This window comes from Panicum virgatum, chromosome 6K (assembly GCF_016808335.1).
Source record: "Panicum virgatum strain AP13 chromosome 6K, P.virgatum_v5, whole genome shotgun sequence".
Classification (NCBI taxonomy): domain Eukaryota; kingdom Viridiplantae; phylum Streptophyta; class Magnoliopsida; order Poales; family Poaceae; genus Panicum; species Panicum virgatum.
The window spans coordinates 25875067-25947155 of NC_053141.1; the positions used below are offsets into that span (position 1 = coordinate 25875067).

A 72089-nucleotide genomic window follows, 5' to 3' on the forward strand; every position below is an offset into this window, starting at 1 on the left:
GAAGGTGAAGTTAGGAGAAAGTGATATATTTGCAACAGAATGATGCAACGATTATTTTTCAAAGTTGTCAGTGAACATAAGTTGCATAACTGATATCTTTCTCAAAGATGTCCTTGGACACGAGTTACAAAAGTAACATCGCAGAAAAAGTGAATTTGCGGGTCGTCACCCGACTTTTTTTTGGCCGAAGGTGTTTTGGCTTCATATCCCTTAGGATAGATAGCCCCTTGGCTTTCTTTTGCGAGATATTTGTCCTTACGTGCAGGAAGCGATACTCGACTTCATTATTGAGGTCATGAGCCTCTTAGCTCCTCAGAGCTTTTTTTTTTGTCATGCATGATTATGTATTCATGCAATGAGATGATTTGGTGTATGCTTTTGATGCACATGGATGAAGTGAAATGCATTTGCATGAAGCCGAAGATTTTTTGGCCACCGGTTAATTTCAAACCATGAGAATCCTTTGACGCAAAAAATACTTGTGTTTGATAGCCGAAGATCGCTCGTAGCTTTGAAACCAAGGTGTTCTATTTTTTCATCACGAGGGTGAAAGCCACTTGTTGATGAAATCCATTATATTGAAGGACCAATGATTGCTGAATAGCTATAGAGATAACTCCAATAGATGGTGATTACCGAAGGTCCATAAGATATTTTTCATGATGAAACCTGCGGTCAAGGGTACGTCAGACCTCATCTGCAGGGGCCATAGCTTCGATCGGGAACATATTGCGCTGCGATGGAACGAATTCTTGCAGTTGTAGCTGAAGAAGTCCGCTTGTACTTGTGATCTGTCTTTTTTTATTGCTTGAGATGGAAAATCAATAAGTGCAGAACCTTCGTCCTGAGCTGCTTCAGAAGTTGTGGTTCTCTTCTTATTTGCGAAGGTGACGAGGTGGCCGAGTGGCCGGCTTGTCACTCGATGGTGATGGCGAGGGGGTCGCATGCTGTTCTTGCCTCGGTTTCAGAAGAGCTTGCCAATAGTTGGCAGTTGGACAGGCGTGACTGCTTCGGGCCTGAGCATGGCAACTTCGCTGCTACGCGATTGTGATGAGGATGCTAGCAGCTTCATGATGGCGGAGGTAATGAGTGCCATTTGATTCACCACCGATGATGCCTGGTACCTTCGATGCTTTTGACTGGTAGCTGCAGCTTCGCTGACTAGCATTTGTTATAACTTTGCAAGTGATATGCTGCTTCAGGGATGCTAGTACATCCTGGTTCATGTGCTCATTATTCCCACATGCCGAAGGTTTTTCTTCTTCTTTTTTTTCTTCTTTTTGAAAACCAATATACCTGCACTTAAAGAGCAAAGGTCTAGTACAAGGGTTAGCTCAAATAGGAGAAGCAATACTCACATAGATGATAACCTGCGTGTTAGAGAAAATAGGATTGATATTCAAGATGCAACTTCTCATGAGCAGCCCCTTGGGCAAAGTGTTTTGAGTGATGTCTGCATTAAGGTCATAAGATTTATTTGCTTCAAGACTCTAAGGTCCGAAGGCCCCTTGGCATTCAGATGCCTATTGCACTTTAGATAAGTATGCAAAGTTCGCGGAGTATGGGAGCTTTGCTAACTTACACAATTTGAGCATAATAGATGCGATGGTCGATGTTTGCAACTCTTTGTTGCTTCGACCCAAGATAAGCTGAAGCACTTAGGCAAAAGCAGTTAAGCATTGCAAGTTAGATATGCATCTCTAGGTGTGATACCTTCGAGTTATTTTACTTTGAGTTCTCTAGCGCACTCTGGTTGTAGAGGTTCTTAGCTTGCCGCAATGGCGATGTAAGGTCAGCAAAGAATGCTTGTAAATGTCTTGGTCCGTCAAGGACCTTTTATCCTCAAGTCAGGGAGCTTCAAATGAGAAGCCAAGAAGAATCATAACCTTCTCTTAGGTGAATAAGAGTTGTAACCTTCTCTGAGGTCAATGAGGGATGTAACCTTCTCTGAGGTGAATAAGAGCCCTAACTTTCTCTGAGGTGAATGAAGGTAGAAACCCAATAAGGTGATAACCTTCGTTGTAACCTTCTCTGGAGGTCAATAGAGGTATAAAACAAATAAGGTGATAACCTTCGTCGTAACCTTCTCCAAGAACTTCGACCTTCTCTAGGTCAATAGAGGTGGAAAACCAATAAGGTGATAACCTTCGTCATAAGCCAAGTATGATAACTCTGCATTTTTGGAAGAGAAATTATCCTCAAGAGAGGGGTTAGTGAGTTGATTTCACTATATTGGACAAACTAGTTGGAGAACGAGACTGCTTAGAGCACGTAGATACAATAGCAAATAAATATTATTGAGCAAAGTTTTTTTTTGAAGGATACACCCTGATCGGAGGTCCTTTTGCATGAGTATTGGACTTTTATAATTGATTAATAACCTTCATTTGCTGGTTGACGGTAGAGGTTACAGCTGCATGGGTTTTTGCATGACGCACGCTGAGCTCATGCATGCACGTGGAGGTTGGCATTTGCCACGAGATCGCTGGCTCGCTGCTTGTCAATGATGTTGAGCTCGAAGCGAAGGTTGCTGCTTGTCGTAGAGATTCTTGTTCGCCGTGGAGGTTCGGCTCGCCGCAGAGGTTGTTATCGACGACCGCGAAGATTCAGCCCGTCGCGGAGCTTCAGCTTGCCGAGGAGGTTCGTGTTCGCCGTGGAAGTCCGGCTCGCCCCGGTCCCCGGAGGTTGTTGCCGACGACCGCGAAGGTCCAGCTTGACGCAGAGATTCTTGAGCGCTGATGTCTAGCGCTGCCTGCGAAGCTTCCTTTTGCTCCTGCGGAGGTTCTGTGACATCCCAGAGTTTTAAAATGCTAACCAAGAAATAATAAACACAGAATCATGCTTAATAAACAAGAACAATTCAAATTATACATTTCTTTTGTGAAATAATATATGTGTGTGTTTGAATATGCATGTGTATGTGTGTATATGTGTATATGAAAATAGGTGAGAAAATGAAGTTTTGCACATGAAATGACGAGTTCTTCAAATCACAATTTTTAAACGTTTAAATTATCTTTCAAATTGTAACAAACAAGTTTTAAAAATAAATTTCAAACCGTTGCTTAAATGGACTTTTACCCAAAACCAATTTTATAGATTTTCAAATGACAAACAACTTTCGTGTTCAAAGTTTTTCGTTTGGCCACACAAAAATGGGAGAAAAATTTGAATTTCGAAGCGTATAGGACCTTTTCAAATGCACTCAAATTTCAAATTTTATCTTTCAAATTAGGCTTCAAATGAATTTGTGCCTGATACGAAAGTTGTAGTATTTGAAGTTTTGAACAACTTTTGTATTCAAAAGTTTTTCGTTTGACCTCGGGAGCAAGGAGAAAAACTGAATTTACAAACTGAACTTTGGAACTTCGAGTTAATTACGAGTCTGCCCTCACCATCATCTCCTCCTCCCTGCGTCCCCTGCCTACGGCGGCGCTGTACGCCGCCGGCACGCCGTCTGCGCCACGCGTCGCGCCTCATCCGAAACCGCCTTCCCCGCCCCCGGTTTTGCCCCACACCGGCATCCCTGGCACCTTCCGCACTCGCCACGCGCCCCCGCGAGTGCTCTGCTCGACACGCCGCCAACGCCGTCGCCATCTCGACGTTGGTGCCACACGGTGCCCAGCCGGTGCAGCTCTCCGCCGCTCAAGACGTCTACGAAGCCGACTTCGCTTTCTCCTTCCCTTGCTCCCTCACTCCCCAGAACCCCAAGCCGAGGCTCCCTGCTCAGCAACGCCGCCGCCCGCCGTTGCTCGCCGCCGAGCCCACCTCCACGCGAAGCCCCCTCGTCCGCTCTTCCTCGCCCCCAACCAAACCCCTAGCTAGTTTCCTCTCTGCATCCTGCAGCTCCTCGGCCCGGCCACCGTCGCCCAGCCACGCCGGAACGCCGCCGCCGGTGAGCAGGGCCACCGCCGCCCCTACCTCTCCGTGGAGACCCCTCCTCCGCCCTCCCTCGGCTCCAACCGACATCGGGAACGGCTTCACCTCACCCCAACGGAGCTCCAAAGCCCAGCCACCCCTGCCCATGGCCGCCGAAGCGCCGTCGCCGCGGGCCAGACCCGCCGCCGCCCCTTGCTTCACGCCGGCGAGCCCCGTCCGGCCATCCCCGCAAGCCCCGAGACCACCCACCGGTGCGCCTCGACGCCCTCTCCCTTTTCCCCAACATCTCCCTCGCCGCCGGCAAGCAAGCACGCCGAAAGCCCGGCCGCCGCCGGTCCTCTGCTCTGCAAGTCCGGTCAGGGACCTCCCTGCAAAGAAAACAAAACTCCCAGGGGTTAAACTGCAAAGTAGACATGAACATTAAGCTGCAAAATTTGAAATTCAATAACAATTCGTAGAAAAATCTGAAAAATACAAATTCAAGTGTTTTGGAATCCTTGAAACTAGATCAGCAACTTTTGTTACATCCACTTTTACTTTTGACCAATAGTTTTATCTCTAGATTAAATATTAATTTAATCCACATTTGAATGTATCTCAAGTTCTACCCATGATATTTAGTTTATTTTTGGACAGTGTGCTACACCATAAATGAATAGCTTACTGTAAAAATTTGAGGACATTTTGACGAATCTAGCTATATGTTTCATTAGATCTTGGTTTATGCCTATGTTAAATATAATTAAATCCACAGGGTTCTATATTAGTTTTCTTGAGCTGAAAGTTTTACAGGAGCCTTACCTTAGTTTCTAGATGATATAGAAAAATTTTGGGAACTTTTAGTAATGTATAACTAGTCGTTTTGATTTATTTATGAATAAATTTGTAAATAAAAAACCCTAGTTTCCTTCATTAGAAAAATCTCATATTTTTAATAGAGCTTGGTTTTCAGAACATGATTATGTCTATAAAATTTTAGCCACTGAAACTAAGTAGTTTACTCTGTAGATTTGTAGTTAGATAAATGCCTAGGAAAGGAATCTAAATTCCTATGCTTGGTGTATAGCTCAATAAATTATGAAAACTTTACCACAAGCTCATCTTAAGGAATCTAACCTAATGGTCAAATTTCATTACTAGCACTTACATTCCCTAGCCCGGAGAATTATTTTTGGGTAGAAATGTTTTTTCTGTACTAATATAAAAGAAAAGCAACACACCCAGCTCTTTTATGAGTTAGTATAGATAAAATTCCTACTCTATAAATGACTGACCAGAAAATGTTAATTAAGAAGTTTCACATCCAACTCACTTTATGTTAGACTACAACTTTATCGTGAAGGAAAAATAATAATATCTATATTGTTGAGCAACTCGGAACTTTGCATTCATACATATGCATTGTTGCATTTCATTTAGGTACGATAGATGTACCACGTGAAGGATGTGATATTGGAACCGAGCCAGAAGACGGTGAATTGTGGACACGTCTAGAAGATGGACGGATGGATCTTGATGTGCATGACCGAAGGAAGATGCTCGCTGAGCAGTTATTCTCTAACAAACATTGACCTAGTGTTAATTCCAGGCAAGCTCCGGAGCATGTCCTATCTATTTTAAATTTATGCAACTTATTATTCATATCTACTTGTGCATTTAAGTTCACAGGAGTTGTTTGGAACCTTAGCTGCATGATCCTAGGTACCTATCCTTGAACACTAGTATGTGTAGGTCACTAGTTGGCTAGGCTAATGGTTTCGGTAGAAGTCGAGTGATTTTCTGTTACTCGCGAGAATTATAGGAGTTCAATGTCTACTACATACTGCAACTATAAGGCTTACGGATAGGGTTGTGGTACTTGTGATACCCCGTCTGTTTAGTGAAAATGGATAAGGCCGTAGTGTGTGGTAGTGGTGGTTAAGCTTTTGAACGTACTAACCACATGCCAAGAAATATGATAATCGGTAAGCTTAAGTAACTGATCGGCCCGGCGAGTGGACTTCTCTGTTCCCTCTTTGAACATTGTTCTCATACGGCCACATGCGAGTGCAAGAAGGCGCACGCGGGGCGTGGATTCTTATAGTCGAGGTGGGTGACCCTGATCCACAACCCGAAAAGAAAGGGAAAAAGTCGTGTGGGTGACTTGGTTCTCATACGTGTGTGTTAGGTCTAAGGCTAGGTTAACAAATTCGATTTGAATCGTCCGCTTCTCACGGTTTGGGACTGCTTAACCCTTTTGCCATAGAGTAAGAAGTGAAAGATGATGATGATGAATATGGTTGGTTGGATGATGAAAGATAATTGTTTTCTATCATGTATGCTGTTGGATAGATGCTCAATTAGAATGATTAATTGAACTAGAACCTGAAAGCTAAAACTTGAAATTAAGGATCTACTCTTACTGTTTTTCGGCAAAACAAATCCCTCAAGCCAAAAGCCTTGCATGTCTAGATAAAAGGGCTAAATATACCCTTAGTCGGGTAAGCCTTGCTGAGTATTAGTATACTCAGCCTTACTTGTGCCTTTGTTTTTCAGGTGGTACATCTGAGGATGTGGCTGACGTCATGTACGGGCTTCATCATGACGTCTTGTTTCGTCGCTAGACTATCGTTCGTTTTCCGTCAAACTTAAATTTTGTTGTACTTTTATAAATTCAAACTTGGTTTGCAATAATAATTCAATTTCATACTCTATGCTGTAAAATTTGTGGAATGTTGTATTCTCTGGACTGCTTTGTCGATCCTGTTTCAAGTGGTTTAATCAGGATTTTACCCGACAGTACTGCCGGATTACTCCGTTTTAAGTGCGTGTTAACCCTAATTACCGTTTTGGTGATGATTAGCGCACTTAAGCCGGTTTATGTCAGGCGGTTCTGCCACATGTTCCTGCCGGCCTTGCGATTTTGCGAAGGTGGTGGGCTGGTGGCCGAAGCTTCTTGCATGGCTTCAACATGGATGATCGAAGGTAGCAACCTGCATGCTTGTCGTTGTGCTTCGTTGGCAGCTTTGCTGCTGGTCTTGGGGCGATATCATCCGGTCGATGTGCGTCTGCAATCTGTATTGGCACCTTCGATTCATGAGGTGTTAGATAAATGTTTCTGCATCTGTATCGAACTAAGAGTGAAATACTATTATGCACAGACGCATGTAGACTGAAAAGCAAGGAGCAAAGGTTCTAGCCATATTTGGCTTATGCGTCAGTGACGTGGGCCTCAAATTAGCTTGGCTTGGCTTGGGGCCGGGTGTGCACAGGCATGATGCGATGCCAAGATTGGTTGGCTCGATATATACGTCAGAGCGAAGGTGATGCGAAGATGATGACAAGCTGTCGAAGTAGTTGGCAGCTTCGATCCATTCGACGGGCGGCTTTACAAATTGCCGGCCTGCAATCTTGTTCTCGACCTTCGATAGATTCGTGAATTTTTCTCTGGATCCACCTATGCTAGGCTGGGATAAGTCATCATAAGAAAAGCCTCGGAGGTTAATCATTATTAGCTCGTGGCTCTAAAGTTGAAGCCTCGGCCGCTAGCAACATAATTTTTTGCAATATTTTTCACAAAAGTAAGTCACTTATCTTGTCGAAGGTGCCCTGCAATTGGTTTTAGATTTTTTGTAACTAGCTAGTAACCATCGATGACTTGTTCGAAGGTGCTGGACCTGTTCTTGGCCTTTTGACTTTCGGTATAAGAAGGTAAGTGCAGGCGATTGATCGAAGGTAAAAGATGATGACGGGTCCTTGAGCTCTTGCCACTCGACACCTTCGGCACCAGGAGCTCACGGCCTTTTTCTTTGCTCGGGCCGAAGGTTAAGAAGGTAGTGGGGTTCTCAGGAAATATTGGATTGCTCATCACAGTAAGCTTCTCTTCTTTGTGGGCATCGAAGGTTGTTTACTCGAGCTAAGACCATGGTGGGTGCCGCTGTTGGGGATCGGACGAGCCGAAGCCAAACAGAATAGACAAAGAGTGGTGAAAGCTCAATGTAATAACCTTAGGAAGAGAGGGAGAGCAAGCCAAGTGAGCAAATAAGCAAGAGGCCAAAAGTCCCCACCTCCACCCCATGGTGTGCTATTTATAGGGAGGAAGAGATGGCTGTTTATATTTGTTCCATTGGTGGGATCGAATATTATAAGATGGTCCTTAAAGTTTACAAATAGGTCCCTAGAACCTGCAATTAAATCCCTAGATCTCATAAACTAGCCCTTAGACCTTCTAACTTAGACTCTTTTACACAAAGGGGTCCCTAGCCTTAGGTGGCAGCCAAGGCGCACCCCCAACATTATACATTCCTATTTTTTTAATTTGGTTCAAACTAATGTTTGAAAACTGAAACTTCTGCTCACCTGTCATGGCTCGCAAGCATGTTTCCTTTTCTTAAGCAAGTATGCAAGGAAATCTAATTCTTGAAGTTATCTTTTTTGTACAAATGGTGATTATCTAAAGAATACCTTAAGTACACCATTTGTGGTTGTAGGAATCTCTTAAGCAAGAATTTTACAAAAAAGCCATGGAAAAGTAACACAACAACAACAAGTCACTGCATTTTGACCATCAGCTCTGTTCTATATGCTAACTGAAGCAATGAACAGGAGGCCGGGTTGCTTTTAAACATCAAGGAGCATGTTCTTGTTCCTGAGCACTAGATGCTCTCAAATGAGGAGAAGAAGACACTATTGGAGCGGTACAATTTAAAGGAAACTAATTTTTATTTTGGAGAAATACTGGAGGCAGGCAAGACGCTGCAATGATATTCCATTTACTTTGGGTTTTAGTTTTTTTCTTTTTCTTCCTTTTCTGATTGTGAACGTGATGGTTTATGCTTCATACATTTGTCTCCTGCAGCTCATCGACGGAGATGGGGTCTTCAGTGTCACAGCATTGGAGAACTTCATGAAGGAAGTTAGATTGGGCGAATGCGGGCTCTCATATGCTGCTGTATCAATAATGGGGCCCGCAAAGTAGTGGTATGGGTCTCTCATTTCTATTGCTTCTATTCTGTTTACTGGATGCTTCTGTTGTCTGAATGCACTGTCTTCCTCATTTCTTGCAGGGAAAAGTATGCTTTTGAATCATCTTTTTCGCGCCAATTTTAGGGAGATGGATGCTTCAAAGGAAGGTATGCGGATTGTCCTTTATATTGTCAGTATAAAGTTTCTTGCATTTTCTGCAGCCTGTTCTTGTCTAATTTAACTAGCATTTCTTGATATGTTCAGGTCACAGATTACCAATGGTATATGGTTGGCAAAGGCCCAAAACATTGAGCCATGCACCCTTGTAATGGACTTGGAAGGAACTGATGGAAGAGAGGAGAGAGGTAATAAAAATGAGCATACCTCCAATTTGGGAGTGTTTTGAACATGTACTTACTAGGTCGCAAAACCATAGACGGCCTTTTTTAAAAATATAAAATAACCAAACATATTTTTTTCCCCATTTCACATGACTGGATTATTCTGAACTTTGGTAGGGATAGGGAATCTCATATAAACCCGGTTTATTTTTTGCATTCAGCTTATAATCTTAAGCATGTTAGCCCCTTCTTACTGACTTCAGATTTTTATCGATTTCAAGTGGAAGGAGGCCTCTGGCTTGTTGACTAAGACTCATAATTTGAGGATGACACAGCCTTTGAGAAACAAAGTGCTCTGTTTGCTTTGGCCGTTTTGGACATTGTATTGATCAATATGTAAGTTTGTTTTTTACTGCTTTATGGTTGTTTGGCCTATTATTCCCTTGCCCAGCTGAGCAAATGTTTTGTTTTCCTTTCTAGGTGGTGTCATGATTTTTGTTTTCCTTGCACTAGAATAATCAGTTAAGAGAATTACACAAATTAGAAACTTCCTTTCGAAATGCACATGTAAAGGCCAGCAATAATGCCCCTTGTCTTGTGATCTATATGTGCCTCTTTGAATATCTAGGTCTTATATTTGAGTGTTTTGACACACATGGTTTTTCTTCCATGCATATGTGTGCATACAAATTCTTGAGATAATTAAATCAGACTTGTCTGCCTTGTGTTCTTCTTTTGTCTTACAGAGATGAAAGATGTCATGGAATTATCCAAGAAAGCACGGCTTGATCTTTCCTCTACTGCTCAGCCTGTGAAACCGTTCGACAAACCTGCAGCCAGAGCTCCTGAGGATAAGCCTGCTAGAAATATTCCATCTGCAGAGAAGAGTCAAATTCCTCCAACAAGCCTGGCTGAAAATTTCATGCACAGTATAGGTGGGGATGTATTGATCAAGCCTGATAACTCAGACACTGCAACACATATGTCTACGGTGTACACATTAGCTTCTATTGCAGTGCCGAAGACGTCTATGGTTGACACGCCAACAAATGTGCGTACATATTTTGCACCGTACTTGATAGATAGAATGATACTTGGGATACTAAGTTAACGGATTTTGTGGCTTGGAGTTCTGGATGTCAGGTAGTATCTTCTATATATTGTTCATTGATGACGAGCAATTTCTAATGTTTCTGTTGGTTGTGATAATAAGCATTTAGGGGTTGGGGATCCCTGTTGATAAACTGGTTGCCCAATTCAAATTGTTTATTGGATTTATTACAGATATGTCCTTGCCTCGTGTATACCTTTATTATATTACTGCTTATTATTTTTTATAGATATAATTTTTTATTTGTTATAATATAATTTTGTAGTCCAGCTTTCTAAATTTTCCCTATTGGATGTTGACTTGATGGGTAATGTTTTTTTAATAAAAAATACCTTTCTTTTACGTCCTCCGTAATGAATAATTTCGAGAAGTTAATGTAATTGTATATATTTTTTATCTACCCATTTGATGCTCACTAACACGAGATATATATTATTGATTTGTCCACTTGGCTATATTCTTGATGAAATTCTTATAACATGGAGTACATTAGGTTCCTGTAGAGGTGATGTATAATTAGTTTCAAACAAGTACAAGTTCAGCTCCTGGAGGACTCCTCTCTCCAGAGGTACTTTTAATTGCCAATGCAATTTTTTAGTTTTTTATCCCTGGTAGTTAGATCATGAGGCCTTCCAGAGTGGCTATGGCAGATTGAAAAAGGGTGTCTCTTGTAAGGAGTGGTTGTAGGGATCAATGCTGATCAAGTGCCAACATCTTGCACATTTTTTACTGAATAGTGGCTAGGTATTTGAAACCTAAATAAATAAACTGGAACCTACATGCATATTTGTTATTTGAGTTGTTTTATGATGTTGCAAGGTACCCAGGGGTACCACCGTTAAAAATATCAGCTGTTGATTAAAATGATTATTTTAGGTATCAATTTGTTATGCAAAGTGTATCATAATCTTGTCTCATGTTATTTCATACAAAGTGTATTATGCTGGCAGTTATTAATTAAAATATTCTCTTGTCTTGCCAAATAGGCCAATGCCAGCTCCAATAGTGATATCTATGTGAGCAAGGCCCATGATGTCATGACAAATGTGATTGCAAGGGGTTCAACAATGAGACAAGATGTTGTGAACAAGGCTAAAGCATTTGATGAGAAACATCAGTTGAGAGCTAATGCATCAGCAAGGATCAATTCCTCTGATAAGCGTGTTGGCCTTTCGCAGAAGATAAACAATGGGATATCAGTTGTCAATGGAAAGGTGAAATCGGTAGACCAAAGGTTACATGTTTCTGACAAAACAATGGCTGCTTTGCTGGGTGCAAAGTGTAAGCTTAATAATACAGGCTCTGCTGTGAGGATTTATCTTGCCTGCACTATTAGCTTTGTTTATATTCATTCAGTTTTGGATTATATCTCTTTTGTGTGAAACATATATAAAAATCTTATTTATCTTTGATCTTGTTATGTGGTCCTATCTTTCATATTTAAGGTCAAATTGGCAATCCTCCTATTTTTGAATTTTTCCTGATCTTGCTAGATGTGTGAGTAGTTTCTTGTTGATCGATTTAATATATTTTCTCATTCTTTGTAGATCAATGAGCTTCTCTTAAAGTAACAATGGCCTTCATGGTAGGAGTACTGCTAGATTAATTTTTCTACAGTTGCTTATGTTAAATAAATTGTGCAGATGGCATGCAACACAACTGTTTGGTCAATGCTTGGGAGGAAGAGGTCGGCAAGGGTGGAGCCAATGGCAAGGGTGGGTAGCAGGCAAGCGATGTACCGGTTGATCTGCTTGTATCGGTTTGTGCCCTTGCCACTCCTAAAGGCTCTACTGTTTACAGGATCCACTGCTTTCTCACTTGAACAGAACACATGGCTGAGTTTGGGTCAAGCACTAGATCATTTGGCTAATTACAAAAATATCTTAGAAAGCATGACTATGAATTCACATCCTTTTCAATCCTAAGAAGCTGGTATTTATCCTCCATGGCCAATAATCTGGTTAATGTTGCATGTTATTCATTCCACTCACGATGAGATGTTCCACTTAACTCAGGAGCATAAGAGAAAGTTGTTTCACTTGCAGGTTATTCATCCCACTAACATGGCTGCAGTGTTGTTTCAATTGCAAAGCAATATTGATAAGAAAATACATGGCAGGTTTATAAACTTCAAGCTAAAAAATATTTCTTGTGTTGTTTGTCGATGAATTATATTACTACTAGATTCTTCTATTTTTCCTTCATAGGCTTATTGAGGACAGTTCAGTAATAGAACATGCCTGGTATGATAAGAATTTTTTTTGGTGATTTAAGTAGCTGAACTTTTATATTTTATTCATCAAAACTACTACACACGGTTTCTTAGTATAAATGAAGCCCTAATTTATTTATAGAAAAATTTAGGCATTGAACCCAGTCAATTTAAGGTTCAAGCATTTATAGAAAAACTGCTACACCTGAATTAAGGTTAGGGGTCACACTTTGCTAATGTGCAGATTCATAGCAAGGTTGTGAAATATGTAATTTCAAACCCAGTCTATTTAAATCATGTTCTCCCAATTATTTACATGGATTATCTTCCTGCCCTTATATTTCAAAATACTACCCTATTGTCAAAGAGGTCTACTGTCTAATAGGTATGCTATCAAACATATTAGTTTCAAATTCCAACTTTTGAATTAGTTTCTAATTTTTGTATTGGATATCCAGAGCAATATTTTTCAGATGTCATGGCAAGGAGGGGGCAAGGTCTGGTGCTACTACCTGGACATCATATTAGATTGTAATTTCAGTGAGATCATGTAGTGTGATGTGAGAAATGTCTTCTTCATCCATTGCCATGGATGGATGACAGACCAAAAGGCAGTACTCGTGGGGTTGTAGCACTTTTATAATGTTCTATCCAATTCAAGCTTTTAAATTTATTACTTTGTGAGAAACCAAACTACCGAGTTGTACTCACATTTTCTTATCCCAAAGAAGGAACCAAGTTGAACAAGATTCCTCTTCTCCGTCACTTAAATGTTTGTTGATTGTTATGTGCGTGGATTTGTTGGATGGACACAACACACAACCTTATTAAAGATACATATAATATAATGTGTGGATGAAAATAATTATGGTATGGATTATGATTTAAGCTAAATTGTTGGTTAATTAATCTAAATATCTTGTGTCCTAGGTTGTTTATATAATTGTCACATATCAATCACTGCTTTAAATATAAAGTGGTTATTTTCTGAATTTTTTAAAATATGTACATGCCGCATGCGGATTTATGCTAGAAATCTCTTGATTTTTTTTTGCGAGGGAAATCTCTTGATTTTTTTTGCGAGGGAAATCTCTTGATTTTAAAACATGTGTGTGCCGCACATGGACACTGCTACAACCTTCTTATGCTAGGTAATTGTGGTTTCATGGGGAAGACTCGTGGGCATTGCAAATATTTTCTATAAACATAAATTTTATTTCACCTGATTTTCGAAAAACACGTGCCGCCCTACTAGTTAAGTATAATTAATGCACAGTTAGTGGATAATTACTGTAGCGATTAGTAGTCAAATTATGAACTAATTAGGCTCAATAGATTCGTCTCGTGATTAAGTCACGACTTATAAAATTAGTTTTATAATAAATCTATGTTTAGTACTCTTAATTGGTGTGTAAACATGCGACGTGACGGGACTTATGACTTAAACCGAAAGAAACCAAACTTAGCCTTAGGATGCTTAGTTCCTTCATTGTTGTCCTCTATTCATCTTTGAGCCTTGTACCACTGAGCAAAGTGTTATATGTTTTAGTCACGTGAATTTGCAAATTAAAGGACAATAATATAGTAGCAAAAGTGAAACGAAGGCAGAAACACTAGCAAAAGTGTAGCTGTGACGATTAGAGGTTCTTACTTGGCATTTGTGCTTCCATTCCCATGGTTCGCCATCGGAACCTGTGTATTTGTAAATTTTAAAAATTTATAACGCCGGCAGTGCAAGTTTTTCGCGCAGTGAAGAAAATGAACAATGGCGAACGACGCGCGCTCAATACTTCAGGTAGGATAAATGCAGCAGCACCCTGAAGTAAGATTCCGGAAGAACAGCCGACCGTGGGATGCGAAGCTAATCTAATGCCTTTCAATGCACTTTGTTGTTATGCTCAAAATAAAAAAAATGCACTTTGTTGTTTCTCTTTGATTTTGTCCTTCCAATGCACGTCCAGGAGACAGCTACCGGACGGTAAACAAGGAACTCGGCGGATCCCTATTGGACGGCGCACATAATTTTTGCGTCTTGGCCACGATGGACACCCGCGGCGGGCGCCAACATGAATGAGAGGAGATAAACAAATTAAAGTTGCTCCGCGATGCTACTCTCAGGAAATAGCTCAATACTATATAGTATTATAATGATTGTAAAGTAGTCTCAATAGATACTTTCAGGTACTTTTGTTTTAATTTTTTCTAATTATTAATCAATAAAAAATATTTATAAAAATTAAATTTAATTAGTATTTGATCTCACTTCTTGATATTTGGTCTTACATTTTTATACCGCCAATTACTTTAATCTAAATATTTCTAGATACTTTCTACTAATCACTATATGATTCTGCCAGATAGACGGTTTTTATTTTTCTAATAAAAATTCTCTAAAGATTACCTACCGTAGACAGTTCTGGGAAAAAGTCAAAAATAATGTGGAGTACGTGCACGTGGCAAGGTGAAGCCGGGACGTGTCGGCCGTCAGGAAGCTACCCCCACCTCCGCGTCGCGCCTCGCTGCCCCTGCCACCGAAAATGCCGGGGCTGGAAGCGATTGGAACCAGCGCCCGTGGACACCGCTGGCCTACGGGCTACGGCAGCTTCCCCGAGCCGTGCAGACCCCGTCGCCATCGCCGCTGTCGTCGCCTCTGCCCGCTCTGCATATAAGAACAACAATAAGAAGAAGAAGCAGCAGCCATCAGCAGCAGAAGAAGAAGAAGAAGAAGAGGGTCGGAGGGCCGCACCAACAGACGACCGGAGCCGCGATAATGGAGCAGGCCGGCGCCGGTGTATGGCTGCGCGCGCGAGGGATCGCCCTGCTGGTTCTCGCCGTCGTGTCGCTGAGGGCGCTCCCCGCCGGGGCCGCGGCGATCACGCGGTCCGATTTCCCCGAGGGGTTCGTCTTCGGCGCCGGGACGTCGGCCTACCAGGTGCGCAGGCTGGGAAGGCCTTCCTCTTCTTCTGTTGTAATGATCAATAGTAGGTTCTACTAGCGACTTCATTTCTTCAGTTTGCTGGATTATTTGCTGAAAACTCGTTCTCAGTGGAAACCATTTTTCTTTTGGAGAGAGCAGCATATATATGACCTACCAAACTCTTAAGAAACACGAACGGATGACACAATGCCACGTTACAGAATGAGTCCCTCCAGTACTGTCTGCTGAGCCGAGCTCCCCTCTTGTTGAGTTGCTGCAATCGAACATTCGTTTGAAGAAGACGACAAGAAGACTTTTCAATGCAATTGTTTTCTCAAAAAAAAAAAATCCATCCAAATGTTCTTGGTCAGGAATTCTCGCACAAGAATAAGGATAAATAAATTAAACTTGATTTTGCCGGCACATATGAATTTGGCAGATCATTAAAAAATTACATAAAAGATCAATGTACGTTCAGATTTTTTTTAAAAAAATTCCAAACATACTTTGCCAGCCAGAGGGATATTTTCATTTACTACCATTAGAGTTTACTGACTCTTATTATATTTTTTGATTGCTTGATATGTTTTTCCCGGGATTCACTTGTGTTGACCAGTTAAAAATTTCATGTTTTGATAAATTTTTCTGAAGTTTGGCCTCAATTTGGCAACAGGAGGAAACAAATGAATCCTGGTTTGATAGATGTACTTTTATACAAAAGGGAGAGCCGTCTGTGAGCCTGGGTGGGCTTTGGGCTGGAACAAAAATTCAAATTGGGCCAAAATTTTTGGCTGATTCAATGTTGTTTTGGGCCTATCCTAGACGGGAAAAATTCGCTGAATTTCAGCCCACTCCGTCCTAGTCCCAGAACCTTGGTCTTCACCAAACTGGTATGCTGGTCTTGATGTTTCCTTTTGACGGAGTGTTTTCCAAATTTCCAATGCGGAATAAGGTTTTGAATAGCATTTGTAGCAGTATAGCAGGGACGTGGCCAAATTCGTTGTACCATGTATAGCAACATATACCACATTAATAGAGCTTATAGCTAGCTATTTAGAACCAGAATGGTGATGCTTAATTTTTGGAGGGGGAAACAGTAGGGGAAATGAAAATGATGGTGTTTATTATTTTCCATCATAATACTACTTATTATCATGGTTTTGTTCGATCAATTCTGTGCAGGTGGAAGGCGCGTGGGATGAGGACGGAAAGAAGCCGAGCATTTGGGTCACATTTGCGCATGGTGGTGAGTGGGGACGCCTCAGGATTTTGCTTATGATGTTGTAACAGTCTGAGGCCAAGGACCAGTATATTCTAACAGGCGCCTTAATTTTGTTCTTGGAGGCTATGCTTTTGACCATGCAACTGGAGACGTAGCTGCTGATCAGTATCACAAGTACAAGGCATGTTTCTCAACTCAGTACAAGTAGAACCATCTGTGACAAATCGAATTTAGTTTACTGATCATCAGTAGCAATTTTATGCCAATAGATTTCCACATTTAATTTCAGGAGGATGTGAAGCTAATGCATGAGATGGGCTTGGATGCATACAGATTTTCTTTTGCCTGGACAAGGCTTATTCCTGGTGCATAGAATTCTACAAGGTATTTCAGGAATCAGGACCAGTACGACATGGCCTTACATGGATTTGTTTCATTGTTTGTGCGTTGTAGACGGTCGAGGTGCTGTGAACCCAAAGGGGCTGGAGTACTACAATAACCTAATCGATGAACTTATGACCTACGGTATGTAATATATTCCTTTTGTAGACTATGCACTTTGTAGATTGACCTTGTTCATTGTAATAGTACTAAATCTTGTTATTTTATCATAGAGCTAAGCTGCAATTTTTGGGTTGCTGATTACAGGGATACAGCCTCATGCAACAATATACCATTTTGACCTTCCCCAGGCTCTTCAAGATGAATACAATGGCCTGCTCAGTCCTAGATTCATGTACTACTCAATTCGGAACCATAACACATCATTATGTACACAAGACTTGCATAGTGAGGTGAGGTGAACCGAGATGCTTGTTACTTACATGACTGAACTCCGATGTTGATGCAGTGAAGATTTCACGGCGTATGCGGATCTGTGCTTCAGGAGCTTCGGTGACAGAGTGAAGCACTGGACCACCCTTAATGAGCCGAACATCGAGCCGCTTGGTGGGTATGACATGGGCAGTCTACCGCCGAGACGGTGCTCCTCACCATTCGGTGAATCCTGCGCTGGTGGCAACTCTACAACGGAGCCATACATTGCTGCGCACCATCTTTTGCTTGCGCATGCCTCCGCTGTTTCCCTCTACAGAGACAAGTACCAGGTGCATGGTCCCTGATTTTAGTTTTCATTACGAAATATACATGTTCACCTGATAAAAAATAACTGTTTTTCAAGACGTCTTTTGATTGCCTATGTCACAGGCTGAGCAAGGAGGACAGATCGGGGTCACTTTACTAGCCTTTTGGTTTGAGCCTGCGACGCCGAAAGTGGAGGATGTAGAAGCTGCTGCAAGGATTATTGACTTCACTGTCGGATGGTTTATTCTACTCAAGTTACACAAATGTTCAACAATAAGTTTACTTTAAATTTCATGACTCATGAACTGATTTATTGGCTAGGTTCATGCATCCTTTGGTGTACGGACACTATCCACCGGTGATGAAGAGGAACGCTGGGACCAGGCTTCCAGTGTTGACGGCTGAGGAGTCTGCCAGAGTGCGCGGGTCATTTGATTTTGTAGGGATCAACCACTATGGTGCAATTTATGTTGTGGCGGATTTGGGCCAGCTGAAACAGAGCCCAAGAGATTATGCCAGTGACGCTGCTGTCACATATATTACCAGTAAGAGCAAGCTGTTTATTTTAATCTCTAATGAAGAAAAATACATTCATGAAATTTAGGAATTGAATCAAAGCTTGCCAACTAAATTTCGTGAATATCTGTTCTAAATATATTTCTTGCATTTGAGAAATTTTAAACTTTCTGTTCCAAATATTGTGCAGTGCCATTTCAGAGCTCAAGAAACAAGGTATGCTATAGTGATGTACATTTTTTTTCCAGCTCAGATGAAATATATCTTATTTCTAAGCAAGATATGCTGAAAGTTTTTAGTGATGGTCGGTTTCAACAGCACCGCATCAGGATGGCAAATCACCCGGCGCCATGGGCTCTGAGGAAACTGTTCGAGCACCTGAAACACAAGTACAGAAATCCTCCAGTACTGATCTATGAGAACGGTGAGCTACTGAACTGGATGTCCAGATTGAGTGATCATTCTGATCATTTTTCAGTAATAGTTTCGCACAGTTCCGATGTGCTTGTGTACAATGACTAGCTGCTTGCTGTCTTTTAGGAGCCGGTCATGAGCCGGATCCGTCAGGCGGGTTCATGTACGACCACAGGTTCAGATCGCGTTTCTTGCAGGACTACATCGAAGCAACACTTCTCTCTATCAGGTCGTAAAAAATTGACACAACAGTGACTGATGTTGAGTCCCTATATGCCTTGTTCTTAGCATCTTTGTTCTCTCTCTCTCTCTCTCTCTCTCTCTGATAACAGAAACGGATCAAGCGTGCACGGCTACTTCGTGTGGTCGTTCGTGGACGTGTTCGAGGTCCTGTTTGCCTACAGGTTCCGGTTCGGCCTGTACGGGGTGGACTTCAGCGCTGCGGACAGGACGCGGTACGCCCGGCACTCGGCGCGGTGGTACGCCGGCTTCCTTCGTGGCGGCGAGCTTCGGCCGGCGGCAATGCCTGCCGGCTCTGGAGCCTACTCCGAGTGAACATTGGTCAGGCGTGATTACGGGCTGCAGTATGTCTCATGTGCATGCCTGTCAGATATACTGCAGACGAATAATGTACAATCACATAAATAAGGAAAGCTGCATTCTTTTTTGGAAAGTAGAGGAAAGCTGCTTTGATTGTGATGCCGCAGGGCAATCCGGTGAAAATCGGTGCAGTTTACAAAACTCAAACAGATTCTGCAAAGATCAGTGTCGAAACAAACAACAAACTAGAATTAGGACTTTGATACTAATCATTTCCACAAGTTTTGGTGAATCACTGTTTACGGGAAGCCATGTCTGCATATGGGGGAAAACCGTGCTCAAACAAAGGGAAAAGTACACATCAGAGCATTCTACGCATGCACGAGAATTAGAGGGCCCACATCCTGAAGCAAATCGGCCGAAGCCCAAGAGAAAAGACACTTCCGCCAAACACAGAGGCTCGCACATAGATCCTAGAGCTCAAATGACATGCTAAACCAACATATCTTTAGGCGAGCATTCAGAAACCTACACAGGAGCCCACAAGAAGTGCATCGACCGAAGATGGGCCCAAACGAGCATAGCAAGGGGTCGGCCAACCCCTTGGATTAGCCGACCCCCACTGGGCCCAATCAGCCCACTTTATCCTGGACTCTCTCATCACTTCCCTACGCCTGTTACGGATGGGGATAGTAGCACCCCGTGAGTGCAACCACGTATCCACCCCTAGGAAGGCTATATAAGGAGGAGGAGAGAGCCCCCCACAAAGAACAACACACACAAGATACACATTGGGGGAAGATGTAGGATTAGGCTAGGGGTGTGTGAGAAGAAGTTCGGGAGGAGGGCCGGAGTTGTCAGCTTCCCTCTGCTTGTACCTTAGCGGATATGAGCCTCTTTCGAGTAAGTATCCGAGTCTTCGTCTACTTGTTGAGTTCTTATCCGAGTTAAGCTCTTCTTATCATTTGCTTGCGGGATCATCGTCCATCCTCGTGACGAGTGTTCTAGTCTAATGGCTTTTATCTTAGACGGAGTCGGGGCTAGAGCAATAATCAATAGTGTAGACGTGGTGTCTAGGCTAGAGGTTACCTTTTATTTGCATACCTTCTCCACGGTCTGTCGGGGTAGGCGGCAGGTGGTGACAGCCCTGCCCGTCCCTTATAGTCCCCCCACATGAGGGTTGGGTGTAGAGTTAATAGCCAGATACTCTTGGCAGACCAGAAGTAAGCCGGTGTCCGAAGCAAGTAAGAGAGAGCTGGTTTATCTCTCTTAAGTATCTCTTCTCTTAAATAACCACACTACTTAAAGACCACCCTTCTCTCTCTTCCTCCGGGAAAACTAGTTAGAGGACCGTTGCACCTCCGTTACCCGTGGAAAATACGATACCCTGAATACTCTAGGGTAAAGTGTTACAACGGTATTCTTTGAGAGTTAAAAAATACCAACAAGCATTTTGCTGTTGCTGGGAACTAACAAACCTGGCAGAGACGTTAAGAAGTGTCAACAACATACAGATGGACAAAAGTGGTTCATACTTTTTTTTTGCATGTAACGAGAGATCTTTATTGATTACTTATAGATATGTTACAATCGCCGAGCAATCAAATGCTCGACACAAACAGGAGAGCAACCTCACCACACAGCACTGTGGTTTAGACGCTTCCCCATCCGCGTAGAGTTCCTATCTCTCTTTATATGACTCAATTCAAGTCCACGTAATCTGAGGGATGTACAAAAGGCCTCCTAGATGATAGAGTAGCAAGAAGGCTTCATAGTTTTCATGATGGGAACAGGGGGTCCCGATCTTCCGTCAGGTGGGGGTAACTATCGATTTGGTGGAGATGTCACACAAACGATCCGGCTTCCAATCAACAAGATTCGAACCCCGCAATCGCAGCACCACTTCTCCTCTGGTTATCAACCATGCGCTACGCGATTGACCTCGCCACGAAGGCTAATCCTTGCCTGTGAATCGAAGACACAAGCAAGAACAAAGAAGAACACAATTTGAAAAATTGCGGATGAATGATTACGCACTCGAGTTGGGGTCTCACAAACCTACACGGCGGCGAAACTGTTTTTGACAGAATAATCTAAGCAAAACCCAAACCCTAACAAGGATGTGGTAGCTGCTAATAAGGTCTCTAGGGTCGTGCAAGACCCCCTAGACGCGCCCCTAATGGGCCCTAACACGATACATGGCCCAAAGACCAAAAGACGGCGTCGCAACGCCGGGAAAGATTCTGGACGTCAACTTATTCGGACGATTCCTGTCGACTCCGGATGAATTTGGGCCTGAAACCAGTTCCATTGGAAGCATCTTGAAATTATCTTTCCATCCATATAAAGAACGTCTAAATCCAACTCCGTATGCTACATGGGCGTCCGTTTTAGTGTGGGCTGTTCTTGGAGTCCGAAACTGAAACGAACTCGGATCGGTTTGGGCCTCCATCTTGATCCGGACATCCTTGCTGGTCCTCCATGCCTCCAAAGCATTCTCCATGCACTTGCAGGTCCTCTCCTTTGTTCCTAAGTACAATTAAATCATTAGATAGCAATCTATTCTCAAATTCACAAAAAGAGTTACTTAGCAACAAGCTCACCTGTAAATTCAATTGTCGAGCGCATGCGTGAGTAATTAGACCTTGTATAACAACTTGAGGATTGTCATTTGTATCCACAGGAGTGATGTTCTCATCATCCTCCCCCTCTTGAACTGGAGTCGTACTCAAGCTCATCTTCTTCTCCCAAATATAGCTTCAAATCTGAAATGTTAAAGGTGGGACTAATCCCAAACTCGGGAGGCAACTCAAGCTTGTATGCATTATCATTAATCTTTTCCAAAATTTTATATGGTCCAGCAGCACGTGGCATCAATTTAGACTTTCTCAAATATGGAAATCTATCTTTTCTCAAATGCAACCATACTAAATCACCCGGTTCAAGTTTAACTTCCTTTCTACCTTGACTACCAGCAATTCTATACTTTTCGGTCATCTTTTCAATGTTTTCTTTAGTTGAAGCATGTAATTTCAAAATAAAATCAAAACGCTCCTTAGCATCATTATGTACTTGCTCAGTAGTAGGTAGAGGCAAAAGATCAATGGGAGCACGAGGGTTAAAGCCATACACTACCTGAAAAGGACTTACCTTGGTGGTAGAATGTTCCGCCCGATTATATGCAAACTCCACATGCGGCAAACACTCTTCCCACAATTTCAAATTTTGCTTCAATATTGCCCTCAACATTGTGGACAATGTTCTATTGACAACCTCTGTTTGTCCATCAGTTTGGGAATGACAAGTAGTAGAAAACAACAACTTTGTCCCCAATTTGTTCCATAGCGTGCGCCAAAAATGACTCAAGAATTTTGCATCACGATCTGAAACAATAGTAGAAGGCATACCATGCAAGCGAACAATCTCTTTGAAAAAGAGGTTAGCAATATGAACGGCATCATCTGTTTTATGACATGGTATAAAATGTGCCATCTTAGAAAAACGATCGACCACAACAAAACACTATCGCTCCCCCTCTTCATTCGAGGCAATCCCAAAACAAAGTCCATAGAAATATCCGCCCACGAAACCGAAGGAATAGGAAGAGGCATATACAAACCATGTGGATTCAATCGCGACTTAGCCTTTTGACACGTTGTGCATCTAGCAACAAAGCACTCAACATCACGCCGCATCCGAGGCCAAAAGAAGTGTGTGGACAGCACAGCCTCCGTCTTCTTAGCACCAAAGTGGCCCATTAAACCACAACCATGTGCTTCCTGCAACAACAAAAGATGAACGGATCCAACTGGAATGCATAGGCGGTTATATCTAAACAAGTATCCATCATTTAGCACAAATTTATTCCATGTACGTTCCTATTTACAATTAAGTATCACATCTTTAAAATCATCATCTAGTGCATATTGTCCCTTAATCGTTTCAAGTCCAAAAATACGATAATCAAGTTGAGTCAACATGACATAGCGTCAAGACAAAGCATCAGCAATAACATTATCATTCCACTTTTTGTGTTTAATGATGTAGAGAAAAGTTTCAAGAAATTCCACCCGCTTAGCATGTCCACGATTCAGATTCGTTTGACTACGAAGATGCTTAAGTGATTCATGATCCGAATGAATAATAAATTTTTTAGACCATAAATAATGCTTCCACGTTTGTAAAGATCGAATGAGAGCATATAATTCTTTATCATATGTGGAATAATTAAGAACAGGTCCATGCAATTTCTTACTGTAAGCAACGGGTTTACCTCCTTGCATCAAAACAGCACCAATGCCAACTCCACTTGCATCACATTCAAGCTCAAAAGTCTTACCAAAATCAGAAAGTTGGAGTAGCGGCGCGTGAGTAAGCTTCTCTTTCAAAAGAGCAAAGGAATCCCCTTGTGGCTGCCCCCAATGGAATGAAACACCCTTCTTGGTCAGCTCATGTAAAGGGGCAGCGATGGTGCTGAATCCTTCACAAAACGGCGATAAAATCCTGCGAGTCCAAGGAAACTCCGCACTTGTGTCACCGTCGCAGGCATTGGCCAACTCTGAATGGCATGCACCTTGGCCTCATCCACCTCAATGCCCTGTGGAGTCACAACATAGCCAAGAAACGAGACTCGTTCGGTGCAAAAGGTGCACATCTCAAGGTTAGCAAATAAGCGCGCGGCTCACAAAGCATCAAAAACAGCACGTAGATGATCAAGATGTTCAGATAAACATGTGCTGTAAATCAAGATATCATCAAAGTAAACCACCTCAAATTTGCCAATAAGTGGACGTAAAACCTCGTTCATTAAACGCATGAAAGTACTAGGTGCATTAGTTAACCCAAAAGGCATTACTAACCACTCATACAATCCGAACTTGATTTTAAAAGCAGTTTTCCATTCATCGCCCAATTTCATTCTAATTTGGTGGTAACCACTGTGTAAATCAATCTTAGAGAAAATCTTAGAACCACTTAACTCATCAAGCATATCATCTAAACGAGGAATAGGATGACGGTACCGGATGGTGATGTTGTTAATGGCTCTACAATCTACACACATGCGCCAACTGCCATCTTTTTTGGAACCAAAATGATAGGAATAGAACAAGGGCTAAGGCTCTCACGTACATACCCGCGGTCCAAAAGGTCTTGGACTTGGTGCTGAATCTCCTTAGTCTCCTCGGGATTTGCCCTATATGCAGCACGGTTGGGCAAGCTTGCTCCAGGAATCAAATCAATCTGATGCTCAATCCCGCGAATGGGAGGGAGTCCTGGAGGTATTTTAGAGGGAAAAACATCTCTGAACTCCTACAAAAGGTTAGTCACAGGCGTAGGCAAAGTGCTAGCAATATCATCAATGGAAAATAAAGCATGTTTGCAAACCAAAACATAGCAGCAACTATCATCATCATGAATTTTAGCAAGATCAGATTTTGTTGCAAGCATGACAGGAGATTTTGTTGCAGACAATTTAATTGCTTGCTGATTTTCAGGTTTAACAGTTGGTTCATTTTTTGCACTTTCAGCTCTATCCTTTTCAGCTTGTACAATTTCAGCAGGAGTCAAAGGTAGCAAAATATTTTTTTCCCCTTATGCATGAAGGTGTATTTATTACTTCTACCATGGTGATGTGCATCATTATCATATTCCCAAGGTCTACCCAACAAAAGAGAACAGGCTTCCATAGGTACTACATCGCAATCGGCAAAATCAGAATATATACCAATGAAAAAATGCACTCGTACCATTTGTGTTATCTTAACCTTGCCGGAGTCATTGAACCACTGAATGTGGTATGGGTGTGGCCGTGGTCATGTGGTCAAGCCAAGCTTCTTGACCAAATCTGAGCTCACCAAATTGTTGCAACTTCCTCCATCAATAATAACACGAGCACGCCGATTCTTGATGGCGAAGAAAGTCTAGAACAAATTATGGCATTGCTGCTACTCTGAGGACTCAGGCTGAGTACTAAGGACACGCTGCACAATGATGCTCCGGAGATTCGCCGTAGCAGCACCACCAAGCATGGCATCATCATTGGCGGCAACCTCACTGGAGTCATCATCATCATCCTCAGCATCGGAAGCACTAATGTAGCCATCATCCGTAGCAATGTACGTCCGCTGGCTAGGGCAATCCTTCTTCACGTGGCCAATCCCATGGCAGTGGAAGCACTTAATGCTCGAAGTGCGACCACTGGACGGTGCTGCAGGTGTTGCTGGATCCGGTTTCTTGGAGTGTACTGCAGGCGTAGCGGGAGTCGAGGAAGGTCGTGTGGCCGTTGTAGGGGTCGAAGGTGTACGGATCGAAGAAGGTGCTCTCGTCTTTGGCGTAGAGGAGGCACCAAAAGTACTCCGGGGTCGGTGTGGTCGTCCCTGCAATTCCTTTTCTGCAAGCATAGCAAATTGGAACAACTTGTTGACAGTGTTAAATTCTTTATAATCAATAATATCCTGAATGTCACGCCTTAAACCCGAATAAAAACAACAAGTAGCATCCTCGGGACCATACCACAACGCTGGAATCCCTTTTGGAGCTCACCATAATAATCCTGAATAGATTTATCCCCTTGCTCTAAACGCATCAGTTTCTTACATAATTCTCTATGATAAGATGGGGGAACAAATCTATCTCGCATAGCTACCTTAAGGTCTTGCCAAGTAGTAGGTGCTCTACCATCGCCAACTAGACCAATCCACCAAACGATAGCAAAATCTTTAAACCCACTAGTGGCTTGTCTAACTTGATGTTGTTCAGGTACAAGGTGAGAAGCAAATTTCTATTCTATTGTCATCTCCCAATCAAGATATCCCTCAACATCATAATGACCCGAAAAAGATGGTATGGTAAATTTAATCTTAGCATAAGGGTCATCAGGAACACGATTGTTGTTACCTTGCTGACGGTGAGGAGCACCAAAACCCATACCTTCCATGTTCTGGCGAAGGCGGCATCGTAGGCGTAAATCTCTGGTGGCTGCTTCATCATAATTGCCATGTTCATCAAACACCACATCATCTGGAAAACGTGGAGGCGGTGGTGGTGGCTGCTGTTGCTATTGCTGTTGTGGTGGTGGACGTGTCCCCAACGCAGCAATTCTATCGATGATGTCGGACAACCGTCGATCCACCCTCTCATAAGTCTTGCCAAGCTCCATGGCAATGAGTGCGTCATGGACAGACTTGTGGACCATCCCGTCCATCCTTTCCATCATTAGCTTGTTGGCAGCCTCAAGCTCTTCGCGGCTGATACATTCGCTGAATTCTGTAGGGATCTTCACATCAGCATCGTCTCCTTCTGCCGTTGCAAACACTAAAACAGGAACAAATGGTGACTGTTATCCCTAATAATCTGACTACGCGCTGTCTGGTGGAAGAAATAAACACACTGTTTTGTGTCTTACCAAGCTCTTACAAGTATCTGACGAAAATACAGAGCAAAGGACGGTACAATCGGAGGCTGGTTTTGATACTTACCAAGAGGGAGTGAAACCGCGATTGCAAGGTCAAAGCTGTATTGATCAGAAGATGATATGTGGAGCTTGGGAGGCCAAAATATGTATGTTAGTGGAACACAATTCAAAAACAGATAGCAATGCTGAATAATAGTCCCAAAGCACACTTGTCCTAGTTGCTGGCCTATACGTGTCCTAGAAAAGTAGTGCTAACAATGAAGGATCAAGTATGGAGATGATATATAGCACTGAAATCAGAGGTTGGACAGTTGCAGCAACAACAGCAAAAATAGAGCTCAACGGAGCACGTCGTGAGGTGGAGGCACTAGTAGAAATCATCTTTTTTCTCTTTTTTGCTTTTATTTTCTGATTTTTTTTCTCTTTCTGCCTCACAAGAATAGGCACACCACAAAGTTTCAGCTCAAACAGATATAAGGTGTGGCCTATGGAATTTCTGCAAAAACATTAAAAAGCGTGTAAAATCTTCGAACCTCCGACAGACAATTTTCTGAGCCTCTTTTCGAAATTCTGATATCGGCGAAAGTTTTGGCCGTTTGAAGTTTGGAGGTCGAATTAGGGTTTCCAGAGAGGGGAAAATCCAAATCGGGTGGAAAGCAACGATGGAAACATACTGCTAGACCAAAACACGAACTAACTAGCAACGAGACAACGACCTAGGACACAAAACTCAACACTATGGACTTTGAAAAAGAATTATGCAAAAGGCTAAACACCGTTCTGGGATGGGGAAACTAACCCTACAAAATTTTTTTTAGGCTTTTTCGTGGACTGTGGGACGAAAAACAGAAAAACACTCAAACTAGGGTAAGCCTGATGGTATACCTGAGTCTCTGATTACCACTTGATGGGAACAGGGTGTCTCGATCTTCCGTCAGGTGGGGGTAACTATCGATTTGGTGGCGATGTCACACAAACGATCCGGCTTCCAATCAACAAGATTCGAACCCCGCAATCGCAGCACCACTTCTCCTCTGGTTATCAACCATGCGCTGCGCGATTGACCTCGCCACAAAGGCTAATCCTTGCCTGCGAATCGAAGACGCAAGCAAGAATAAAGAAGAACACAATCTGGAAAATTGCGGATAAATGATTAAGCACTCGAGTTGGGGTCTCACAAACCGACACGGAGGTGAAACTGTTCTTGACAGAATAATCTAAGCAAAATCCAAACCCTAACAAGGATGTGGCAGCTGCTAATAAGCTCTCTAGGGTCGTGCAAGACCCCCTGGACGCGCCCCTAATGGGCCCTAACACGATACATGGCCCAAAGACCAAAAGACGGTGTTGCAGCGCCGGGACAGATTCTGGACGTCAAATTGTTCGGACGATTTCCGTCGACTCCGGATGATTTTGGGCCTGAAACCGATGCCATTGGAAGAGTCTTGAAATTATCTTTCCATCCATATAAACAACGTCCAAATCCGACTCCGTATGCGACCTGGGCGTCCGTTTTAGTGTGGGCTATTCCTGGAGTCCGAAACTGAAAAGAACTCGGATCGGTTTAGGTCTCCATCTTGATCCGGACGTCCTTGCTGGTCCACCACGCCTTCAAAGCCTTCTCCATGCACTTGCAGGTCCTCTCCTTCGTTCCTAAGTATAATTAAATCATTAGGTAGCAATCTATTCTCAAATTCACAAAAAGAGTTACTTAGGAACGAGCTTACCTGTAAATTCAATTGTCGAGCGCGTGCGCGAGTAATTAGACCTTGTATAACAACTTGAGGATTGTCATTTGTATCCACAGGAGTGATGACCTCCTTGAAGTACTGGACAACCGCTGCACAATCTGATTCCAGGGTTCTGGAACTACTCCGTGGCTAAGCTAATGTCCTCCTTACATGCCAATGCTTCCGTCTCCTCAACATCAAATGCATCAAAGATTACCTTCCATGCTGTTAGTTTGACATCATCCAGGGGGGCCACACAACAACCCCGATCCCTGCATTCCCAGTCAATTCTGAGAAGGAACCATCTACATTCACTTTGAGCCATCCAGGCCTGGGAGGATCTGTTGACGCCTTTCAGGATCAACACACGAACTCACTCGAATGTCAAAAAACAAGCCTCTGTACCAAAATTGTCTAAGGACGATGATAAATATGCATCGGCCACATTTTGTTCTAAGGGCGATAAATTCTATCGGCCATATCTTGCTTCTTTTTCAAGTTGATGACGAAACAACTTGCTTAGGCCTCCATACCTGCTTCATGGTCGCCGACCTTGCTAGTACAACCTCCACTTGGTGTTCCATAGACTCCTTGCGCATCCGCTGCAGCCTTCTCTTTTGGGTGTGAGACAAGCCTGAAGGGCACCACCTCGGCTGTAAATACCTGTTGTCTTGCATTATGTCTTTCTCACCCTCCTTGCTGCAATCAGGTTTGCTTTTGACCAGATTATTGCTAGCAACAATCGGTCTTTGAGAGGCACCATAACTTGGATATATAGAAGAATATTGAATAAAATATGGATGCATATACATTCTACTATAATCCATAGGTGTGTAATAGTAAGGATACGACCAGAACCATGGAGCAATCGGCCCACCAAATGAATATGGCGCGGCCCACCAAATGAATATGGCGCAAAAACATTATTACCTTGCTGCACATGAGAAGTCGATTGCTCACGATGCTCCGATGATGGATTTGTATCTTTAGCTTGATCTGGTCGCTTCTTCTATTTCTGAGTAGCTCCTTTCTCCTCATACTTGGCCAAGAGTTGCTTGAAACTCGGCCTCTCCTTTTTGTTGTTTCTGGAATTTTTTTAGAAATCCCAGATGGACCAGTCAGACCGGTCTGGGCATATCTGGCGTCCTTCTTCTGTTCTTGCCCCCCGAGCGATGAATTCTTCGATGAATCTTCAAGGACCTTCTTTGCTGGAGCTTCCTGATGAGATTTCGAAGGCTCAGACTTTTCTTCACCAATAATTATATTTCTTCCTTTTGTTGACTCGGCTTGATTTGGCCGAATTAACACTTTAGGATTACTCAATTCAAGCACATGTGTATGTGCAGGGAAAGGATTCTGATCCACCTGCATTTGTGGAACAATTATTCGGCCTTCGTTAACAGCCGATTGAATTTGCCTTCGAAGCACATTGCAATCATTAGTCGCATGAGAGAAAGTATTATGAAATTTGCAATAAGCTCGCCGCTTTAATTCTTCAAGCAGCGGTATGACATGCGACATCTTGATGTACCCATTCTTATATAATTCATCAAATATCCTCTCACATTTGGATACATCAAAAGTAAATCTTTCTTGCCGATCTTTATGAATCGGCTTAAGAGAACCGCAAACGCAAGGTTTATCATTAGAGGACCAAACAAATTCAGCAGTATAAACATCTTTACCTTCATCGTCCGAACAATTGGAATCACACCCGAGCACATAAACAGGATGACTAGGTTTTTCATTGGACTTTTGAGAATCTCTAGCTTCTTTAGCTCGGCTTTCATTAGCCAGAGCCTTTTGTAAGACTTGACTAACATCTAGAAATTCTTGTCCCTCTAGCTTTGCTTTATGAAAATCAAGTAAACCAGCAAAAGCTAGATCAACTAAATCTCTATCAGAAATTGTCAAACTATAACATCGGTTTCTAGTATCTCTAAATCTTCTAATATACTCAGAAACACCTTCATGTATCTTTTGCTTAACCGATGTGAGATGTGACAATTTCAATTCAGTTTCACCACTAAAGAAATAATCATGAAATTTTTGCTCTAAATCAGCAAAAGTGAAAACTGTATTGGGTGGCAATGAAATAAACCATGTAAATGCAGCACCCGATAGAGATAAAGGAAATAACCTCAATTTGTAAATATCATTAGTGCTAGCTTCACCACATTGTATAATAAATTGACCTATATGCTCCAATGTAGTTCTACTATCATCACCAGTGAATTTAACAAATTCAGAAATTTTAAACCCTTGAGGATATGCAACATAATCGTAATTCTCAGGGTATGGCCTTTGATAAAATCGGCATTTGGCTTTAGGCTCTATACCAAAAGTTTGCCGAAATATCTTAATCACCTCCTCTTTGATACTACCTGATCCAACATCATCGGCGTTAAGCCGATTTGTGATCGGTGGACTACTAGGTTGAGCAAAGTTCGGCGATGTGGAACGTCGCAACGAACTTGCTGCCCCATATGGCACATTGGCATGAGGTGATGCATTATAATTAATTCGGTTTTGCTGATTAACCGAATTAGTCACAATAGCATTATTAGTTGGAATTGCCGAACCACGAATTGTTTTATCAGTATTAGATGTAGACGCATTATTACCGACAGACTTCATACCAAGATGTATTTCAATTCGGCAAAACGGTCATCAAACATATCATGCATATTTTGACCAATAAATTCCAACTTATTATTTACATGAGAAGAAACAACATCATCTATAGCATTAGCTATTTCAGAATTAAGTACAGGCTGTTCGCTCTCATCGAATTTTACCTCAAACTGTGAAGCATCGAAGCCGGCATCCGTCGTGACCTTCCCTTGTCGGTCGATGGAGAAGTGCGAGATGTACTGCTTCATAGCTTCTTCCTCCAGCTTCTGGATCTCCTTCTCCTTCTCCTCTCTGATCTTCTTCTGGATGTCATCAATTGCCTTCTGTTGTTCGGCCAAAAGTTGCTGAACAGTCGGCCTTTGGATGTTGGCGGCATCAACATCGCTAGGTTTAGGAATTTTACCGGCCATGGCAGCCGATTGATTCTTTCCCCAGCGGAGTCGCCAAAATATGTTGACGCCTTTTACGGGCCAACACACGATCGCGCTAGGTCGCGCGATGCGAGGAGGAGCTCCTTGCAGCACCTCCTGCGTGGAGCGTTCAGACCGGTCAGAGGGACCGGTCAGACCGGTCGCCGTGCAGAACGGCGACGATCCGACGAACGCTCGCCCGGAAGGGACCCCATCGGGGCAAGCGCACGTAGGGTTGCCCTAGGCTCGGCAGGCTAGCTAGGGTGTCCTCAAACGTCATGGAGACGAGAGAAGAACAGCATATTGAGATTGGAAAAGAAAAGGTAAAAAAGATAAAAAGGTTTGTGTTTGATCGATTGGATACCCTAATCGGCCGTGACCCTTTATATTTATAGGGTGGGGTGGACTTATCCCGCAAGAAATCCTATTACAGATCTAAATCTAGTAATCTACAAAGATTTCTAGTTGTACTCGGATTCCAGGTAGACCGATCTGACCGACCGGTTGGTCATGCCAGATCGTCTACAGACGCCTAGACCGGTCAGACCGCCTGGACACACCGGTCAGACCGATCTGTTCAGGTTACTGCCAATTTTGGTCGTCAACAGGATCCCACTTCAGCTTCTGTCACGAGCCTGCAATATGCCACACGCTCCTTACTTCTTGCAATACTTGTTGCTTTCCTGTTATGTTTCCCTCTCTATGTTGTCAGACCGACATCAGCTCCTCACTATAGCCCGTCAGGAATTTAACTGAACCCGAGATGCTTACCCCCTTTCCATGTGTCATTTAACTGAACCCGAGATGCTTACCCCCTTTCCATGTGTCATTTCATTCCTATTAAACTAGGACCTCCACATGAGTAGTAGCAATTGGCTTATCCTATCACCGTCAAGATTACTGATTAGTGCCTACAACCAGTCTGGTCCAGTGTATTTCAGGTCTTGGTTGCGCGGAAGGCACCACACCTTCCGCATTTCAGCTCTCAAGCTTGTGGCTAGACTGCATCGTACCACTGCATGGTGCTCATCTTCCTCTTCTCTACCACACAGTTCACAGATACTATTCTCTCCCATCTTCCTAGCCTTCTTATTAGCTTTGGTGGGCAGGCCATTATGAATTACCCCCACGCAAAGATTTTCACTTTTTGGGGAACAGACAAAGCCCAAAACTCCTTCCATGCTGGCCGTGTTCCATCAGGTCGGCTACTTGAACCCACATCTCTACTGTCCAGATCTCGAAGCTGCACTCCAAGCTTGTACGCATTGATTATCAAAGTCTTAGTTATATCATAGATACATGGAGTATTTATACTAGGAACATCTCTCCTAATTGGGTGAGAATGTACCTTGAAGTTTATGAAATTATGCTAACTCAAAGGTCACCACAAACTGAAACCTATAGGAGCCTCGTATTCTTGTTGGCCTTATGTGTGGTCTTTACTAAATTGATTATTACTCGTTATTGGCCCCAAATGGTAAGAAATTTATTATGTTGAAAAGTAAACTTGGGACTCATGGGACTTGAGAGCCTTCGGATTAAGGAGTTATGGTTGCTTAATTATAGCATCTCAAACTGTCATGGGATCTAAAATCAAATCTGAGCAATTTAAAGAAGAGAGAATTGTCTATTTGACACTAGAAAAAATAAAGCTGGTCTATTTGACATCTAAAATGAAAACTTGCCTATAATGTCCCTGCAGGTCATATATAATTCAGATTGTTCATGCTGTGAATTGCGGAATAATTGGTGCAAGGTAGTAGTCTATAAAAATGGAAATAAGGCAAGGCAAGTGCTATTACATGTGGAAACCATATACAGACCACTAGAATTTAAGCTAGCAGCTTGTAGTTGACACAGAAATAAAATTCTGCAAGAGCATACCTCTAATAAAGCACCAGGTGCAATTCCAATAAGCAAAGCCACTTCTCTACAGGGTAATTTTCAGCTAATATAAGTCCACACCAACACCAAGTTTTAGATCTATTGCTGCCTGAATATTGAACATAAAACAATTAACACCCAACAAGTATATAGAGATCTGCTAAAATAATCAGATGCGCAGTGATCATGTGAAGCTATATATTTATCACATCAACATAGGAAAGAAGCACTGCAAACTGAGCTATTACAGTTATAAGGAACAAGACAACATTCAACTCTTTACTATTGTATTGACATATTTCATTCAAATTTATAAACAACATAGTAGGGGGTAGAGAGGCAATCATTTTTGTCCATATAGCTATTAGAAATTATTACTGTATGAATTCATAGGGACCGAGGTTAACAGGTCACATGCACATTCTACTTACTATACTTGACCACCCTCTGTTCCTTTGTGCTTTTTTTAGATAATGGAAAAACTTCCGGTTTCAAACCCCTCCAGAACCACATTGTGTTTAAAATTAAAGACCAATACGCAAAATGAAGGGTCATCCATGGGAGGCGAAGAACTGCAAAGCTGAAGACGACTAGCCGCTCCCTTCGGTCATCAATGTGCTGCAACCGAGCCCACGACCGGTGCCAATGTGTCCCCTTGAAAAGCACCTGCAAAAATGTTTTTGGTCTATAATTATTAAACACAGTATCATTCCTTGTGAGCCAAATTGACCAGCATATAGCTGCAGCTCCCGTCAATAACAATATATTATGCTTGTGCCCTCCCTGCTTAGACCAGTTATTAAACAAATGTTCAATATTTACCGGTGGTGGTATACCTAACACAAGATGAATTGCACGCCATAGAAATTTTGCATAATGACATTCAACAAAGAGGTGTTGGATAGTTTCTGGCTTACTACAAAAACAACAAATTTTATTCCCATTCCAATTCCTTCTAGCTAAACTGTCTTTTGTTAGGATCACTCCCCTTTTAAGATACCACATAAATTTTTATTTTGAGAGGAATCTTCATACGCCAAATTTCCTGCATAGCTTTTGAACCGTTATTGACTAGGTGCTTATACATTGAATTAACTGTGAATGTCCCACTTTTATGTAGATTCCACATAAACAAATCCACCCCCTCATTTAGATTTATATGTACAAGACTTGCAACAAGGTTGTATCACTCGGTTAACTTATCCCCAACTAATCCTCTACTGAAGGAGACATTAAGTAGGTTCAAACTAGGCTCCTTCCTTGTTCCTTCCATCTGAAGGCTCGCACCTCGTACGCGATTCGCTTCTCTCGCCACTGTTCGCCTCCCTCGCGGCCTTGCCTCGTGATCACTTCGCCTCCCGCCGTCGCCCCTTCTTTTCTTCCCTCGGCCCGTCGGCCGGCCCTCGCCCAGGCTCGCCCCCTCGCCCCTTGCCTGCCTCGCGACCTCGCACGCTCGCCCGCTCCCGCCGGGCGTCGGCCGCCATCGCCCGTCAGGGTCAAGCCAGTGCGGCAGTACGGGAGTGCGGCCGCTGCCGCCGGCCGTCCCGCGGCCCCAGCTAGGCCTGGCGGCAAGCCGCCACGGCGCCACGCGCCCGCCCAATCGTCAGGTACTCGGTGGTGCTGTCCGGCTAGCTAGCTAATTGATTTTCCAATTTGATTCTGAAATTGATGCTGCAATTTGATTATGCAAATGATTAAATTTTAGGTAATTATGGAGAGGTATTTTAGGCGGAAAGCTAGCTGCCAGGCTCAAGATGAAATCAATTGGGATGAGGAGATTAAATATGACTCCGGTTTAAGGAAAGAAATTGATTCTTATCATCCTGACCTGAGAGAAAATGTGAGAAGAAAATACTTGGAGAATGGACCTTGTCAACCTTGCGGCATAAACTTCCCTCTTCTAAAAATTGGAGAGAAAGAGAAGTCAAGAAGATTTATGCGAGAATGGTTTGATGAGTTTGTCCTTGGCTTGAATACAGTGAGACGAAGCACAAAACATATTGCTTTTATTATTTCTTGTTTAGAGAAAAGAAAGATGCACGATATGATGCATTTGTGGTTAATGGTTAGGATGGTTTTCATAGGAAAGAAAGGCTACGATCACATATTGGTGAGGTTGGTGGCTTACACTATAATGCAATGAAGAAGTGTAATGATTTGTTAAATAGAAAGCAACATATAGATGTTTCTTTCGATCAGATCAGTGAAACTACTAAGAAGGCGTACTTTACTCAGTTAAATGGGTCCATTGACACTACTAGGCTATTGTTGAAGCAAGGATTTCCTTTCCGTGGTCATGATGAGTCCAAAGAATAGTACAACAGAGGGAACTTCTTGGAGTTTCATGATTGCTTAGCTGAACATGATCCAATTTTACGCAAAGCCGTGACTACACATGCTATAAAGAATAGCTGTTTGCTTGCTCCAGAAATTTCAGAGGGATATTGTTGAATGTTTTGCCAATGAGATTGTACAATCTATCCTTGAAGAACTTGGGGATGATGTGTTTCGCTTGTTAATTGATGAGTCAAGAGATGTTTCTTGCAAAGAGCAAATGGCTGTGGTCTTGAGGTATGTTGATGGTGCTGGGCGCTGGCCGCCTCCCACCTGGACGCCTTCACGCCGAGCGGCCGGGAACCGCTCTACGCAAACATGAGCTCGAGGAGTCAGCCGCTTTGCCCCTCAGCCTCACCCATCACGCTAATTGCCGCGCCCTTGCCTCCTCGCGGGCCTTGCCTGTCGGCTGCCAGTCGTCGTCGACCTCCGTTACCCACTTAGGGTTGGGAGCAGATGAGCAATGGCAGATCGACAGGCGACGGATCTGAGAAAAAGACTCCTTAGCAGTGGCGTCCTTCTAACTGCAGCGGCGAGTGGCGAGGGAGCGGTGCGACATGAGGAGATCGCGCAGAGAGGAAGGGGCGACAATTTGGACAGGGAGGGAGCTGCGAGAGTTGGGGATCTGAGTGTGGAGGGGGTGGAGCTAGGGTTTCTGCTGCTTTTATACAACGGAAGCACGATTAGAGCCATTGGATCAGAGGTGGACGGTAAAAAATAGTTGGACCATTTGGGCTCAAATGGACCTGGTTTGCTTATTTTTTTTCTTTTTTATTTTATTGCACCAACATGAAGTATATATAAAAATAATTATCTTATCTATATCAATATAGTTTTTACATGTAATATACTACATATTAGTTGTCTTTTAGAAGTTTCATTAATTTTGAAACTTATTTACCATTTTCAGTAGTTTAAATGAATTTCTGTGTTTTTGTTGAAAATATTTACAACTTGAACTACATATATCTTAAATAGTATTTAAAAAATTCTAAAAAAAGATTTTAAGCAGATGTGTTCTATTATATCTCATAACTTAAAAATGGATAAAAAAGTAAATGTTTGTTAGGGACAGTTAAAACTTCTATTTACAACATCATTATAGAATAATGATAATAGTACCTAAAACATCTCCGAAAATTCTATAAATTGACATAGACTCATTTCATAAATGTATAAGCTTGAAATAAAAGTTTCAAAGAATTATAATAAAGTTGCACTGTACTTTGTTCATAAATGGGTACACCACTCACTTAGTTTCATATAACTGAGGTCAAACTTTGAGATTTGAATATCTCATAATATTTTTTAAACTCATATGAACCTCAAATTTGGACACAACCTTACATTTACGATTATATTAGAAAATATGAAGTTACACCACTAATTATTATAGAACAACATATTTTCCTATTCTCTACTTGGGTGGAAGAAAATATGCTATATGTAAAAAGGCAGCATATTAGGTGCAAACCAACCTCTCCGTGCAAATCGTGCAAACTGCAATCCGATCCACCAGATCAACATCCAAGGGAGGAGGTGGAATGGGGATTCGCAAATCTTCGCCCGCACTTGGATTGGGTAATCACACTTTTGGAAATATCCCCTCCCACCTCCCCTGCGCCTCCTAGATGTTGATCTGGTGGCCCATATTGAAGTTTGCACGGTTTGCACGGAGAGGTTGGTTTGCACCTGATATGTTCTATCCAAAACAATAGAAATAATCATACAAATAAATAATATTAAATGAAAGAACATGATTTTAGAAAAAAATAGGAAAAAAGAACCATCGAATTTGGAGTTCATATGAGGGAGAAATACAGCATAGAAGTTTTAAGCCAGGATAAAAGAAGAAAGACAAACTATTTTTTTTTGCGAGGGGAAGAAAGACAAACTATACATGTGCTACTATAAGTTCATGAATTTTCCTGAGTTTTTCCACAATCAACAAAGAAAATTTGAATTTCCCTGTGTGTACGTAAATTTCCCCATGAGTTTTTCCACATCCGACAATGAAAATCTGAATTCCCTATGTGTACATAATTTCCCCGTGAGTTTTTCCACAACCGACAAAGAAAATGTGAATTTACTTGTGTCTACATAAATTTTCCCGTGAGTTTTTCTTCAACCCACAAGAAAAGGTGTATTTCCCAGTGTGTTCGGTTATTTTCCTGTGAATGTTTTTATAACCAACAAGAAAAGGTGAATTTTCCTAAGGGTTGCTGGAAAAACACTCGGGAAAATTAGAAATGCAGAGGAAAAAAAACGGTTTCCAGTAGTGGTACTCGATATTTTATACTTAGATTCAACCATCTGTGAACACTATATCAACATTTTAAATAGGCTAATTCAACATTTCATGAGATCAGATATTTATTTATGGCTTGCTCTCCTACCTCACGTCCTCACCTAGACTTCCCCACGCCTGGTACATGTTTCAACATTTTTCTTTACAACTGTCTAACAATCCTTGAGCCCTTACTCACCCAACATGTCGAATAGGATAAATAATTGAACATTTACAGGGTCGGATATTTATTTATGTTTGGCTTGGGGGAGCGAGGATGAAGTTTTGTGGTTGGGTTGCTCCTCCACTATATCTTAGCCATTGATCCGCTATAGCACAGATCTTAACGCTGAATAATATGCAAGCTAACTTCTCGTGGAACATGAATAGGAAATCTGGCTGTGAATCAACATTAGCAATTGAACCTATATTTCCTATTCATAATTAATCACAGGCCGACATCAATAATTCTTTGGGGGTACGGTATATATTTGTGCAGCTCAATCACATCTCTCCCTAACGACGACTCTGATCGCGTGGTGCTGCATCCAATTGGGCAAGAAGAGCTGCTGCCTGGGCCTTGTCCGCGTTGTCCAATCTTGCTTTGAACATGCCGAACTCCAACGACGCCCGTTGCCTCACCTTGCGGCGGCTTCCATCCAAGGTTTCGTTGCCCGGGTTCCCCAGCGTAAACCCCCCGTGATGCGCCACGTACTGCGTGTCGGTGTCCCGACCTGGGGGCCTGGATCCCAACTAGTAAATGCTGCGCGTTTCCTCGTCCCAGATGATGATGCAAGAGGCAATCACAGTAACGCACGGTTTATCCTGGTTCCGGCCGCGGGGTCGTACGTCCAGCAAAGGGGGTGTGCGAGGGCACTGTATTATCTTGCACCCGGAGTGCTTGTAGTAGGGGATACAAGTAAGGCGAGAGAGGGAGGGAAGCTCCCAAGTCTCTGCTAGGAGTGGAGTCGGTTGAGATGAATGCTCAATAGTTCCTGAGCGTCCTCTTGGAAAAGAGAAGACAGAGAGAGAGTCTAACCAGCCAGCAGCCCCCGGCTAAGGGAAGCCCGCCCCCTCCTTTTATAGTCATAAGGAGGGGCGGGGTACAGGAGTGGGGGCATAGAAGTCGTCGTTTTCCCCTGAATCGCGGGTACAATGGTCGAACACTGTAGGAAGTACACTGTGGGAAGGCGGCGCGCGTCGCAGTCATCCTTGGCATTGTCCTTGGTCCTGTGAAGATCGCGCCGGTCGTCCTGCAGTGTCTCCGCAGGCGGCGTGGTGGTGTGTAGTGGGCCCTGTGGACTAGCGGTAGTAATGGCGCGCGACGGCCCCGAACCCCCTGGTGGGAGTGCGGGCGTGCACACTAGAAGGTCCGGGGGACACGTGGAAGTCCCGGACCCCTTCCCCAGTGGGAGGCGAGTCCGGATGGTCGGCGTCGGCAGAACAGTAATGGGAGCAGTGCCGAGCTCATCTTGTTCCGCGTGCAGGTCCCAAGGCACTGCTACAGCATCCGGGATGGCAGAATGGTGACCGGAGTCAGCGGATGGGACCCCGGTCACATCCACTGTGGGAGTGGCGGCCTGACGCCGCCCGTCCTTTGAGCCGTGGCGGAGTGGCTGGCTTTTAATGCCTTCGCACGGCGAGCAGTTGGGCGGCGAGGTTGTTTGTCCCTTGTGCCGAGGGGTGGCCTCGAGCGAGGCGGAGATGAGCTACCCGCTCGAGGGTAGATTCGCTACCCTCGAGCGAGGCGGAGATGCGGAGCGCAGTCGAGGGATCCCGACGGGGACCCTCGAGCGATGCGGAGATGAGTCACCCGCTCGAGGGTAGATCCGCTACCCTCGAGCGAGGCGGAGATTGTCCAACGGGCCCGAGAGGGACCCTCGAGCGAGGCGGAGATCGTTCCGCGGGTTCGAGGGGGATGTGAATGGGCCGCACGCTAGGCTTCTTTGAGTCCTTTCCTTTCTACCGGATGGGAAGCAGGCCGTGGGCCTTCGTGGGCCCAGTTGCCTTAACAGGTGTTTGTGTTTTTAAAGCGATCTTAGTACCCCAATTAGGGTGCCCCTAATCGTGGTACCCGACAGTAGCCCCCGAGGCTTTGGCCGAGTCAATGGATTCGGCCAAAGGGTAATTCGGCGATTTCCCCTTTGACGTGATCGGTCAATGCCGCGCACCCGCCAGACGCGCCTGAGCGCCAGCCCGGCGGATGTGACAACTCAGCGGTCGGGGTAGTACGCCCGTGGGAGGAGTGCCTCGAGGCGCGCGCCTCTTTGTTTGTTTGTTTGAAGGACAAGACGTGTCCGCGTGCTAAGGGGGGCCAGGGTGACGATTGCGCCCGCGGCTCGGCAGCTGGCGCTTTCGTCGCGCTGTCCCGCACTCAGGGTCTTGGCCCTGCCTTCCCTGGTTGCTTCACAGCGCGCCATTCGAGGGCGGTCGGCCTGAGCCGACGCTGCACCGCTTAGTGTCCAGGGGCTCAGCTCCGCTTTATTTCGTTCGGTCGCATCTCGGCGCAGTGACCGAGGACCTCCTTTGCTCGTGGAGTGCCGCGTCGCCACGAGTGACACAAGCCTCCGCTCTTCGCCAAGCTTGAAACTTTGTGCCCGGCACAACTATAAATAGGGGTCGTGGGGTTCCCTTTCCTCTCCAACCTCCCAACTCTTTCTTCCAGCATTGCCTAAATCTTGTAATGCTTCCTTTGCCTTTTTGTGACCGGCCCCCAAATGGGGTGGCCTGGCTTTTTTAGGCTTTTGGCGCTAGAAGAATGCTTGCGAGCGGTAGGGGAAGACCGGAGTAGGCGTGCGCTCCATCCCTCAGGTTCAGTGGGATCAGCAGAAGAGCATTCGGCACGTGGGGTCATGCTTCTGCGATGTCCCCTAGCCTGAAGGGGGATGGAGATGCTTGACCATGGCGTTAGTGCCAGGTTGGGCGGCTGTTCTTTGCATCGTCCCCCCAGGCGATGAGGTTGCCCTCGGGGAGACGGTGCGGAGGGCGCTGTCCGCCAGCTCGACCCCCCGCATGGTCTTCGGTGGAGGAGACGCTAGAAGAAGACTTGCGAGGAAAGCATCCCGCTGGACTCGTGTGGTCTGGGGGCTATTCCTCGCATCCTTAGCAGCCTCGCTGTTGCATCAGCTAGGGGCTCGGTGCCTTTCTTCGTCGCTCGCTCCTCCCCAAGACAGGGAAAATTGCCACGTAGGTGGCAACGTGTTTGTATCTTTCTATGGCTTCGCGCCGGTAATCGTTTGTAATCTTTATTTGTATTTGAGCAATAAAGTCCCCTTTCTCCTCTACGGGGAGGATTACCGAAGGTATAGGGGTGTACATAGAGTTACGACCCTCGAATATGTGTGAAGTCACCTTCGTGGGGGCGCGTCAGCGCACCCGCGGGTGTAGCCCCCGAGGCCTTGGAGGAGAGTTTGTGCTCGTCCAAGGGCTATAAACGTTGTCCCGCTTGGTATCTTTACTGGGATGGCCATCTACCGTCTTTTTCAGCCAGCATCGGCACTTTTCAGCCGGCCTCGGCACTCTCAGTGCTGGTACAGCGACCCGGCGTTCAGCTTAGCCGTTAGGGGAATGTACGCTAACAGAGGAGGGTTTGGTTAGACACGTGGAGCTTCACAATGGACGGTTGTCGACTTATTCGAGGGTGTGGTTTGAACCGTGGTGTGCGGGGAGCCCCCGAGCCCAGGCCCGTGTGAAGGCATTCAGGGGAAACCCTCGACTTCGATTACGACCCTCGTCGCCCTTCCGCAGGGAGGAGGGGTGAAGCGCACCATGCTACCCATGCCCGGGCCGCGAGCTATGGCTGCTTCAGTGAGCTATTAGCGGGTTGTTCAAGCGGACGTCCGTGCCCTGTTCGATAGGGGTCGGCTCGTGGTCCATAGACACGTCCTATAAAGCGCTCGCGAGGGTTCGCTAGGTGGGGCTCGAACCCATTCGGTAGGGTTCGAGGGCTCGATGCTCTCCCTCGATGGGATCCCCCTTCTAGGCACCCTCGACTGGCCTTGAACACTGCGTAGGATGTCTCGAACTCCGCGTTCGAGGGTAGCTTGTACGGCACATCCCTGCAGTCCCTGACTCTGGTGATCTGGGGCGCCTGTCGAACCCCTTGAAGGGCCAGGCGTCGACCCCCTGATCAGTAAGGCCTCGAAATGCGATTCCTTCGAGGGTAAAGAGACCCTATGAAGGAATATTCCGTCGTGATCTGAAAACGTCGCAGAGCCGCGAGCCACGCGCGCGCGGGTCTTCCGCCGGTAGCGGGCGACATGGCCCGATTTGTGTGGCACGGTGTGGGTGCGCCTTTTCAGGCGTCCGCCTCGGGCAGACGAAGCTGCGTGGGCGGCGGCTGATGGATGGGATAGTGTAACAGTCGCGCCGCGCCCGCCGGTTGCCGTGCCGCATTTATTGCCGCGTGCGCGCGTGGGAGACTCCGCGGTCGTGGGGCCCATCCGTCGGCGATAGCAAAATCTACCGCATTCGATGCGGTAGATTTGGGCCAGGCTTTGGATGCACCCGTCAAGGTGAATAAATATGAAGGGAAAGGGGAGGTTCTGGGTTCACCTGGCCATTTGCCTTCATTCTGCTTCGCCTTCTCCGCCTCCCTGCATCCTGAGCCCGCAGCCAAGAGCGGAAGGAAGAAGAGAAAGGAGAAAGAGAGAGAGATAGAGAAGGGAGAAAAAACACCTTAGCCATCCAGAGCTTTCGCTCCCACATTCCCCCTCGAATTGAAGATATGTTGGACATCCAGGAGCCCTTGCCGTGGGGGAAGTCCTCCGCCACCGTGGCGGTCCTGGAGCAGCTGGTCGCCGACCGGCTGCTGCCGCGGAACCCCGACTTGGGGGCGCCGGCGTGGATTTCCCCGCACCCGGACGAGACCGAGCCGAAGCCCCCGCAAGGCTATGTCGTGAGCTTCGTACGCCTCCACGAGCGAGGCTTCGGCGTTCCCGTCAGCAGGTTCATGCGGGCCTTATGCGAGTACTACGGGGTGGAGCTGCACAATTTCAGCCCCAACTCCATCTCGCAGGCGGCGGTCTTCGTCGCCGTCTGCGAGGGGTACCTCGGCATCGAAGCCCACTGGGACCTCTGGATCCATCTGTTCCGCGGCGAACTCTTCGTCGAGAACGCGCGGAACCAGCCGAGGCGGTACGCGCGCGCCGGTGGCCTGACGCTCCATGTCCGCCCGACCCGGAGGAACTTTTACATATCGAGCAAGATGACGACGAACAACGCCGGGTGGAGCCGAGGGTGGTTCTACCTTCGGAACCACAAGTGCACGCTTCCGGCGTTCACTAACAAAGTTCTCCGGGAGCGACCGCCGAAGTGGGACTGGGAGGTGTCGCCCCCAGCGCAACAGGCCAAGCTCGAGGGCCTCACCGACGCGCTGGTGCGTCTAGCGAAGAAGGGGCTGACGGCAGCGGCCGTTATCGCGAACTTCCACCGGCAGAGGGTTATCCCTCTCGTGGAAAGGGCCCTGCCGATTTTTGAGCTCACCCCCGGGAGCAAGGTTGAAGGCTCGAGGACGTCGAGCAAGCTTCTCTCCCACACCAACGCCGCCCGGAGGGCGAAGTACGTGGTGGCGGAGTTTCCCCAAAATCCCGCGGATCTTTGGAGGATCAAGATGCGCCCCGAGCCGGGGTATATTTCCCTGGTAAGTTTTGGCTTCGAACTCGTCGTGCGTCGTGTAGTTCCCTTTTCCTGACCCTATCTCGGGTGTGTTTTACAGGGGTTGAGGTGCGGCACCTCGAGGCCCCCGGTCCCAGAACAGCGCCTGATCAATCGCCTCCACGCGGAGAAGATGAAGAGGCGGAAGGACGCGGCGGAGACGAAGGCCGAGAGGAAAAGGAAGAGGAAGGCGAGGCATGACAAGGCGTGCAAGCTCGCTCACGCGGAGGGGAAGCCGCAGCCCGCCACACCCGAGTCCTCGGAGGAGGACGAGGAGGAGACCTCGGACGCCGAGGACCACGCTCTGAGGAGGGACGGGGAGGGCGCGAGCCCCCCACCGTTCTACCTGTGGGACGAAGAAGAGGGAGCGACCGTGGCGCTAGAGGAGCCGAGGGCCGTAGTGGGGTCATCGGCGAATCCCTCCCTCGAGGGTGCGGCGCGGGAGTCTTCCCCGCCGGCGGCCGGCGAGGAGACGCTCGCGCCCCAGGTGCTGATCCGTGGCGACGAGGCTGCAGCGGGAGAGGAGTTGTCCGTGCTGGCAGCCTCGAGCCACCGGGCCGACACGAGGGGGGCGCCTTCGGGGTAGTCTTCGAGGGACAGCACGATGCCCCGGGCTCGAAGGAGCGCCATGAGGAAGTGGAGCATGAGTGCTCGATCTGGGTAAGTATTTTGGATTTCGTTTTTGTTACGTATTTGGTGGATTTCTCGATCCTGCTCAACTCGCGTCTCTTGATTTCCAGCCCCGGGGCCGTTCCCAAGGATGCAGTGCAGCTTGCCCCGGCCAAGGCTCTCAAAACCGGGGCACGCAGCACTCCGCACTCAGCGCCGCACCCCCAGCCCGCCGTGGATCTCGAGGCGGCGGCCGCTAGGCTACGGGAGGCCATGGCTCGAGGGGCCCAGGCGGCGCAGCAAGCTCGGGCACAGGAGGAGGAGGGTGACGCCGGTCAGAGCGACGCCGGCCAGCGTGGTGCCGAAGCGGCTGCTCAGGCAGCCGATGCCGGCGAAGAGGCCGGCCGGGGCAGCGTCGGTGGCGCTGCCAACGCGGCCATCGCCGCCCGACCGGATACGGAAGGAGCGACCGGTGGGGGTGCGCAGGAGCGCCCTGCTGACCGTGTAGAGGAGACCCTCGTCTTCGAGCCCTCGAGGGTCGAGGGCGGGGGTGTCGCGGAGGAAGGTACGGCGTAAGAGGCGCCGACGGTGGAAGGAGCCCCTGTTTCGGGGCCCGCGGAGGCCCTGGACGAGGGTACCGTTGCGGTAGGGCCTGAGCCAACGGCGCAAGGGGGTGTGACAGCGGTGGTGGAGCTGCCGGACAGCAGCGAGGAGTATGGGGATTCGATGGACATCGACCCCGCTGCTGCGGCGAGCGCTGCCGCACACATCGCCGAGTTCGCGTCGGCCAGCACGGGCGTGCTCGAAGCGGGGGCGTCCGAGGGGAGCCACCTCGGGGCGATCGTCCCGTCCGGGGTCCCCTCGGAGTTCCTCCGCAAGGAGCAGGAGGAGGAGGAGGCCTGGAACAAGCAGATGGGCGTCGGTCATGAGATCTTGCAGGCCCTCGACCGCGCCTTCCAGCTCCACCAGAATGCGGATTACCAGGTCAGCCAGGTAAATATTTCCCCCCGGAAATTGCTCGGATTCGGTTTTAGCTTTTACGCGTCTTCACCCACGCCCTCCCCCTTTGCAGCAGCTGAGGGAAATCTCGCGCAAAAAGAGCGCCGAGATGAAACGGCTGTACTCCCAGATGAACCAGTTCGGGCAACACAACGCCGAGCTGGTGCTCAAAAATATCGACGCCAACACAAAAATGGCCGATCTAGGAGCGCGTCAGCAGGCGCTGGAGGAGGAGCTGGCGTGGGTTGCTGGTGAGCGTCTCGTCCAGAGGGCGGCAGCGGAGCAGAAGGCCCGGGAGGCCGAGGCGCAAACTGTCGAGCTACAGCGCCTTCGGACGGCGCTCGAGGAGAGAGCTCGCGAGGCGGAGGTGCAGAGCGCTGAGCTGCAGCGCCTCAGCACGACGCTCGAGCAGCAGAAGGCCGAGCTCCTCCATAAAGAGGTGGCCGTGGTCGCGCTCACCGGGACCCTCCGGGAAAAGGGCGAGGCCCTCGAGGGGAAGGAGGTGGCCCTCCATAACATGGGGGCCGCCCTTAGAGAGAAGGAAGCCTCCTTGTCCTCGCTCGAAGAGGCCGCCCATATGTAGAGGGAGGAAGCGTTGAAGAACATGACGGGTGAGTACCTTTGATTTTTCGTCGATTTGTTTTCTTTCGTGGCTAATGTCGATTTCCTTTGCTCAGAGCTGAGGCAAAAGGTGGCGGACGAGACCGCGGCGAAGGAAGCGGTCCACACCGTGCTCACGGCAGCACAGATGGAGTTTGCCGAGCTGGAGCAGACCGCCGTGAGCATGTGTCAGGAGCTCGACGGGGAGGGTGCCGTCTCGGGCAGTTCGGTGATCAGCCGCCTGTGCGAGCTAGGCGGTCAGATTGCCGAACATGCCAAGAGCACCTTCCGCCTTGGTGTCCTGCGGGCTCTCGCCGTGGCCTCGACGCATTACCTCATGGATCTCCAGAGGGTGTCGTCGGGGTACGTTGTTCCCGATGACGCTGACGCGGACGCCGCATCGGCCATCATGGATGAAGCCGACGCAACCGTGGAGGAGTTCGCCACCGTTCTCGCCGAGAAGCTCGAGGCAGACATCCCTCCCATCGCCGAATTCGACGCCCCTGAAGACCCGCAAGGGGGGGGGATGATAGCCTGTAGGAAAACTGGGCCTCGGAGCCCATGTAAATAGATTAGTGTTTACATCATAGTCACGCTTTGTAATCCCATCCTATGAATATAAGAGATTTTATTTTCATAATTTGAATGTGTGGCCCGTCGAGGCCTTGTGCGTTCGAGCCTATATTTCTTTACTTTATTTCCGTGTTCTTCGTATGCGACTTAGATAAACATCTATGAGGAAGTTCGCGTTCATAAGCAATGTAGGCGTAGGGTGATGAGGGGGTGCCGTATCCCGGAGGCATAGGCGGTCCCACGACTCGGCCAGCCACGTACCGTAGTTGCTTACGCCTCGCGTCCATTTTTTCCTAGGATACAAGAAGCTTAGGGTCGAGACGGAAATATTTCGAAAAAACATTGGCGACTTTTTGGAGACGTTCGGGGGTTCCCCCCGTAGTAGCCCCCGAGGGAGGCTCGGCTTTGCCGAGGGTAAAGCCAAGCGCACCTCAATGTTCGTGCGCACCCGAGCCCTCGAGGGTCCGGAAGGTTCCCAAAAAGCAATAAGTAAAGCGTACTTCCTTATTATTTCGGGAAATTGAAAATGCGAGTACGAACAATATACAAATAGCTTGAAATGCTAAGGATAGAAGCGACGTAGCTGTTGTATGTTCCAAGCGTTGGAAAGGACTTCGCCATTTTCGTTTGCCAGCTTGTACGTGCCGGGTTTGAGCACCTCGGCGATTATGTACGACCCTTCCCATGGAGGTGAGAGCTTGTGGCGGCCCCTGTTGTCCTGTCGGAGCCTCAGCACCAAGTCCCCTTCGTTGAGGTCTCGGCGCCGGACCCTCTGCGCTTGATACCTTCGTAAGGACTGCTGGTAGCGCGCAGAGTGGAGGAGCGCCACGTCTCGAGCCTCGTCCACTTGGTCCAGCGAGTCTTCGCGAGCTCGCTGGTTTTGTTGCTCTTAGTATGCCTTGAGCCTTGGCGATCCGTATTCCAAGTCAGTGGGGAGAATGGCCTCGGTGCTGTAGATGAGGAAGAACGGAGAAAAACCCGTGGCTCTGCTCGGGGTCGTCCTTAGGCTCCAAATGACCGAGGGTAGCTCTGTGAGCCACCTCCGGCCGAACTTGTTCAGCTTGTTGAAGATCCTTGGCTTTAGTCCTTGGAGGATCATGCCATTGGCACGCTCCACTTGCCCGTTCCTCTGTGGGTGTGCCACAGCCGACCAGTCCACACGTATGTGGAAGCTGTCGCAGAACGCCAAGAATTTCTTGCCTGTGAACTGGGTGCTATTGTCGGTGATGATCGAGTTCGGGACTCCGAATCTAAAGACAATGTTGGTGAAGAACAGAACTGCTTGCTCGGATTTGATCTTGCCGATGGGTCGAGCCTCTATCCATTTGGAAAACTTGTCGACCGCCACCAGCAAGTGGGTGAAGCCCCCGGGCGCCTTCTTCAGCGGACCGACGAGGTCTAGTCCCCACACGGCAAATGGCCACGTGATGGGGATGGTCTGCAGAGCATGGGCCGGGAGGTGTGTTTTTCGAGCATAGAACTGGCAACCCTCGCAGGTCCGCACAACGTTGGTGGCGTCGGCGACCGCGGTGGGCCAGTAAAAGCCTTGCCGAAACACGTTACCCACGAGGGTACGTGGCGCAGCGTGATAGCCGCAGATGCCAGCATGGATGTCACGGATCAGCTCCATGCCCTCGGGGATGGGGATGCATCGTTGCAGGACACCCGAGGGGCTACGCTTGTGTAGCTCATTTTCGATTAGGATGAAGGACTTGGCCCTCCTGGCGAGGCGTCGCGCCTGAGCGCGGTTCGAGGGTAGGACCCCTCGAATCATCCAGTCGAGGTACTGGACGCGCCAATCTCGCGAAGTGGGGGCCTCGTCAACTTCCATTGCCTCGGCCTCATCGGCGGAGGTGGTGCCGAAACCAATGTCCATGGGCTCGACCTCGTCCGCCGGAGGGTTCCCGCCGGAGGGCCCAGTGGGCGAGGGGCCTGACTTCGTCAGGTTCTTGAACTCGACGAAGGGATTAATGATGTCTTGAGCGAAGATGTTCGGGGGGACGGTGGTCCGCCCCGACGCGATCTTGGCTAATTCATCGGCGTCCTCGTTGTACTTGCGCGGGACATGATTAAGCTCTAGGCCATCGAACTTGTCTTCGAGGCGGCGCACTGCATTGCAGTACGCATCCATCTTCGGGTCGTGACAGCTAGATTCCTTCATCACTTGATCGACGACGAGTTGAGAATCACCGCGTACGTCGAGACGTTTGACGCCGAGCTCGATGGCGACGCGGAGACCACTGAGGAGGGCCTCATACTCCGCCATGTTGTTCGACGCAGGGAAGTGTAGGCGTATCATGTATCGCATATGTTCTCCGAGGGGTGAGATGAATAGAAGGCCGGCACCGGTGCCGATTTTCATCACCGACCCGTCGAAGTACATAGTCCAGCATTCGCCCTGGATTTGGGATGGGGGTAGCTGAGTGTCCGTCCACTCAGCCACGAAGTCAGCCAAGATTTGGGACTTGATCGCCTTGCGAGGGGCGTAGGTGAGTGTTTCTCCCATCAGTTCCACAGACCATTTGGCAATTCTACCCTCAGCTTCCCGGTTGCGGGCTATCTCTCCCAAGGGGAAAGACGAGACCACGGTGACGGGATGAGCCTCGAAGTAGTGGCGCAGCTTGCGCCGAGCCAAAACCACTGCGTAGAGCAGCTTTTGAATCTGTGGATAGCGTGTCTTAGTTTCAGACAACACCTCGCTGATGTAGTACACCGGTCGTTGGACGGGCAGAGCATGGCCCTCCTCTTGTCTTTGACCACGATCACCGCGCAGGCCACTTGGGTCGTCGCGGCTACGTACAGATAGAGGGGCTCGCCGTCCGTAGGTGGTGTGAGAATGGGAGCACAAGTGAGTGATGCCTTCAGCCTTTCGAGGGCTTCTTGAGCTTCGGGGGTCCACGTGAAGTGCTCGGTTTTCCTCAAGAGTCGATACAGGGGTAAGCCTTTCTCGCCGAGACGCGAGATAAAATGGCTAAGGGACGCTAGGCATCCCATGACCCTCTATACCCCCTTTAGGTCTCGGATCGGTCCCATCCGAGTGATGGTCGAGACTTTGTCAGGGTTGGGTTTGATGCCCCGCTGGGAGACGATGAAGCCCAAGAGCATGCCTCGAGGCACCCCGAACACGCACTTCTCGGGGTTAAGTTTTACCCCTTTGGCTCGTAGGCAATCGAATGCGATCCTGAGATCAGCAACCAGGTCGTTCGCCTTCCTGGATTTCACAATGATGTCATCGACGTATGCCTCTACGCTGCACCCTAGATGGTCTCCGAAAATGTGGAGCATACATCTCTGGTATGTGGCTCTAGCATTTCTGAGGCCAAAGGGCATCGTGACGTAGCAGTACATGCCGAAGGGTGTGATAAAAGAAGTCGCGAGCTGGTCGGACTCTTTCATCTTGATTTGGTGGTAACCGGAATATGCATCAAGAAAGGATAAGAGTTCGCATCCCGCGGTAGTGTCTACAATCTGATCGATTCGTGGCAAAGGAAAGGGAACCTTCGGACATGTCTTATTTAAACTAGTGTAGTCTACACACATCCTCCAGCTTCCACTCTTTTTCTTCACTAATACTGGATTAGCTAGCCACTCGGGATGGAATACGTCTTTGATGAATCCGGCCTCCAGAAGTTCCTGCAACTCCTCGCCGATCGCCCGGCGCTTGAGCTCATCGAAGCGTCTTAGGCGCTGCTTCACCGGCTTGGAGTTGGGTCGGACATCAAGAGAGTGCTCGGCGACCTCCCTCGGTATGCCAGGCATGTCCGAGGGGCTCCACGCAAAGATATCTGCGTTGGCGCGGAGGAAATCGACGAGCACCACTTCCTATTTGTCGTCGAGGGTGGCGCTGATCTGCAACGCCTTGTCGTCGGAGTGGCTCGGGTCGAGGGGCACCTTCTTGATACCCTCGGCATGTTCGAAGCTCCCGGCGTGTCGGTGCGTAGAGTCCAAGGCCTCGCTCGCCATTTTGTCAAGGGTGGCTGCGAGGGCCTCGTCCTCCGCTTGAGCTTCCGCGCGTTCAACGCACTCGACGTCGCACTCGTAGGCGTGCTCGAATGAAGAGCCGATTGTGATGACGCCCTTCGGACCCGGCATTTTGAGCTTGAGGTAGGTGTAGTTGGGGACGGCCATAAACTTGGTGTAGCAAGGATGACCAAGGATGGCATGATAGGACCCTCGAAATCCTACCACCTCGAAAGTGAGTACCTCCTTGCGGAAGTTGGCTGCTGTGCCGAAGCACACAGGCAGATCGATCTGGCCGAGGGGTTGGACTCGCTTTCCTGGCGTGACACCGTGGAATGGTGACTTGCTGGGGCGAAGCTTGTCCAGTCCGATCCCCATGAGCTCCAAGGTGGGGGCGTACATGATGTTGAGGCTGCTGCCTCCGTCCATGAGCACCTTGGAGAAGCGGGTGTTACCGATGATGGGGTCGACAACGAGCGGATACCGTCCCGGATGCGGGACGTAGTCGGGGTGGTCCTCGCGGCCAAAGGCGATGGTATCCTTCGACCAGTCGAGGTAGGATGGCGTGGCTTTGGTGATGGAAAAGACTTCGCGGCGCTCACGCTTGCGCTGCCGAGGAGTCATATTCGTCGTTGCTCCTCCAAAGATGAAGAAGGCGTTCTCCACTGGGGGGAACTCGTCATCTCCACCTTTGTCTCCCGCGTCCTTCTTCTTGTCTTCGTCGCGATGCGCGACGCGGTTGTAATACTTCTTGAGCATTTCGCACTGCTCGAGGGTATGGTTGACCGGGCCCTTGTGGTAAGGGCACGGCTTCTTGAGGATGTCGTCGAATTGGCCACCACCACCTCGAGGGGGGCCTCGAGGCCCTTTGCGGTCTGGAGCGGCAGCGAAAGCCTCCTCGGAGTCCTCTGCCCGCCCTGACTCACGCTGGTTCGGTGGGACCGGCTTCTTTCCCTTCCTCCCCAGCTTCAGTTTCTTGGCGGGGGCGTTGGGCTTGACGCTGCTGCTCTCCGCGGGTGCATTGTCCTTGCGCTTGCTCGATTTGTCGTCGAAGATGGCACCAACAGCCTCCTCGCCGGCGGCGTAGTTGGTGGCAGTGTCGAACAACTCATTGGTGCTGACGGGTTGGCTTCTCGCAAGCTCGTGCACCAGGTTCCTGCACGTCGTACCCTCGAGGAAAGCGTTGATGACCACGACATGGGTGACGCTGGGGAGCTCGGTGCACTGCTTGGAGAAGCGTCGCACGTAGTCACGCAGGGACTCGCGGGGCTTCTGGCGACACCCTTTGAGGTCCCAGGGCGGACGTACGTGCCCTGGAAATTGCCCATGAAGATATGGACCAAGTCGGCCCAGTTGTGGATCTGATCCGCAGGCAGGTGCTCGAGCCACGTTCGTGTGGCATCAGCAAGATGAAGAGGAAGGTTGCGGATGATGACCGCATCCTCCGTCGCGCCACCTAGCTGGCACGCTAGGCGGTAGTCATTGAGCCAGACTACAGGGTCAGTCTCGCCCGAGTATTTGACGAGGGTGTTGGGTTGTCGAAAGCGCGGGGGGGAAAAGATGCAGTTCGGATCTCCCGGCTGAACACCCGGGTGCCCGGAGGCTCCGGTGACTCACCCCTGTCGTGCTCAGGGTCGAAGCGTCCACCCCGTCGAGGGGTGTACCTCCTGCCGTCGATGACGTTGCGGGCGTCGCCGTCGCCAGCGTGCCCGCGAGTGTCACGGATTCGCTCCCTTACGGGAACTCTCCCGATGCGCTCGTGCACCGAGGGCGCCTTCGCACCGGGCGCTCCGGCTGCTTTGCCCTTCCCCGCGGGGGGTGTGTGCACAGAAACCTCACGGTCCTGAAGCGCAGTACCATCACGCGGTTCCGGGGCCTTCGAGCGCATACGAGATGCAGAACTCTCGGCCTGCTGCACGGCAGCTTGCCCGATGAGCTCCTGTGCCTCGCGGCGCAGGTTGCGGCCCGAAGGTGCTTGGAGTTGGTAAGCCACAGCGACGAGCTTCTCGCCCGCCGTCTTCAGTTCCGGAGATTTGTCGATGTTGTCGTCGGCCAGGATGCGCTCCCGGGTAACACGTCCCGCCGCCTGGGCGTGTGCACCACGCACGGTACGCTGCTGCTCGAGTGCGGCGCGTAGCTCTTGGGTTTGTTGACGCTGCTCGTCAAGCTTGGCTTGAGGCTCGTTGAGCTGCGCCAGTTGAGCTTGTCGCGCTGCTGAACTTGACGAGGAAGGGGCTGCAGGCGGGACCACCGGTTGCTTTGCCCGCACGTCCGCCCCGCCGTCCCCGTCGTTGCTTGGGGCATTGTCGTCCTGCTCGTCCGCAAGGTCCGCCATGAAGCACTCCCGGGAAGGATCGAAATCCCCCTCGCTGGAGTCTTCGGAGCAGGTGAGGCAGTAAGCCGTCGCCAGCTGGAACGAGTGAAGAGCATCGGGGTGGCGAACCCCGGAGTAGTCCTCGGCCTCCTCGGTCGTGAAGTTGTTCATGATGAAGTCGATGTCGTCGGCGATCGAGCTCGCCGTCTCGGGGTGGGATTCGTCAGGGGACGACGCGATGAGGCTGGGAATCGACCGAAGATGATGACCCGGCAGATCCTCATGCTCGATGAAGTTAGTGTTGGTTGACGAGGCGTGGGCGGCAGTGTTGCGCATCCCGAAGGGGAAGGGCGACGCCGAAGTCGAGTTCCCCCTGGGAGGCACTAGTGCTGCCGCAGGCGATGGTGTCGGCGCAGATGACTCCGAGACACGCGATGACGAAATGGTGGCCCCGTTGGCCGTGATGCTGAGTTGCGACATGCCAGCCTCGTCCCACGTGGGGGAGCTGTGGCGTGCCGCACGACGCCGCTCCGCGCGTGCTTGTCGTGAATGCTGACCCGAGCGCCTGTTGCGCCGGGCTGGTGAAGTCGGAGCGATGGGGTTGCGTCCGGGGCAGAGGAGCTGCATGAGGTAGCTGTTGCCAGTCGCTCTGAACTCGAGACTCCCGAACCAGATCACAAATCCAGCAGGGAGCGGATCCGAGACACCCATAGGGTATGGGTTGGATCTGCTCGCCATCCCTGGAGATCAAATGGGAACAAGTGAGAAAAATGTCACGCAGCCGCCCCTACCTGGCGCGCCAACTGTCGGTGTCCCGACCTGGGGGCCTGGATCCCAACTAGTAAATGCTGCGCGTTTCCTCGTCCCAGATGATGATGCAAGAGGCAATCACAGTAACGCACGGTTTATCCTGGTTCCGGCCGCGGGGCCGTACGTCCAGTAAAGGGGGTGTGCGAGGGCACTGTATTATCTTGCACCCGGAGTGCTTGTAGTAGGGGATACAAGTAAGGCGAGAGAGGGAGGGAAGCTCCCAAGTCTCTGCTAGGGGTGGAGTCGGTTGAGATGAATGCTCAGTAGTTCCTGAACGTTCTCTTGGAAAAGAGAAGCCAGAGAGAGAGTCTAACCAGCCAGCAGCCCCCGGCTAAAGGAAGCCCGCCCCCTCCTTTTATAGTCACAAGGAGGGGCGGGGTACAGGAGTGGGGGCATAGAAGTCGTCGTTTTCCCCTGAATCGCGGGTACAATGGTCGAACACTATAGGAAGTACACTGTGGGAAGGCGGCGCGCGTCGCAGTCGTCCTGGGCATTGTCCTTGGTCCAATGAAGATCGCGCCAGTCATCCTGCAGTGTCTCCGCAGGCGGCGTGGTGGTGTGTAGTGGGCCCTGTGGACTAGCGGTAGTAATGGCGCGCGACAGCCCCGGACCCCCTGGTGGGAGTGCGGGCGTGCACACTAGAAGGTCCGGGGGACACGTGGAAGTCCCGGACCCCTTCCCCAGTGGGAGGCGAGTCCGGATGGTCGGCGTCGGCAGAACATTAATGGGAGCAGTGCCGAGCCCATCTTGTTCCGCGTGCAGGTCCCAAGGCACTCCTACAGCATCCGGGATGGCGGAATGGTGACCGGAGTCAGCGGATGGGACCCCGGTCACATCCACTGTGGGAGTGGCGGCCTGACGCCGCCCGTCCTTTGAGCCGTGGCGGAGTGGCTGGCTTTTAATGCCTTCGTACGGCGAGCAGTTGGGCGGCGAGGTTGTTTGTCCCTTGTGCCGAGGGGTGGCCTCGAGCGAGGCGGAGATGAGCTACCCGCTCGAGGGTAGATTCGCTACCCTCGAGCGAGGCGGAGATGCGGAGCGCAGTCGAGGGATCCCGACGGGGACCCTCGAGCGATGCGGAGATGAGTCACCCGCTCGAGGGTAGATCCGCTACCCTCGAGCGAGGTGGAGTTTGTCCAGCGGGCCCGAGAGGGACCCTCGAGCGAGGCGGAGATCGTTCCGCGGGTTCGAGGGGGATGTGAATGGGCCGCACGCTGGGCTTCTTTGAGTCCTTTCCTTTTTTCCGGATGGGAAGCAGGCCGTGGGCCTTCGTGGGTCCAGTTGCCTTAACAGGTGTTTGTGTTTTTAAAGCAATCTTAGTACCCCGATTAGGGTGCCTCTAATCGTGGTACCCGACACTGCGCGTCCACGATGCCGATCTGCTTCTCAGGCTCCTGCACGCGGGCAAGTTATCCATAGCTGTTGGACAGGCAGGAAATGAACAGGTGATGATTCTGAGTTGGTTCTCACGTCGACGCATCTCCAGAAGTTCCAGTCGAGACCCCAGCCATGGACGAGGTCGTTCTGGATCATGTGCCAGACGCACGCCCATGCCTCCCTCGTGAAGACGGGCGCGTTCACCTCCACGATCGCGCTGCACGGCAGCTTGTGCACGTCGGCACTGCACTTCCCGGCAGACGTCGACCTGTGCATAGAATCAATGCATCGTATTAGCAAACTGGAGCATAAGATATCAGTAGCTGCTAGCTAGCTAATAAAACACTTACGTGTGTATCTCGGTGTCGTTCCTCCTGACGTTGATGTCGTAGGTCTTCGGCCCCCGGGTGATGTCCATGCCCGGCTGCGAGATCTCCAGCCCGTGCTTCCTCACAATCTTGATGTACTCCGCGTCGAAGGTCTCGCAGCCGAGGTCTTGGTCCCAGATGAAGATGTACTCATACGGCGCCACGATGCTTGGGTGCAAGTAGGGGTGGTAAAGGGCCCAACATTTTGAACTAGAAAATCTAAGGATCGGGCCCTAAAAGGGCCGGGTTCTAAACATATGTATTTTTAAACTAAAAATTTTAAGGGCTTTATTGGGCTGTGAAGAGGTCATTAGGGCCATGGCCCATTACCACCCCTAGGTGCAAGAGCCTCTTGGCGTACCACCTACGCCGCATTTCATCACAACACTATGATTCAGTGTCAGGAAACTAGGGCTGGAAAAATTGCTCGTCGCTCGTTAGCTCGCTCGACTCGCAGCCGGCTCGGCTCGGCTCAGCTCGGCTCAGTCCAATTCCTAACGAGCCGAGTGCTCGTTAATATAACAAGCGAGTTCGAGCCGCTCGCGAGCCTAACGAGCTACATATACTAGCAGGCTTCCGGTGTATGTTACAGCGTTTAGAAGCCTAAATAGTTGGCCCAATAAGCCCAACATCACATCTCTTGCTCCCGGTCAAAACCTAGACCCAATTTCCAGCACCGACGCCCCAAACCCGGCCTTCTTTGCTTCATTATCGATCAAATCCGCTTCATTTCAACCTCCCCAACTGTCCGCCCTCTTGGGCTCGTCGATTCTCTAAGCAACGCAGCCCACGGCGCCTCAGTAGGCACCACCAGTCCACCACACGCCATGGACCGAGCCGAGCTGATCACAATGAGACGGATGATGAACTAGCATTGGTGCCATAGTTACATATGTGCACCAACATAGTGGTTGCAGCTCCTCACCATTTGGCCTGCTTCCCGCCACTGACATGGACGGCCTGCTTGGAGCCTTGGACCACTCGAATTCGTCCCACTCCGCCGTGTGTCCGTCATAGTGGAACAGCAACACGTCGAAATTTTCAGAGAACTGCATGATAATCCATATATCATTCGCGAGGAGGTATCCATCATATTGTTCAGTTTACATATCGCTGATAATAATATGGGAACATAACAAGAAATTAATTACTTCCCACCTTGTGAACAGTGGCATTGACGGTGAGCTTGTCACTGTAACCAACTGTCAGCACCAAAAGGTACTTGCGAGTGGGGGTGTCCTGCTCATGGAAGTTCAATCAGAGACGCCATAAATTAAAAAAAGAGTCAGCCTCTGTTTAGTTCGTGAAAATATTTGGGTTTTGGCATTGTAACAATTTCGTTGTTATTTGGGAATTAATGTCCAATCATGGCCTATGCTTAAAAAATTTGTCTCGTCGTAATCAGTTAAACTGTGTAATTATTTTTTTTCAACTATATTTAATACTCCATGTATGTGTCCGAAGATTCGATGTGACGGATACTGTAGGAAATTTTTCGCGAACTAAACGGGGCCTCAATTCGGTAAGGTCATAGTTATAAGTGTAAAGTCTGCAATGACAGTAGTGAAACCAGCGACCTCACGCGGGTGTCCCCACAGCCGGCGCATGTGAAGATCAGACTCTCGAACTACGACGTTTGGTGGTAGCCTCTCCGCGCCTTTCGGCTTTGCCGGTGCAACAACCTTCTGCAGCAAATAATAAGGAAAAAATTATGCATATTAATTGTTGACTGTCTCAGGCTTGTATAACTGGATTCTTTCAATTTTCAGCATAGTGCTGAATACCGATCCATATAGGAAAGCAATTGAACTGTCAACAAGTTCAGGGTTGTACCTCTGAACTAGCATTTGACTGCAGGAGTGGAGTCCTGTCCACAGTAGAAGTGTCGTTTCTGATCTGCGTCGAGAAGCTGCCAAGTAGGTAGCTGCCAACGAAGGTGCAGTTCCCATCACCAATGCTGAACGGGAATACCTTTGGTGTGATTTGGGACCTGTTTGGTTTATAGTAGCATGAGTAGCACAAAAATTTTGACCAATAATTAGGGGTACTAAATAAAGGCAATTTGCAAAACTAACTCCACAACTCTGCACTATTTCGCGAGACGAACCTAATAAGGCATTTGACCGCACGATGAGAGGAAGGTTACTGTAGCATCACTGTAGCCAATCATCGATTAATTACTGTCACTAGATTCGTCGTGAAAAGTTACACCCATCCGTGAAAAGGTTTTGCAAATAAACTTCGTTTAGTACTCCATGCATTGAAGGTTCTTTTTTTCGGAAATTGTGCGTGCTACCGTGCTATTGAAACCAAACAGGGCCTTGTACAGAAAAAGAAACGCCGATGAAGAATCCGATTGCTGCCGCAGACAATACTGTAACAGCCCTATGCTGATTAGCTAGTTAAATATGTCATCATGTGCATCTTAAAACATTAAGCATAATTAACTCGCAATTAAGGAGAGAATTAAACCTTAGGCTAATCCACTGTTTTGGTAGTGGCGGACAGTCCGCCCCTATACGGCGGACGGTCCGCGACCTTGCCACGTGGCCAACCACAGTCTACTTCGGGCACATCGAATTCACTGCCACGTCACCCTACCCGCGAACAGTCCGCGCCTCACTCGCGAACGGTCCGCTAGCGCATCTCCGATGCGTGTCAAGCGCGCAGAGTCTGGGCGCCACATCTCACCCCCGACCCCACCCGTCAGCCCGACCCCTCTTCACCTGGGAACCATCTCCCAGCCCTCTCTCTCTCCCTCCCACTCTCCCCAAACACTTCTCTCTCTAGCTAAGCCATGGAGGAGCTCCCCTTCCTCCTCTCTTGCCATTAAAGCCCTACCTCGCCGGAGAACGCCAAGAAACGACGCCGACGAGCTACACCACCCCGATCTCCTCTTCTTCCTTGGGAAGGAGCTTCCCCCAACGAGTTCTTCTTCTACTCCATCTCCTCCTTCAAGCCCCAAGCAAGGAAGGCGACCCCGAGCTACTCCAAGCCTTCCCCGTCGCCTTGAAGCCCTTGCCGGTATCCTACTCGAAGCCGGTGAGTGTTTCCCCTCCCCGATCCATCCCCCATTGCCCTAGGATTTGAAGCCAAGAACTCACCTAGAGACCAATCACCATTGTTGACCTAGAGCTTCGAAACCCTAATGCATGTGAGATTTAGTTACTAAAGTGAACTCCCTAGGCTCCCAGGAACCTCTAGGATCAAACCCCACCCCAAACCGTGGCCGGAATCGCTGGCGGCGAACTCGCCGGTGAGCCTCGGCCGTGTCGCGGACAGTTCGCCCGACATGGCCGGACGGTCCGCCAGCTCCTGACCAAAACCAACAGAGCCTCTGCACTAGTTCTGGCCTTTCAAGATTTGAAAGGCGGATAGTCCGCTCATCCCACGCGGACGGTCCGCCAAATGGTCCGCCGTTTAGAGCCGGACGGTCCGCTTCTCCCAAGCCGGACAGTCCGCATTTAGTTGTTCTTTACCTTTACACTTAGCTATGATTAATCCACATGTGTACTACATGTCTAGCTCCTTTTATCATAGTTTTGCAATGTTAAATCATACCTTCTCATACAATTTGCATACCATGTCAATCATTCATGGCATATTTATTTATCATGCATCATTGCACTCGTGTAGAGACCGTGACGCCGGAGCAAGAGGAGCTTGAACCGGAGATCGTTGGAGACTCTACCCCCGTCGAGACTCAAGGCAGGCCCCTAAGCATTTCTTACACCATATTTTGGATCAATGAAGTATATGTGTCTTGTTTGCGCATGAGTTACTATATATATATATATATATATTTATATATATATATATATATATATATATATATCATTGATTGCGTAGAACCTACTTGATGCATTATCAACCTTGATTAGGATATCATCTTTAGATAAGTATGCTTGAATAGGTGTCACGAACTATATGCTTAGCCATGCTTAGCTACGGTACAAGACGAGAGGTGGCAATGTCACCACCACTCGCGAGCTATAGGATGTTTGATTAATTTACATGATTAGTCAAGAATGGATAAAAGTTGAGCAAATATGAAAGATGATTCGGACTTGGGCAAGTATGATAGGGCCATGTTGGGATGGAGCTCACATGGTTAGTCTTGCTTGAGTTGATTAAGGACCGATGCGTAATTGCTTTGATACTTGAGCACCTTTCCGTACAAACCACATACTATATAATGGTACGGTAAGCCAACTAGCATAAGTCACACCTTGCCTTGATCGGATTCGGTGCGAGTTGTGATGGAGTGCGATCGGCGTTTCTTGTGCACTTGTCCTTCTCGACCGTTCGCTCATCTTCGGTTGTGTTTGTGCGAAAGGTTGAGTCATGAATCAACACTTATCGTTGGCCGTGGGTATGGTCGTTGTTCTTGTTATCGTGTGGGAAAAGTTGTACACCCCTACAGGGTTTTCGATCTGTTGCAATAGCCGCGCTCTCGGACATTGAGCACGCTCTTGTACTTTGACTTTAACGTAGAGTTACTGAGGAAGTTCATGGAAGATTGAGCTTATGATTTATGAACACCTTACTTATGCAATTGTTTGATGCATGTTTTAGATATCATAGATGCTCTGTCTTTTGTTTATTACAACTTGATCAAAGTTAGAAGCTTTTATGCAAAAGTTAAAATACCGTACCCTATCCTTGCTACTAACCAAATGCATTCTCCTTGAGGTCGGGATATTATATACCCATATTGGATAAGCCCTGCGAGTACCTTTTGTACTCATGGTGCTATCGTTAAAGTTGTTCCAGGTGATGCGCAGCCGGAGGCCGTGTTCGGCTACTTCTACCCCGCGGACGGGGGTGCGGGTGAGGAGTAGATGGCCGGTGGCTATGTGAAGGGCACTATCGGCATATAGTGTTACCTTCTTATTTTGCGATATGTATGGAGTGCTAGTAGTAGAACTTTCCGCTGCAAAAACTCTGAGGACTTGTTGTTTTAAACTTTGAACCGCTTTGTAATATAATCTCGTGTGTTGGACGTGCCTATGTAATGGTGTTACTGTTGTGCTTGTGGAGTGTGTTTAAATCCTGGGCGGTGCTCATGACACATTCCAAGGACTACCGGGGTTGGTTCCCTCTAATCAAGTTGATCAATGGGCAATGACTCGATTTGGCGGGATCAACTTGGGCTGGTTCCTCACAGCGTGGCATCAGAGCTATGGTTGCATTCCATGCATGATTACTACTAAAACTTGATGTGAGGCACGCTTAGAAACCTAACGGTAACCACTAATTATGCAGTACTTATAAAAGTGTGACTTTTCTAAGGTTATAATTCTTATATGGTGTATATAACTCGTACCTTTCCTAGAGCTGATTTTCTTACCTTATGGGCTGCACATTAGTTGTTGTAAATATGATCACTAATTTATCTTGTCTTGCTCATGATAGATGAAAGGGAACTTGGGCCAATTAGTCATGGTGACCCGGGCCGAGGAGGCGGAAGGCTTTCCTCCACTCCTTGCCGAGATGCTTTGGAGAGGCAACTTCTCGCGAAGGACGGAGTATTCGGTCTTTGTGAGGGGACTTGGCCGGGCATGGTGGACTATGTTGCCACCGTGTTCATCCCAAGACGCTTTGTTGAAGGGGTCACGGAAGCTCACAATATTTTAGCTCATGGAACTTCAATTGAGATGGCAATCCAAGAAGTGGCGTACAAGGCTATGGCAATTCTCCGCCAAGAAGTGATCGAGTTGGAGCGTCACCCATTCACTCACTTCCCAATTCAAGAACCATTGCAAGGTGTGAATATGTTTGAGATGGGAATGGGAGGTGCTAGCTTGTATGAAAGGCGTATGTCCGAGTTGGTGGCAGCACAAGACCGAAGCCTCCGTTGCATTCGAGCGGAGTTAAGAGAGACAAGACGTCGGTTCAATGAGTTGCAATGCACCATGGATATGTATGTTCGCATGGGCCGCGTGCCTCAAGATGTGTTGTATGGGCCCAATGATTACACCCTACATGAGGCGGCACCATTGGAGCTTCGCTTTCCTTTAGCTCAAGGCATATATCTTCCTCAACATGTGGTGGGGCAAGCACGTATGTCCAATGGGCTGCGTGTGCGCCGCTTTGCCCCCACAACTTTGACTAGAGAGATCATCTTTGGAGGTGAACATGCACCCCTCACTCACCCGGAGAACCCCGAAGACACCGGATCCCCTCAATATCACCTTCTTGATGACTTCCCACCATACTTCGCGAGAGGACCCTATGGTCCCTTTTAAATATTTATGTAATCCTATGGCGGTTATGAGACTCCTCGAGTTATATAACTCGTTGTAATGTATCGCTTATTTTATGTAATCGAATAGTTAATTGGTGAGACCGTGTGAGACACTAGTTAGCTATATGCCTATGTAATGTACTACTATGTATTATCTATGTGGACTTCCGTTATGTTAGTTGTGTGCCGTGTTAATTATGCGTATGGCTGCGACATGTCATCATTTATCATCACTCATGCATGTTTCTTTTAAGAATATGTGGGGGTACCAGATATATGATTATGGTTACTTCTATGGGTGATTCTTGGTGCTGTCCAAAATTCTTTAGTTTCATTGTTCCTTGATCCATCCTGTCTATGATGTCAAATTCTATTCTCACACATTTGTGGTTGATATCTTACGTAGTTGTGCAATTTTCTTTGTGCAATTGTACTATATCAATTTTCCTTTCTCCCGGTCGCTAACTTCCTTTGTGGTTGGCGGCAGGATGGTCGGAAACTCTGATGCCGGTGGTGAGAACGGCGAACCGCCTCTCCCTCCTCCTCCTCCTTTGCACCCAACCCTTGTGGAGATCCTTAGAAGGTCGGAGGAGATCCGACAAACACAAATCAGATTATGTAGGCAATTGTGCAACACTTGGGTGGGCAGGGACATGGTGGTCAACGCCATGGTCATTCCGCTTTCATGGCCACCGACCCTCCTATCTTTCGTGGATCAAAGGAGCCTTTGGATGCTGATTTTTGGCTACGTGCCATAGAGCAAAAATTTGGTCTTATTCAGTGCAATGATCAAGAGAAGGTCAATTATGCGGCTCATCAACTTCGTGATGCCGCAGGAGCTTGGTGGCATGGATACGTGGTACAAATTGGTGAAGGTCACCAAGTGACTTGGGCTGAATTTCGTGAGGCTTTTCGTGCATACCATATTCCCAAGAGTATGCTCAACATTAAGAGGGATGAGTTCCGTAGGTTGCGCCAAGGCAACAAGCCCGTGATGGAGTATATCAACATCTTCAACTATCTTGCCCAATATGCTTTGAAGGATATCAACACGGATGAGAAGAAGCAAGATCATTTCATGAATGAGTTGTCTTTGAAGCTCCAATCTCATCTCTCTACCACAGATTTTTGGGATTTCAATGACATGGTTAGCAAGGCGATCAAGGCTGAGTACAAGATGAATGCATTTGAAAATGAGAATCGCAAGATCGATATGGAGAACCGCAAGCGGGCTGCATCTTCTTCAACCGGTGGTAACCCGCAATGCCCCCGCACGGGACTTCCTCCTCCACCCCGTGCGCCGGGTTTTGGTGCTCCTCAACCCATGTGGATGGCACGCCATCCTCCGGCTCCCCAAGGTCAACTTCCTTGTGCTATGGGGCAGCCGGGAGGCGGTGGTGGAAATACCTCTCGTGGGCCATGCTTCAATTGTGGCGGGCAAGGCCACATCTCTCGTGAGTGTCCCTCTCCAAGAAAGGGTGGAGCCGGCAATACTCCAAATCCACCAACTCCTCCTCACCAAGATGGGGGGAATGGTCAAAATTCCAAACGTGGCAAGTTGAATCATATCACGGTGGAAGAAGCTAGAGAGGATATGCAAGTTCTTGTTGGTATGGTCTCTATCAATTCTAAACCCACTCGAGCATTATTTGATTCCGGTGCATCTCATTCCTTCATGAGTAAAAAGTTTGCCATAGAACTTAATTTTTCTATCCGGGTAGTGCCTACTCCATTTATCATTGATGCTCCCGGAGCAACATTAGTATATAAAGAAGTGGTCAACCTAGCTCAACTTGAAGTCTCGGGGCTGAATTTCAAGGTAAATTTTGTGGTCATTGATCTAGAAGAATTGGATGACATTATTGGGATGAATTGGATGACTAAACATGATGGGGTTATTCGGTGCGATCCTCGCTCTATTGAACTTAGGCACCCTTCCAGAGTGCGAGTTAATCTTTATCTCCATGAGAAACTTGATTCTCAACTTCATGCTCTTAATGCCACTATTTTGCCGTAGTTAGAGGCAATTCCAGTAGTGTGCGAATTTCCGGATGTATTTCCCGAGGAATTACTGGGGATGCCTCCCGACCGGGAAGTTGAGTTTGTCATTGAGCTACTCCCTGGAATGGCCCCGGTATCTAAAAGGCCCTATCGTATGCCTCCCAATGAGCTAGCTGAATTGAAGAAACAATTGCAAATTCTTCTTGACAAGGGATTTATTCGTCCGAGCTCCACACCTTGGGGGGTGCCCGGTTCTATTTGTCTCAATGAAAGATGGTAGCCTAAGGATGTGTGTGGACTATCGGCCGTTGAATGAAGTGATCATGAAGAACAAATATCCTCTTCCTAGGATTGACATTTTATTTGACCAATTAGTGGGTGCTAAGTTCTTTTTCAAGATTGATCTTTGCTTGGGATATCATCAAATTAAAATTCGAGTGGAGGATATTCCCAAGACGGCTTTCTCTACTCGATATGGGCTTTATGAGTACACAGTTATGTCATTTGGGTTAACCAATGCCCCGGCATATTTCATGTATCTCATGAATTCTATTTTCTTTGAAGAGCTTGATGTCTTTGTGGTGATTTTCATCGATGACATTCTTATCTTCTCCAAGACCGAGGAAAAGCATGCCGAGCATATTCGCATTGTTCTTCAAAAGCTCCGTGATCATCGTCTCTATGCCAAGTTTAGCAAGTGCGAGTTTTGGCTCAAGGAAGTGGCTTTTCTTGGGCATGCCCTTTCGGAGAATGGTGTGGCGGTGGATCCAAGCAAGGTGAAGGATGTGCTTGATTGGAAGCAACCCCAAAATGTTAGTGAGATCCGGAGTTTTCTTGGACTTGCGGGTTATTACCGTAGGTTCATTGAGAACTTTTCCACGATTTCCAAGTCTATGAACGAGTTGACAAAGAAGGGTGTGGAATTCAAGTGGACCGACGCTTGTGAGAATGCATTTCAAACCCTCAAGACCAAACTCACCACTGCTCTGGTTCTCGCTCAACCGGATATCACCAAGGGATTTGATGTATATTGTGTTGCATCTAGAATCGGACTCGGTTGTGTTCTTATGCAAGAAGGCCGAATCATCGCTTATGCTTCACGCCAATTGAAGCGTCATGAAGAAAACTATCCTACCCATGATCTTGAACTTGCGGCCGTTGTTCATGCTCTCAAATTATGGCGTCATTATCTTCTTAGAAATTCTTGCAATATCTACACCGATCATCAAAGCCTCAAGTATATCTTCACTCAAGCGGAGCTCAATATGAGGCAAAGAAGGTGGCTGGAATTGATCAAAGACTACATAGTAGAAGTTCACTATCATCCCGGCAAGGCCAATGTAGTTGCCGATGCCTTGAGCCGAAAAGTCCAATGCCATTGCTTGCGCACTCGATCCGGAGTCAACACTCTTTGTGAAGAATTCTGGAGGCTAAATCTCTCTATGATAGAGCATGGGTCACTCGCTTCTTTAGTTATCACTTTCAATCTCATTGATGAAATCAAGAAGGCTCAACTTGAAGACAAAGGCATGATGAAGCTTAGAGCTAGAATCAATGAGGACAAGCTCAAGTGTTTCCGGCTCGATAATCAAGGAATCCTTTGGTTTGGAAAACATTTAGTAGTTCCCAAGAATTTTGAGCTTAGAAAGAAAATTCTGGATGAAGCTCATGAATCTCAATTTTCTATCCATCCCGGTAGCAACAAGATGTACCAAGATTTGAAGAAGAAATTTTAGTGGACTCGTATGAAGAGAGAAATTGCAAGCTATGTAGCCGAATACGATGTTTGCCAAAGAGTGCAAGCCGAACATCTCAAGCCGGCCGGAACTCTCCAACCTCTTCCTATTCCTTCTAGGAAGTGGGAGAATATATCCATGGATTTTATTACCGGGCTTTCTCGTACTCTCCATGGATACAATGCTATTTGGGTCATTGTGGATCGACTCACAAAATCCGCTCACTTTCTTCCGGTGAAGGCTAACTACTCAGTTGAGAAATATGCAGAGCTTTATATCACCAAGATTGTGTGTCTTCATGGAGTTCCTAAATCCGTAGTCTCCGATAGAGGTCCTCAATTCACCGCTCGATTTTGGAAAAGTCTCCATGATGCTATGGGCACCGATCTCACTTTTAGCACAGCTTATCATCCTCAAACCAGTGGACAAACCGAGCGAGTCAATCAAATTCTTGAAGATATGCTCAGAGCCTCACCTCAGATTCGACAAAGGAACCTTCGAGAAAAGACTATTCCACGAAGTACTGGAGCGTAACGTGCACGCTCCCCAAGTTTTGTGGGAAAATAAAGTAACACCCCAGGAAATCAGGAGGGAATACAAGAAACAACGATGGACAAAAGGAGGAGATCTTGATCGACACGCATAATCAGAGGAACCGACAGTGTTAGTGATCTCTTACCCTACGAAACCCTAGGAAGCCTTTAATCTCAGGGACGAGATTCTCGTGAGGGGGGAAGACTGTAACATCCCGGATTCTTCCAGAATGTTATAAAGTCGAAAAATGTGAATTTCAAAAAAATTTCGTGGCAATGCTGTAAATATCAACGTAAGTAGGATTTCTGCCTTCTCAAAAATCCTAGTAATTAAAAATTTCTAATATAATTAAGGATAATGTGTTGCTAGTGTGAGAATATTTGGAGTTATTGGATTTTATTTGGCTCTACCATGTGTAATTCGAATTCAATTTGGATTTGATTTATTGTGTGAAGTTGTGTGGAAATTAAATTGAGGTGTGCCCCTCAATTTAATTTCAAGAGCTAACATCTGTGTGGGATCTAATTTGAATTTAGCCATTCAAATTAAGTCCAAACTCTAACCCTAACCCGCTAATCTACCCATGCCCTAACCCCAAACTCTAACTTGATCCGGACCGACCCGAACCAAACCGGCCTGCTAACCAACCCGCAAGCCTGTGTAACACCCCGGGTGTTTAAAACACTAAACATAAAATATTAAACATAGCATCATGCATAATCATCAAGATTAAATCAGATAATGCATTTCTTGTGTGTTTACAAATGCATGTGTATGTATGTGTATCTAGGTGTATGTGTGCAAGATATGTGTAGAATAGAGTGCTCATGTATTTTTCACCCTCACCATGAAATGACAAATAGAATGCAATGATATACACCCTAGGTGATGTTTAAAATTTTTGCAAGAATAATCAAATTCAAATTTTAGAGTGGTCACTTGACATGATAAAATAATTCAAATCTTTACCAACATGCTTTAAAAATAATTTTCAAACCATAGCTCAACTAAACTTTTGCCCAAAACCAAAGTTGTAGAGTTTCATATAACAAACAACTTTCATGTTCAAAGATTTTCAAGTTAGCACACCAAATTTGGAGAAAAATTCGAAAAACAATGTGTATAGGGTAATTTTCTTTTGCATTTAAATTTGAATTTGTAACTTTCAAACGAAACCTCAAATGGGGAAATGCCTGAAACAAAAGTTGGAGATTTCGACATTTTGAACAACTTTCGTATTCAAAGTTTTTGAAGTTTCAATTAAAAATTTTGAGAAACTTTAAAGTCAACTCTCTGACTTTTCTCTCTTTCTCTCTCTTCTCTCTCTTTCTCCCTCGCTCTCCCTGGCTTCTCTGCTCACGCTGAGCTACTCGAGCGCGCACGCCCGCGCGCGCTGCGCCGCTGCCGCTGCATTGCTGCCTCGCCGCCTGGCCACGCCACCGCGTCACAGCTGCCACCGCGCCGCTGCCTCGCTGCGCCACGCCATCACCCCCACTCGAGCGCGCATGCTGCCCTCGCTGACTTCCCGCTCCACCGCGCACGCCACGCTCGGCGACGACTGCGATCGGCCGAGCGCCGCGGCTGCTGCCCGCCCTGCCCGAGCTGCCCGTCCTGCCCCAAGACCGACGTGCCCAGCCCCTCTCCTCCTCCTGCTCGCCCATAAAAGCCGAGGCGAGCTTCTGCTCGCGCACCCGCGAGCCACAGCCGCCGCCATTGCCACGCCGCCGTGCCCAACCTCGCCGTGAGCTCCCCTCTGCAGCTCTCTCCTCCCCTTTTCTTCGAGCCGAAGCTCCCTCACCCCTCACTCTTCGCTTCTCTTGCCCAAGAACCAAGCCCCAGCCTACCCTGCGTCTAGGCACACCTCCGCCATCACCATGGCCGCCGCCATCACCTGAGCCACCGCGGAGCTCTCCCTTTGGGCCCTCCTCCACCCGAGCAAGCCCCCTAGCTTGCTTCTCCATGGCTTGGTGAAGGTCCCAGACCACCCCACTGCCGTTTCCCCTCGCCGGAGCGCCGCCGCCGCGGCCTGCCGTCGCCGCCGCCCACTGCTCCCGCGGGGAGCACCCCTCCGGCCATCCCCAACCTCGTTTGAGCCCACAAACGGGTAGAGCTCGGTCTCCTCTAGCTCCTCCCCAACTTTCCCCTCGCCGCCGGGGCCGAACCTCGCCGGAAAACGGCCGCCCGACCCTCCCCTGTTCTGTTCCCTCCGCCAGGGACCTCTAGTGAGAAGAAACAAACTTCCAGGGGCCTAAATGCAAGAGTTCGTTCCCTTTTTCTTTTGTTTTTAAAAAACAGCAAACTTGTAAATTCTATATAAAATCGTAGAAAAATCAGAAAAATGCAAACTAAAATGTTTTGGAATCCTTAGATCAAAACCTACAACTTTTGTTACAGTCACCTGTTCATATTATGCTTCTATTTTAATCTAGGATAAAGATTAGATTAAATAGCACACAAATGTATCTCCTGTTGTAGTCATGAACTAAGGATAGTTTTTGGACAGTGTACTATACCCTAGATGAGTAGCTTACTGTAAAAATTTGATGACATTTTGACAAATCTAGATATATGTTTCATTAGATCTTGGTTTATGCCTATGTTAAATAGAATTAAATACACAGGGTTCTATTTTAGTTTTCCTGAGCTGAAATTTTTACACAAGCCTTACTTTAGTTTCTAGATGCTACATAAAAATTTTGGGAATTTTTAGTAATGTATAACTAGTCCTTTTGATTTATTCATGAATAAATTTTGTAAATCAAAAACTCTAGTTTACTTCATTAGAAAAATCTCATATTTTTACTAGAGCTTCTATTAGAGTACTAAATCCTTCTGGTAAAGTTTGAGCCTCTATAAATTAGTGTGACAGCCTATGGAAATTAGTTTTGATCCATACAGCTTTATGTTTCTCTTTTTTTTCATGCTCTTTTTACTGCTCCATAAAATCTGAAAAATTAACAGTAGACGCCACATAAGAGTAGGAAGCCTCAGTAAAAATTATAGCATCTTTACTTGTGTGGTTTGTTCTGTATAAATGAATCTTGCTCCTAGTAGTAGCTGTTTAATGTCTTTTTAATAATTAATATGCTCAATGGAATTAGCTAAAAATTTCACAGTAGGCATGTTACTCAGATTTGTACCTTGCATAAACATTTCAGTACCAGAAAGTATATGTAACCCGAGTTATGGCGTTACAGGTTAGTATAGTGTTAATTAAGAAAAATACCATTTCTTCATGTCAAGAAAACGAAAGACAACAAACTCCTAGTTTTTTTTTTTTGAATAAAATCATGTTTGATAGTACTCTATAAACGATTGCCCAATAAAGAGAACATAATCTCCAACTTAACTGGAGTTGTGTTGGTTTACAACTTTATAGTGAATTAAATCATGAATTGAGATTATCACGTAAACTCATGCATATGCATCTCGTGTAGATTCGACTACCCTCGCCGACGGTACGTACGAGCTGGTGCCGGAGTCCGAGAGTGAGCAGAGTGAAGCCCAAGCTAATCTAACTGAAGCCGCCGAAGACCCGAACCAAAGTTCGGAAGAGCCCAAGGCTAACTTTGCTTAGCAAGGCAAGCCCCGGAGCATGTCCTATCTACTGTAGATTTATGCAACTACTTATATTTCTATATACTTGTGCATTTACGTTTACAGGAGTTGATTGAAACCTTAGTTGCATGATCCTAGGTACCTATGCTTGAACACTAGATGGTTTAGGTCGCTAGTTGGCTAGGCTAATGGTTCGGTAGAAGTCGAGTGATTTCCTGTCACTCGCGAGAATTATAGGAGTTGGATGTTTACTACATACTGCAACTATAAGGCTCACGGGCGGGGTTGTGGTACTTGAGATACCCCGTCTGTTTAGTGAAAAATGGATAAGGCCGCGGTGTGTGGTAGTGGTGGTTAAGCTTTTGAACGTACTAACCACATGCCGAGAATATGGTAATCGGTAAGCTTAAGTATTGGATTGAACCGAGGCCGGAACATACTCCCCACCGTCTTGAACTTGTTCACATCTAGCTAATGGCAAGTACAGAGTCGTCGTGCTGCTGTACTTGAGGGCGGTGGGCCTGTTCCGTGAATCGGGAATTGAAGGGAACTGTTGCGTGGGTGACTCTGTTCCCATGCGTGTGTTTAGGTCTGCCTGGCCAGGCTAACAAACTCGATTCGAATCGTCCGTCTCTCACGGATATTGAGACTGCTTAACCCTTTTGCCACATAGAGTAAGAAGTGAACAAGGATGATGATGATGAATATGGTTGTTTGGATGATGAAAGATAATTGTTTCCCACCATGTATGCTATTGGATAGATGCTCACCTAGAATGGTTAATTGAACTAGAATTTGGAAGCTAAAATCTGAAAGTAAGGATCTACTCTTTAATGCTTTACGGCAAAACAAACCCCTCAAGCCAAAAGCCTTGCATGTCTAGATTAAGGGCTAAGTATACCCTTAGTCGGGTAAGCCTTGCTGAGTATTAGTATACTCAGCCTTGCTTGTGGCTCAACTTTGTTTTCAGGTGATACGTTCGAAGATCAGGTAGCTAGCTTGACTTGGCCGTGTACTTTACCCCCTGGTTGGTCGGTGGGATGGGATACGACTACCGGCTAACGATGGCAATGCCAAGTGATGTCATGTACGGGCTTCATCATGACATCTTGTATCGTCATTTAGAACTCGCTTTATTTCCGCTGCAGTTGAACTCTGAACTACTTTCAATTTGAATTTCAAGTACCTTTTTAAGATTTCAAACTCGGTTTGTAATATTTTAAGTTAAGACTATGTGATGTAAGAATTTGTGAAATGTTGTACTCTCTGGACTCACTTTCGTGTGGGTTACATGTAAGCTTTGGGTTCGATCGACGCTCAGGTGGATTCTTCGGGACTTTACCCGACAGCACTGCCGAATTACTCCGTTTGAGGTGCGTGTTAGCCGGGATTATCTTTAAAATGATGGTTAACGCACTTGAGCCGGATTAATTAGGGCGGTACTGCCACAGCTGGTATCAGAGCCGAACAAAGCGCACACCCGAGAGTACGACAAGATTTCAAAAGTTTTTCCTTAAAACTTAGCCACACAATCGCATTCGGAAAATACGTTGTTTCGCTAAGGATCATGCATAGTACGTAAAGCCCTAGGGAAAATTATGGGAGTTACTAGGTGGCTATCTAACTTATGGTTTATTTATGACTGACTTCCAGCACGTTTCTTTCTGTACATTAAATTCAGTACTTACATTATGTAACGACGCACCTACGCTAAGGTAAGACGGTAAGGATCCTCAGTCAGCTGAGGGAGTCTGACCTTCCCGTCGGTGATGCGAGCCGAACGCTGCCCTCAAGCAGTGGCTTACTTGAGGTGCTGCCAATATACCATCTATTAGTTGGCTATATTGGGAGTAAAGTCTACTCAGTCAACTGAGAGAGTTTGACCTTCCCGTCGGTGATGCGAACCGAACGCTGCGCTCAAGCAGTGGCCTACTTGAGCTGCTGCCAATATACCGACCATCGGTCGATTATATTGGGGGTAAAAGAAAACGTGAATACGTCACCTCAGTAGCGTATGAGCGCTGTCCATGCAGTGTTGGACGCATGGATGCCGCTTCTATAGTGAGCGGTAATGTATGGGGACGCTTTCATGTGTGCTGGCATGAAAGGTTCAATGAATATATATCTATCAATTTTCTGCAGGTACACTAACCACGATTACGTAAGTTAAGAACGGTTAGAACTCGGCTAGAAATATATATATAGGGAGAGACGTAAAATTGTGCCATGCCACCGGTGCTAACCCCGTAAGTCCAAAGCTATTTGGCAATTGTTTTCCTTGTGAGGACGAATAGGACCTGCATGCATCCTGATCATAAACAAAAAGCCAATAGAAATGGATGTGGATTAGTTGGGAATATTAAGGTTTGACTCTCAGCACGATTCTTTTCTCTCGATCGAGGTCTATCTAGAAATCTGTCTTTTCTACCGTATCTAGAGAGATGCGACTTATTAGATATATCCAGGACCTTATATGCAGAAGTGCACGAGGAGAAATTTACTCCAAAACTTGTCTACTACCTGTTGTTAAAATTTGAGAAATTTTGGACATCAACTCCTTGAGTTATGGCTACTTTAGTGCACTGTTCATAATCTGTTCACCTATCTCCCCATATCACACACCATATCATTACTTCAGATGACCGACCCCGTCTAAGGAAAAATTTGCACATTGCAGATGGATCCAGGGATACACGATACCCCTGAAGGCTTAGGAAGTGCTAGTGGTAATGAACAGCCCACACCGCCACTGCCACCGTGCAACCTGGCTGAATTCATGGATGTCCAGACTGTTCTGCTTCGACAGCTTGTCCAGGGACAGGTAGCGATTGGTCAATTCCTGCTGCAACAACACTTTCAACCGGAGGAGCACAATGTCC

At 47.2% G+C, this 72089-nt stretch overlaps 1 protein-coding gene, 1 long non-coding RNA gene and 1 pseudogene across 2 annotated transcripts; 1 reads left to right on the forward strand and 2 right to left on the reverse strand.

Annotated features, from left to right (window-relative positions):
• Nucleotides 1–9695: 9695 nt before the first annotated feature.
• Nucleotides 9696–15070, reverse strand: LOC120712112. The gene is made up of 2 exons (XR_005690692.1): nt 14139–15070; nt 9696–14011 (listed from the first exon to the last, which is right to left on the reverse strand). It is a non-coding gene; the product is annotated as an uncharacterized LOC120712112 (long non-coding RNA).
• A 109-nt stretch (nt 15071–15179) lies between these two features.
• LOC120712111 (beta-glucosidase 31-like) lies at nt 15180–19315 on the forward strand. Its single transcript, XM_039997834.1, has 13 exons — nt 15180–15419; nt 16587–16650; nt 16749–16807; nt 16916–16991; nt 17080–17151; nt 17275–17362; nt 17477–17732; nt 17833–17948; nt 18031–18254; nt 18416–18441; nt 18544–18649; nt 18766–18868; nt 18972–19315. The coding sequence occupies exons 1-13, from the start codon at nt 15258–15260 to the stop codon at nt 19192–19194; spliced, it is 1575 nt and encodes a 524-aa protein (XP_039853768.1). The 5' UTR covers nt 15180–15257; the 3' UTR covers nt 19195–19315.
• Nucleotides 19316–33315: 14000 nt separating this feature from the next.
• LOC120713353 lies at nt 33316–58428 on the reverse strand (annotated as a pseudogene).
• Nucleotides 58429–72089: the final 13661 nt, after the last annotated feature.

Coding starts and splice junctions, on each gene's coding strand:
- LOC120712111 (XM_039997834.1), top strand. CDS start 15,258: ATGGAGCAGGCCGGCGCCGGTGTATGGCTGCGCGCGCGAGGGATCGCC. Junction 16,808..16,915: donor ATCAGTATCACAAGTACAAG/GCATGTTTCTCA, acceptor ATTTAATTTCAG/GAGGATGTGAAGCTAATGCA. Junction 18,869..18,971: donor GCAACACTTCTCTCTATCAG/GTCGTAAAAAAT, acceptor CTCTGATAACAG/AAACGGATCAAGCGTGCACG.